Below are 72,089 nucleotides of genomic sequence, written 5' to 3' on the forward strand. Positions count from 1 at the left end.
TGCCTGTTTGGCCATTGTCATTGTTGCTGCCGATGAGTATCACTCTCACCCGAAGTACAAGTTCGAGTACGGAGTCAAGGATGGCCACACTCACGACCACAAGAGCGCCTGGGAACATCGTGATGGAGATGTTGTGAAGGGACAGTACACTCTGGATGAGGCTGATGGCACCCACCGCGTTGTTGACTACACCTCGGACCACAAGACTGGATTCCAGGCTCATGTGCAGCGTACTGGTCACGCTCACCACCCACATGGCGAGAGCTACACCAACATTGATCAACATCATTGAGAATATATATGGAACTATTTTGAATGAGAGGTTATGAATGATCAGATATTAAAGTGAATGGATGCAAATCGTTAAAATTAGGCTTTTCCTTTATGAATTTGTTAACATTTTAGTCATAAATCTAGGATTAGAGAATGTGCTTCTTAGCAAAAACATAAGGACAGGATTGATCCGCTGATAATCTCTGGATCAAATATGTGCATGCATGGTAGCAATCGATTGCTCCAAGCCGTGCTACGGTATTGACATAGCCATCCATGCGAATATCACTTGGGGACAGAAGAAAATCTTACTTTTATATTAATTAATGAACCACAGGTATACCTCGATATAACGTAACTGCAACTTTTGGCTTCCGTTGCTGTCTTTTCATTCACGATCATCCAATCAATCAAAGTAATAACACCATCGGACAGATGAGAGAATCCCCCATCAATTTGTGATGTTGATTTGTATGATTTAATTGTTATTTACAAGATATCGACGATGGACATCAAAACTGGCCAATAGTACCGATGAGCTTTATAAAGATCAGTTGGCAGGCGCACAGTGGGGCAGCGAAGCCATTCGCGTGGCCAAAACCTCTAGCGCCGTTGGTTTGCTTTCTACAGCGATACAATGTTCTACAAAGTTGCTCACTATTAAAAGCGCCTTCTATTGGAAGTTTCATATTAGTTCATTTGTACGCCACATAGGTGGCGCTCGAGTCTATCTTTTGAACGGATCATCCTAGCCGAATGGTTTTTTCCGGCAAATTTGTGTAATTTGAAATGTTGAGCAATGTTGTCGAACAATCGAAACTCTGACTCACATTAAGCGAGATATCGGGCAATTAGGAAAACTAACCTCTAAAATTGCGTTTTTTCCTTTTTTCACCTATATACGTCAAATGTATAAGTTTTATACTATTTTATTATCAAAATGGTTTGACTCAACCAATAAATACCTATTACTTTATATATCATGCTTTATTATAAAGTTATTAACATAAATTTCTCAAAAAAGTGATGTATAAAAATGTCAATTACTCAAAATATAGCAAAAAGTAGCAGCCAATTTCTTTTCAGGAATTAATGTGGACCTTGTTGGGTAAAATAACGACCGCAGTTCATCAGGAAAATGTAGGAATTTTCATATAACATCATTTGAATATTGCATATGGTATTTTTTTTCAAATTTGTTGTAATTTTGCCATAGGTGATTGATTGTTTGATAAGCTTCGATTTATATTTGTTCGAGGAAAATTGTGGACTGTGAACTGCACTATTCATTTTTAAATCGATTATTGTAGCTAAGTAATGCGAGCAGAGCTGGAGTTTGAAAGGAGCACAAAAATGACCACTGAAAATTGAATGAAAATTATTTTCGTTACATAATCTTTTAAACCTATTTACCTTCAATCTTCTTCATCCGATAGCAATGTTGGTGGTACTGGTGACTCTAGGAGACTTAAAACTTCTGGTTTAAAATTTCCATCCTTTCTCGTAGGAATGGATCCTGTTGTGGATAGAAGTGGATCAGATGAAAGCAGCATATTATGGAAAACGTCCTCCATAGTGTCCTTTCGACTTGGTTTGCGACTGTATATTTCCCGACATTTTCGGAAGCCTTTATTTCTGGCTTCCTGAGCCTCCTCGCTTAACATACCACTTGGAAGCAATGTAATTTGGATTTCTTGCGATCCGTGGATTAAAACCTTATGGACAGAGGCTGGCATTGGAAACCATTTATAAAGGCTAACATAAAAACGAGCAGTTTCTTCAGCAAAATTTCGAAATGCTGTGTTGATTGAAAATCCGGAAGACAACTTACGAAGAATTGTATCGCATCGGTCGATTAGTGTTAGTAAGTGCATTACACACCTTGCCATCAATCATTGTTAGCGTCATTTCGTGATTGACATACAGTTTTCCATCGTTTACATCAATGACAGATGGACGGAGGTTATTTATTTGCTCTTGTACGTGTCGTTGTTCGAGGATGATGGAGCTGGTGGTTTCTTTAGCTAACTCTATTTTGATGGGCCTGCAAAATCTAGCCGAGGAAGGCCTTGGATGTTGCCACAGTATTGTTTTTCTTGAGTTTGATCCATACTCTACGTATAACTGAAGCGGAACAAGAGTCGTCATAAGAATGCTACTGTCATTAAAACCAAATTCGCTTTGAGATTGCTTGTAATACTTTTGATTTAAGATACCATCGAAACCCCATTTTGTAATCAATACACACCTTTTAAGCGGATCTAAACATACGAATGCCAATACTTCAAAGTGGACTTCCACAATTCTTCGAATAGTCAGGTCCAATAACGCTAGCAACTTCAACTTCACCTTAATTTCGGTTATCGTAAGAAACTCGTTATTTGGGTTTGAAGCACTTTTTGCTTCTTGAATTCTTCTGATTCTGATCAATCACGGAGTAGCAACCATCGATATGTGCAGTCAGTCTAAGCTAAGCTAAGCTTGAATTCTTTTGTCCGAAGGGTACAAATCAACACCTCTCTCCTTTGCTTGTACTCTCATAATTTGATACCCATTCCTCGAAACACCAGTGTCCAATATGAGTGCTAAGGCTTCGTTTGCTGTATATGGACGGATTCCTGTTTGTTTTTTAGATTCATTCCATGCCTTGACGATCTCCGATGCACGACTTGGTGTTGTATTTAAAGCTTCTTTAACAACTACAGCTTCAACTGTTTTTTATTCAGCTCGAAGACTTATTTCCGTAGTCAATGAAAGGGCAGGTGACTGAATTGACTTCCGTAATGCTGATGCCTTCCTCCGTTTTGAACGAACACTGCCCTGTTCATAACCTACAGAAGGTCGACCAGGTTTTCCTGAATGAAAGATGGAGTGCAGAAATTCTTGAAGCATGAAAGAGAACATTTCCTTGCATATAATATTTAGTGGTATATATAAAATGTCGAATTATCTTCAAATTTATATTTAACACATCTCATCTAGACTTTTGCCCATCCATTTTATTTCGGACCAATAAAACACAAATATCGAGATTACAGCGCTTGCATAACAAAAAAAAAATGGGTTTGATTTTACGATGTAATAGATTCATTGCCTCAACTTTGATGCTGGACGCTTTACAATGGTTGTTAGAGAAGCAAAGAAAAGTATATTTCACTTTGGTGTTTATTTTTAAAGTAGCTGCCTCGAACTGTGTGTGATCGAATTGAAAGAGGAAGTGATTGTCATAGATATAATACTAGAAACGCGAATGAAATAAGAACACCACATTTCTTGAATTGTATTTTAAATGAACCACTTTTTACGAGGTAAAACGTCAACCTTCTTTATTGCTAAATGACTTTGATTGAAACTGAAATGGTGTTTTTCCAGATGAAGTATTAAGGGACATTGATTTCTGTTAACTATAAGCAAGAATAAAAACTTGGAAATCATCCATATGGTGAGATATGACCATTTCTATTAATTTACATTCCCACAATAAAATAAATTTTGTTTTGCTTGTTTGTTAATATGATTTTTACCCCTTCCCCGGGGATAGCCGGAACATGTCAGGATGTAGAAAATGAGAACTTGGGCACACAATATGACTCCTATTGATACTATTTTCTAATTCTCATGCGATTTTATGTGTCACAATAGAAGGTTTGAATCGTTTTTGATCATTTCTAGATCTGTGCTCACAGGACTTATGGTCACTGGAACCTGTTCCGGCCATATATATGGAACCAGTTGACCGATTCCAAAGGTATTCACTTATGATCTATGCGACCATAGTACCGCTGGCGATTTTTCCATCATCGTTGGCTGCTTAAAGTGTTTGGATCAAACCTCTGCCAAGAAGGAGGGTTGCTGAAGCCACCACTATTGGTGGTGTCAGCACTGTAACCTACAGTTTTTATGCTTTGTTTATATGTGCATTGACGACACGTGTGTGTTAACAAATCTTATGTGAATATTCATTAAGTGGCTGATCATGAACTACGTAGATAGTTTAGGGGTTTGGGGAGTTGACTATTATCCACGGCCCATACAAATTTTAAAAATTTTGTATGGACTATTGTCTACTCAGGGGGGGGGGGGGGCAAGAATCCCAACAAAGTGTCTACGTAGTTTATGAACAGCCCCTAATGAAATTTGAATTTTTCATGATTAGCTTGCCTAATTTAAAAATTAATATAATAAATGTTTAATTCCTACATTTACGCGCTTGTTGACTATTCATCACGATTATTTTGCCGCACAAAAAATCAAACTTCTTTGTGGACGGTACATAATTTCTCAATATTTGCATTAGCAATCATTTGAATTTCCTAAACTAAAATTAAAACACGTTACATTAATGAATAACATACGTTTATTTTCATCATTCATATCCTCTCATTCAAACCGATTCTAATAATATTTTAATGATGTTGATCAATGTTGGTGTAGCTCTCGCCATGTGGGTGGTGAGCGTGTCCCGTGCGCTGCACATGAGCCTGGAATCCAGTCTTGTGGTCTGAGGTGTAGTCAACAACGCGGTGGGTGCCATCAGCCTCATCCAGAGTGTACTGTCCCTTCACGACATCTCCATCACGATGTTCCCAGGCGCTCTTGTGGTCGTGGGTGTGGCCATCCTTGACTCCATACTCGAACTTGTACTTCGGGTGAGAGTAATACTCATCGGCAGCAACAATGACAATGGCCAAACAGGCAACCAAAGCAATGACCTATGCAAATTGATAGTAGATAACATCACTACGAAAAAGAACCTTATCACAACGGAATAAGCTACTTACTTTGAACATGCTGATGTGTGGTATTTGGCACTGTTCTACTGGAAAACGCAAGCTGAACTGATGATAGAACACAATTTGCAGCAAATATTTATATGAACGTCAAGACCCCGGCTTAGGCGTTCCGTGTTTCATTTCCTTGGTTCTTGAGCTATGCGCATTCGCTTTTCCGCCTTAGCGTGCAACATACAGATTTTGCATATATTCATTCATGACCGTGGCAAGACAAAATGCAAAAATTGATCCACTTTTTTCGGCATTTCTCCTTCACCCGTTCATTAATTTATTTCCATGCTGTACTCGGAAGGTTTCGAAATTGAAAGCAGATACATTTTCAAGAACTTTGCCATTTTCTTCGCCTGTACAATCGGTTGTTACATGGTTAGAGAGTGGTAATGTAAAATCCATTCGGTTCCTATATATACTCTGGGCAGGTTTGGTCCTTCACTAGTTGTTTCAAAGCATTCAAAAATACTTCATCACAATGTTCAAAGTGAGCTTGACAGTTTCAGAAAATGTCTTATAGGGATTATAATAAGCATTGGACTATAATTAGAATTGATTTTTATTTCAGATCATTGCCCTAGTTGCCTGCCTAGCCGTCGTTGTGTCGGCCTATGAAGATTACCACAGCCATCCTAAGTACAAGTTCGAATACGGCGTCAAGGACCCGCATACCCACGACCACAAGAGCGCCTGGGAACATCGCGACGGAGACCACGTGAAGGGACAGTACACTCTGGATGAGGCTGATGGCACCCACCGCGTTGTTGACTACACCTCGGACCACAAAACTGGATTCCAGGCTCATGTGCAGCGCTCTGGTCACGCTCATCACCCACATGGCGAAAGCTACACCAACATTGATCAACATCATTGAGAATGGATATGGAACTGATTTGAATGAGAGGTTATGAATGATCAGATGTGGAAATAAATGCATGTACACTGTTAAAATGAAGCTTTTCGTATATAATAGTTTACCTTCAAGTCATACATCTTAATTTGGTTAAGCTTTTGGTTTTTGGAATTCGAGTTATGATGTGGAATTTTTTACTTTACTCAGAACTTTTGCTATAAATGGTACATTACTTTGGTGAAATTTAAGACCATTTTATGGAGATTTTTGAAAATGCATCCGCCAGCAGAACAAGGGGTGAAATACGTGAAATATGTTCAATATTTTTGATGATACGCTTTGGTTCGCTGTTGTGGCACAATGAAAAATATAACACGCATAATTCATTTTTTCGAAAAGTATCTTGTTAGATTTAAAGTGCGCCAAGTTCTCTGCGACCTTGGTCAGTGTATGGAATTATGATTCGAAAGTGTTTCACTTCTTAAATTCACTTTTATTTTTTAATTGATTGTCTCAAAATAAACTTTTTTATGATATTGCACTTCCAATTAAAAAAACAAATATCAATAGAGATTTGGGCTTGATTGGATTGGCCTACATGGAGATTGAGCAATTCTAGTAGATCGCTTCGTAATCGCATAATTTGAATATTTCTTGGCCTTTTGAGATGTTCTTCGTGAGTGTCCAATGTTGGAAATATGTTTAACAAAAAGCCCAATTAATTTCCTTCTACTTTTCGGTTCACAGTTTTGCATTGTTAAGATATAATTAATTATGAGAAAGCTACCGTATGGGAAAAGTGTATTTTCCTATTTGGCCCCATATACGGCTAGCTAGTTTCGAAGACCACGGTGGAATAGAAAACAACCATAAGAAGTATAAAGAAAGAGAGAAGGATTATTAATTTCCATTTAATTCCACTATTTTATTCACTTATCCTTGAAAAAGAAAACGAAGTCGGCGTCAGAACATCTCTGATCACGCCTTCCTTCGGGAAGTAAAACCGTTGGTCCCCGGTTCCTGAGTTGATGGGTCGGTAGGTAGGGTCCAGGTGTGGGAGCTGCCTCCCTGGCGTCGGTAGCATTGGTGCTCAGCATGGAAAACAAGATCGACGGAAAACAAACCAAAGGAAAACGTATGTATGGTTACTTGGGAACTTTACAAGAATGACACAGAATATAATATAATATGGCAACACTGTTTTTTGCTAACGATTTTCTAATAGTTGCTAAGGTTTCGCACTTTGTTGACAGTCACTGATCTTCGCTTCAGGATGACTTTAATAAATCCATCCCAAGTAACATTGCAAGTTTTATTGAGGTTTTAAAATACGCTACAAGTCTAAATCATGGTCTACAGATCCCTTATAAAACCGAAATTGTTACTTGGGATTGGACAAGACGATCAGATTCCGGATTAGATGTCAAACCTATAGGCTTTGCATGGATCTATCCTGCAACTAGTACTCCGTTTAATTCCTTGCAATAGTTGTTAAAGTGTGGTGATAAAAAACAGCGCCGATATTATAACAGCAACATCAATAACTAGGTCACCTTCAAGGTCGTCCACTTTTTCAACCGACGTTATTGCAACAGTTGCTAGACGTTTCCGGTAGCGACAATATCGGTAATCACGGTTTACATGGGTCAATTTCACAGGCACGGTGGCCAAATACATAGCGTCAAACAAATCATCCTCTTCGGATGAGTGATCTAGCCACCGGTGGCTCACCCTGTTTAAGTAATCAGGATTCGCTCAGTTAATATTATGATACGCCTATTGTGCAGTCTTCAACATGTTAGATAGGCTTTCTTTAAACATTGTTTTATTTTTTATTCATTTAACAATACACGTATACCTCAATTTAACATAACTGTTATTTTTGACTTTCATCGTGGATATCTCACAAATAACAAATCAATTATTCAAATTGGCATGACCAATAGATGGAGGATTGTCTCATATTCCGACACCTCGTTTACCTCGAGGAAATCGATAAACTTTTTTTTTTTCAAAATCCTAATCATGGACTGTTCAATTGGCTGCAAGCGGAGGACGGCTACATGAACCGTCCTCCGCTTGCAGCCAATTGAACAGTCCCAGCTCCAGCACGCAGTTGTTATCGCTTAAGAACTGGCATGCACCAGGGCAACAATCATTCTTCTTGGAACAGATTAGGATTGGAACAAAGGACAATTTTGAAGAAAAAGAAGGGGGTTTTTCTTCAAAATTGTTCTTTGTTCGCTTTCAACTTTCTATTTACAATTTTCACACTGCCGTATTATATCGAAACTATCAATTCTATACTCTTCATCTATCGAATAAAATATCTAATTTAAGTCTGGTTAAGCATCTCAAGCAGACGCTTCTGTAGACACTCCTTGAGGTAAATCTTCCAGTCCCAGTAGTCATGAACAGAGCACTCGGTTTGCCACAAGAGCAGATCGCTTGCCAAATCATGTATTTCTTGACAAACTTTGAAAGTTTCTGCTTCCTTACTTCCTCCGCAACACCAAACTTGTGCTGGATGGTGAAGAACAGTAGCTCCAGAAGCTGCCGGAAGTCCACCTTGACGTAAGTCTCATCATCCATGATGAGACAATGAGGCTTCGTCAGCATCTGGGTGTACAGTTCGTCACTTCTGCACTTTGTACGTATGCAGTCCCTCCCGGTCCTTGGATCTCTGAACGAAAGACTTGGACAGATTCAACTTTTTGGCCACATCCCTAACCCAAGCATTGGGATTCCGCTTAAGCGCTTTCACGGGACGCTTGTGATCCTGATCACGAATAGAACATCCATTCTGACCGCATTTCTCCTTACGTTCGATGCTCAGAGTTTCGTAGTAATGTTTAATCACACGACTCACCGTTGACTGCACGATTCCGAGTTGTTTTCCGATGTCCCGATGAGAGAGTCGAGGATTTTCCAAGTGCCTGTGCAAAATCAATTCGCGGCGTTGCTTTTCGGGTAAAGCCATTTTTTCGAACTGTCGAAAACTTTCAGCGATAAAAGTGCAGTGTAAATTGCAATACACTCTAAACTACTTCTACCCAAATTTTCAAGAGAAAACCCCAATGGGTAATATTCTACAGCGTTATTTCCGTGATGATATTTGATGTGAAGCAACCTTTAGAAGTTCAAAAATTGGGCCATAAGTTGTTATTCTCAAAATATAATTATTAAAGAAGAACATTTTTAGATATAATAATGTTTGGCTGTTTTTTTAATATTTCAAAATTACTTAACAAAATTTTCCGTGTATAATTTTCCTAAAAATACTTTATTTTTCTCTACAACTTTGTCTGAGGTCATTTAGATAAAAAGTGACATTATCGTAATACAATTTATTGATTAATGTCAAAGACACAATTTTGAAATAAATTACAAAATATGAAATGGTAGAAATTTAGCATTGGCCATTTTGAACATTCAAAGTCTTGCATCAAAATGACCGCAAATCATCGAATTCAAATTTTGGTATCAACATCAAACTGAAATCATAATTTGATTTCAGTTTACGCAATTGACAAATTTGATAACAAATTTTGTTTTCCGTTTGCTGTGTATTTGCTCTTAAAAAAATTGTTATTGCAGTTCTGTTTTCATTGCTCTAGCAGAACATCAAATTGAATACTCGTGTTGTTATCAACAGGAAAAATGCACTTCAAATTATGTCTTCAGTTTGCTCTCAATGAAAGCAGATTTTTTTTTCTATGTGATGTCACAGGAGGATTTGTTTTGCTCTGAATTTTGATATTTTAACCGTTAAACATGAGTTATCATTACCAACGAAATCACAACATCAAATTTTCTTTTCAATTTAATCTCACACTTTGCTCGGGTTGTGATATATTAAACTTTCAAAACAGGATCGTTTCAGGAGATAAAATTTTGACTATATTTTCCACAGGAGAATTGAGCTTTTTCTTTGGCATTATCAATCCTAGTAGTGCTGATCGATGTTGGCGTAGCTCTCACCGTGTGGGTGATGGCCATGTCCAACGCGCTGAACATGTGGCTGGAATCCAGTCTTGTGGTCCGAGCTGTAGTCAACAATACGGTGGGTACCATCGGCCTCATCCAGAGTGTACTGTCCCTTAACGTGGTCTCCATCGCGGTGTTCCCAGGCGCTCTTGTGGTCGTGGGTGTGTCCATCCTTAACTCCATACTCGAACTTGTACTTGGGGTGGGTGTGATAGTCTTCATTAGCCGACGCAACGACGGCGAGGCAGGCAATCAAAGCGATGATCTATTTGAGAGAGGCAGAAAAATTCAATTAACAAACATATGCTCAAAGCTACCAAGCTACTAATGCATCTTCATCTGTCGTACCTTGAACATGTTTGATGCTTTGTTTGTGTTAGACTCTTTTACAATTGGAACGCTGAACTGTTACTGATGCCTGGTCCGATCATAAGCAGAATATTTATACAAAACAAGTTGTCTTATCCTTTGCCGTATGTAACTTTTTCGTCCGCTGTGTAAACAATCCGATCGATTTCGCACTTCGTCAAGTGCCATGCGGCCTATTAGCTGTAAGTGCATTTCCATTTTTTACACTCATTTGGCATGTTCGATTTTCTATTAACCTTGCCCAGAAGCCGCTGCCTAGCGCATAGTAAGAAATCCGCGGTTCATTGACCATATCGTACTCGCACACAGAGCACAAACAATTCAAATCTCCCCCACGATCGAACAACAATAATCGATCGCAAGCTACCCCACCCTCCAGCATATAGGTGAGTGTGCAACATGCATGTCTTGCCAGTTATTGCTTGACAAATAGTCGAGTGAAATTTTCGATCGAAAGCGTGTGGTCATACCTGTTTCAAGAATGGTAAAACAAGCCACTAATGCACCAAACCGATTAGTATAAATATTCTGTGGCGATACCAACTAGCTATCAGTTAACTTCCAACGTTCAATCAAATCAACAACCAAACCAAAAATGTTCAAGGTGTGTATTGAACCAGCTGTCTACTAATTAAGTTGCATACCTTAATTAATTAATATCATTAATTTTTCCAGATCATTGCCCTAGTTGCCTGCCTAGCCGTCGTTGTGTCGGCCTATGAAGATTACCACAGCCATCCTAAGTACAAGTTCGAATACGGCGTCAAGGACCCGCATACCCACGACCACAAGAGCGCCTGGGAACATCGCGACGGAGACCACGTGAAGGGACAGTACACTCTGGATGAAGCCGACGGAACCCACCGCATCGTCGACTACAGCTCGGATCACAAAACTGGTTTCCAGCCACATGTCCAGCGCAAGGGCCACGCCCACCATCCACATGGTGAAAGCTACGCCAACATCCATCAGCACTATTGAAATTGATCTCAAACCAAAGAATTAGCTAAAACTTTAATTTTTCTGGAAATATAGTCAAAATTACGTTGAATGAAATTATGACAGCTTAGTATGGATCGATTCATATCACATTGTTATACTCAGAGTGAGTAATACTTCGATCGTTCTTCTTCTTCCTGACTTTTACGCTTATATACGAGCCTGATCTCAACTTAGTGTTTTTACAACACCTTCACTGTTATTAATTGAAAGCTTTCTATGCCAACCAATGCATGAATTTGAATATTGTGTAGCAATATAATTGGGTTAATTGAGAACATTTACATCCCGAAAGATTTCCTGGACCGGACCGGGAATCGAACTCGGGTACCGTGTCTTTACTGACTAAATCACGTTTCTCAATCCATGGATTACGACCCACCAGTGGGTTACGGGATGCCATCTGGTGGTTCACAGAGGTTCAGACATCTTGGTAACATGTTTTCATAGTTCAGTGTAAATTTTTTCTAAAATTAAGCTGGAGCAAATGTCTCTCCCGTAAGACTTACAACAAGTCTGATCTTATATTGGGCGGGAAAACAAACCAAACAATCCGAGTTCTTAAAAACTTTGCTTTTTAATAATTGGAGTTTTTTTGATACCTTAAAACGGAGTAAAATTGAAGGAAGTGGAAAGACTAGGCTCTGCCTTTGAACAAGTTTGACGTTCATTTTCTTCGCTATGATTTTTTCTGCAAGAAAAAATTAGGAAAAGATTTCGGCATATTTTTTAAAACAACCTGATAGTGATATCCGAAGTGATATCTATCTATCAAATAAACCGTACCCTGATAGACCCACAAATCACACCGGCCCAGAAACCGCGAACAAGGATTTCAAGCGAAGATTCAAGAATTAGCTCCAAAAACAAACTCCTCCAATGTTCTTTCGATTTCAACGACATCACGGAGAAGCGAACCACATGTCGTGATCCTGAGTACTCCTTTAGTGCCATTTCATATTATATGTACCAAATATGGATGATGGAAATCTGAAAATTACAAAAAGATCACAGATACAGGACTGCAGGAAATCCTCCCTGATGAAAAGGAAACAGCAGGAATCAGGGTGTATTCAAGGAGATACAACATGCTGATTATGTTCAATAGTACCATCAGCAAATGCCAGTATGAGGTGGAAGAAGCAGCCAAGGGCTTGTGGATATCATCTTGATTCAAGCAAGAAAGAGAGTTCACGAAAGTACTAGCAGCCCCATGCAATTTCATCCGGTTGACATTCGTTCCTATTTATTTATTAACTTTTGATTATGATGGTCAACAGTGATAAGTTTAGTCGGCCCGGTGGTGTAGTGGTAAGCGTGTCTACTTTCTCACCCCAATGGGTCTGGGTGTAATCCCAGCGGAGATTGGTGGGATTTTTCTGAGGCATAAAAATCTCTGGTCACGTCTTCTTTCGGAAGGGAAGTAAAGCCGTTGGTCCCGGCCCATGTGTGTTGAATTTGAATGGATGCGATATCCTGCGATATCCTACTCCTACGCAGGTGTGGAAGCTGCCTTCCTGCACATTCGATTGCCTTCAATGGAAGGCAATCAGCGGCACCGGTGGTGTAGTGGTATGCGTAATTACCTCTCACCCCAGCAGACCTGGGTTAAATACCAGTCGGCGCCGCCGGGATGTTCTGACTAGTCACGTTTTCCTTCGGAAGGGAAGTAAAGCCGTTGGTCCCCGGTTCTAGAGTTTATGGGTCGATATGTAGGGTCCAGGTGTGGGAACAGCCTCCCTGGCGTCGGTAGCATTGGTGCTCAGCACGGAAAACAAGCTCGACGGAAAACAAACCAAGGAAAAAAAATGGATGGCAATCGATGTCCATCGGTGATTGGCACTAGATTGTGGAACAGAGACCGACGTTAAATAAAGGAAAAAAGAAAAAAAAGAAGAAGAATAGTGATAATTTTCAGTGTGTGTATCTATTATAAATCACTATAATCAGCATTAGTTTACCAAAACGATCCCTGCTGCAAACCTCTACCTACATCCAACATCCCAGTGATTTCTCATGGAAGCGCAGAGGACTTCTCGGTTTCCTTCACAGCGAGTATACGTCAACACATTCCCAGACAACCAGAATGCACGTATAGTCAAAGTTGTTTTCGTGATATACAAACATATATACAAACAAACAATTCGCATAGAATGCAAATAAATGGCTTATACGTACAAAAGTGCACGTATATTTTAATTTAATTTTAAACGAGTTGATTTAACATCGTATACGATTTAATCTGTAATAACAAATTCATTTTGAAAAGTCTTAGTCCGATTTAATTTGTGATACAGTACGACCGAAAAATGAGTCATCGCATATAGGTCGGAAATTGCATTCTATACGATTTAACTTAAACATAATGCGAGGTTTGCCATTCTTATATGTGATTTTGACTTAAACTGTAGCAATTTACGATACTGTCTGTACATTGTTATACGATTTCTGGTTGTCTGGGATTCCTTCCCATTCCCTTTTTGATCTGCATTCGAAAACGGCCGGCGCTGGTGTTGCTAAATCTCAAGTTTTTACACATTGAGGATGAATGTTAGTCCCAAACATCATCTGTTGGTTCTTTGTGTAAGAGCAGCTGATCTGGCAATAAAAGAGAGGCAACCGAGGGCGGTCAATCATGCTCATGCGCATGCGAAAAACGGGGTAACATTGATAGTTTTTTAGTAGGATAAATGGCTCTTATGTTGGCCTATGGATTTAAGATTGGGCCCATCGCTGAAAATCTGCTATTTATCAATTTTATCTAGATGATCGCGTCATTGGGAAGGTACTTATGGATATTTTTGGTTGCTATTGGAAATTCTGGTTTTTTTTTCAAACAAGCAGTGAGGATTCAAGAGAAATTATTGAATTTGGGCTATTTTTAAGTCTTGTGACCGAACATCAGTATTTTGATTTTGGGTTTTTTGATAATGCTCAACGAATGTGAAACTCAAACAATTTAGTTCAAGAAATGTAAAACATTGAATGAGTATATAATCAAAAAAAAATCAAATATAACAGCAAAAAAGGTTATCTTCCATTTAATTCCGGTTAATTAATGTTGGTATCCAAACGAAACGATACGTTTTTCGACTACAATGTGCAGCCTTCATCAGTGTTATTTCCACTTATCAAAAACCTAACCCCCTTAAGTACTCATCCCCTAGGTAAAAATGTCAAGATCACAGGTATAAAAGTGAAACGGGTAGAATCGGACCCAACCTTATTTATAATAACCAAAGGTTTTAGTTAAGTAAAGGAGAAAAATCTACCCATCCGGCATACAGTTCGTTTATGGTATTTGTTTATTAGGGGTGGCTTAGAGATTTACAGGAAAGACTGCAAATTTTAGGCTGGTTGCATAATATTTTGACACTCATATAATATATGTTACAGTGACTGTATGGTATTCAAGAGCATTGGAAAATGCAAATTTTGATGCTTTTCTTAAAGAGATTTTTTTTAAGCACGATGTGTAATTTTCTTCTCAAACTCCCCTTAATTAGGTTGTCTTATGAAAAAAAAAACAGTTCTAAGAAATAATAAAACGGAGCAGACTGGAATCGAACCAAGGATGCTGATATTATGGGGCCTGTGTCTTCTTAACCACTCGTTGTTAACGCTAGGAAAATGAATTATAAAAGCTACCTCGTATGCTAGCCCAGCAGTGCTGTAAATTCTCAAAATCAATTGAATTTTTTGATGAAAATGAGAAAAGCAGCTATCCACTATCAAAGGAGACCTCCTTCGAATGGGTGATATCAGTTGCTTAGTCATTTGACGAAGGCACGGATCATTTTCATTTGAGAAACGCTTGATATCATTCAATTGAGTGTAACCTACACATAAACGGAGCTCTGGTCGACATTCCGGCGAAAAAACTAAGCCAACCCGACACCAATCTAACTTCTACCAAACCTGAACCCGATGTTGACCCGACATACACATAGAGAGAAAGAGACTTTACACCGTTGAAGCGGCAGCTCTCCAACACAAGAAGAATGAAATGTGCTGCACGATTTAAAATGCTCTTTCACGTCTCTTTGGTAATGAAAGTGCAGTCTCGCAACATCGCAAAAAATTGAGTAGGACCCGATCCCTGGTTAATAAACTTTGGCTGACGAAGCAGTCCGCCAAATCGTTTGTCACAGGTTGAGATTGTCGTAGACTGTTATTTTTCTTCATTGAGCAATATGCTTTTACCCATCGTTTCGGTTGTCGTTTTGTTGTGCTTAGCGGATATCTAACGACGAAAACAGTGGTTCCGGGTGTCAACGGAAGAAGCTTAGAAGTTTTGCTGGAGTGATGCAGGATCACCGGCTATGCATATTATTGTACCACAGACAAACAGACGTAACTCTTGATGGAAATGATCAAAATAATCTTCGTCATTTATTCAAACTAATATACGTTAAAACACTAACGCCATCTATTAAGCATTCCACGCGATTTTTTATCTGTCCTATAAAACATTTTCCACACATACATCTACATACAGCTGTCATTCGTTTTTGATTTCACTAGCAACACCGTGGTCGTTGTTTTTTGTTTTGCTTTCAATTCGACTAGGTATTTGCATTCGCCGCGTACTAAGACTGCTTGATGTTTTTTTTAATATTTTGGAGTGAAAAATATCTCTAATTCGAACAATAACCAAAGTAAATGTTTTACTATCAATCCCCACAATTCTGACTAGGAAGAGCAACGATTTTCCCGAGGAAATTACACTAAGAGGCGGTATTAGTTTCGATAAACCTATAAACCTATTGGAGTAGCTGTAAGTAATCACATCAGAGTGGACAGTACCAACATTAAAGGTTTGGTCAGCTTCACTTGATTGCTTCGAACAACCGGACATTCCGCAATTTAGTTAAGCTAGGTTGGTTCAATTGGTTTTGTTGTAATCGATTGGTTTTGATACCAGATACCAGTCGAAACCAATCCGTCACAGCGGTGTTGAATCCTGAATCGTCGTCTAAGGAGTTCCATGTTCGCGTGAATAAAGAAAGTTAATTCGAAGACGTGATGAATCAGATTCAAAAGATAATACAAACGGAAAATGAGCAAGGTTCCTCCTTTTGATTCAACGATTATCTCCCGCTACCAGAATTCAAGTCAGAAAAAACAACACATTTAGATATCCAGGGGAACAAAGTTTTCGTAGGATTGTTTTTGTAGAAGAAGGTGTTTCAAGGAAACATATTTAGCGTTCAGAATCATAAGGGCCTAGCTGCGATGGTCGGTTCTCTCCATCCTTTTTCTTTTTAGCTATACTTCGGTTGTAATAACATTTCTCGGTGCGTTTGATCACAGACAAACAGACGTAACTCTACATTGTGTATCACCGTGCACGCATATAACGGTTGATTTGAATATTATGAATTCCGCGAACTACTCGCCGCAGTGCTTGCATCGGATAACTTTGACGTTTCTATACATTCTATAGAATTTTTTGGCAATATTGTTTGCGAGTTAGCGAGCAAGCTTGTTTTCCGCGAGAAGCCCGAGAGATGTCGTTACTGAGGTTCTATGTTTTGAGATACTTTGTTTTCAAGGATAACTTTTTCAAAGAGTTACGTCTGTTTGTCTGTGGTTTGATGTTGCTTTTGCTAAACTAATACCACCTTTTACTATACTTTATTGGAAAGCTTTCCGAAAATAAGTTCACTTTGCGGTAGTAATGCAAAGAGAAAATCGATGAAGAGAATCGAGCATCGCAGTGAGGCTCTTATAATTCTACATATGTTTCTGATGATTGATAGTAACATTTAGCTTGTTTTTTTATTTAATGTAAAAAGTAAATGTTGTAACAAATAGTAAATTTAATCGATTATCACTCTGAATTATTTATTATTCAAAAAACAAGTAAAAAAAATAACACAATATTGAGAAAATCATTAAATTGGCAAATTCATTCTATGTGGGTCAATTGTTCAAGCTTGTACGTAAATTTGGTAGGTTCAGGTTCTGATATCTCTGTGAAATCTTCAATAACTATGTCGTTTTCATCACAGAGTGGGAATCGTTAGATCCACATCGCTACGAATTTCACCGAACAAATTTTCGACACAATCTTGACTTAGGACATAGCTTTTCGCACTTGAATTCCAATAAATCCACCCTGGTAGTTTGGTTTCCGCTGTGAGCAAGTTTGAGTCTTTCTTAGCGTGTTTGTATAATAAAACATTATAATATATAAATTCAAGCTCGTCTCCCGAATGCTTCATGCTCCTTGTTCCGTATATGTTGCTGAACTGGCGGCAATACACTATACGCTAGAAACGATCGCCTCACTTGCACCAGATCACTATTTTATTTTTTATGGATAGTCTCAGTTCTGTCGAGGCTATTCGCTCCATGAGGCCGGTAAAGCACTCCTCGTATTTTCTCATGAAAATACGAGAGCTTCTGAGTGCTTTATCTTTAAGATCTTTTGTCATCACCTTTGCATGGGTCCCATCTCATTGCTCGATTCCGGGCAATGAGAAGGCCGACTCACTTGCTAAGGTGGGTGCTATGCAAGGCGATATTTACGTTCGACAAATCGCCTACAATGATTTTTTCTTCATTTATCGTCAACAGTCGCTCGCCAGCTGGCAAAATAAATGGAGTGAAGGGAGTTTGGGACGATGGCTATTCTCGATCATCCCTAAGGTGTCGAAGAGTCCTTGGTTCAAGGGGTTGGATGTGGGTCGAGACTTCATTCGTCTGATGTCTCGCCTCATGTCCAATCACTATTCGTTAAACGCTCACTTGTTTCGTGTTGGGCTGGGAGACAGCAATCTCTGTGAATGTGGACAAGGTTACCAAGACGCCGATCACATCCTTTGGTCTTGTGCTGAGCATCGTGGAGTCAGATCTGAGCTGTGCGATTCCCTTCGGGCTCGAGGTAGACAACCTAATGTTCCAGTTCGGGATATTTTGGCTAGACGTGATCTGGAGTTTATGAAACTCATATATGTTTACTTTAAGAATACTAACCTTAGATTGTAAGTTTGATTAACCTTGTGTTTAGTTTGTGTATTGTGCGTGTAGTTTTTTTTTTATGTTTGTTTTCAAGATGAATAGAAATAAGTTCATGTTTTAGGATTAATTAAATATTTGTATAATAAATCATATTTCAAAGCTCCTTCTCTCTTTCCCCATCCAAAAAAATGTAAATCTCCACTAACCTCGAGACGACCGCGAGTAATCGGTTCGGTTCAATTCCTTTAACTCTAGATATAAGACATTATTCATGTATAATGCAAATGATAACTCGGCTCTGTAAAGTTTATTCGATTGAGCCTGTACAAATAAATTAATATATAAAAAAAAAAAAAAAATCAAGCTGAATAATGCATTAGGTCCTAAGTAACATTGACAGATACTCTTCGTCAACTTTCTTTTTGCATCCTCATGGCCATGTTAAGACATTCCCAGCTAATTTCAGCTCACAGATCGATGAAACAAGCTATTATCTAGCTGTTTATACGACAAACACGACAAGAAACGGTTCAGTACCTAAGTTATTATCGAAAGAGAAAGTCGAAGAAGAGAATGGATCAATGTTACTTAGGACCTAATGCATTGTTTAGCTTGAATTTTAAAATGGTTTTGAAATTCTAGATAAACATTTTAAAATGTCCTATCTGCATTGATCGACTTTCCCTTTCTTTCTAAGTTATTAAAGCTGCAAAACCTTTCGTTGTTGTATTTTACGTTTTGAACGCTAGATAAGAACCTGCGAAATCTGTTTGTATAGCAGTGGTTACCAAAAGAGAAAGTCGATGAAGAGAATTGATCAAAGCAAATAGGACCAATTGAAATGTTCATTGAGAATTGTGCTTACCTTATGAATAGTGAAACAAGTATTGACTGTGTAATACATATTTCGAAGTACGTTTTCAGCTTTCTCCAAAAAACTCCAATGGCACGACTTATCGGTGATTGGACCACGATAGGGCTATAACGTATGTAATATTAATAATTTAAATTACAGTTTTTTAGACACACAAATAACCTTTTTACAGCTGCTGTTTGCCCTACTATTAAACACTTCAAAGAGCATATCGTGGAATTCTACGAAGGCGCCATTCCCATAGCTTTGTTCGAAAGTTCGCGGATTTGTACGTAGTATTGAATACCCTTGGCAACTGAGCTACTGAGGGTGCGAGTTGCTTGTTTTCCTTCAATTTCGGAACAAGTTTTGGAGTCGATATGCAGTCTGATTCATAAAGCTTTCTGAAGTGATCAAATGACGCTATTTTCTTTTCGAATACATACTGCATAATGCTTCATCAGCATATTCTTGGAGTAAATGCGGAAAATCAAATATAACTGCCATCTGGTGATCGTCAACCTTGATAAACGGGTTATTCTGGGTTGCAACAGCATCCTCGACCATTTTCACATTGGTGGTTCCTTGATCCATTATCACAGCTAAAGGCTAGAGTCCTCTGATTCTTAAGGCCTTCACAGTGTCTTGCACCAATTCGAATTGAAGTTTACTACCAGGGGTGTTGTGAGCTAATATATAACCGATTGCCTATAACCATTTATTATTTTTTTAATGATTATTTAAAGCACTCAATCTTTCAAACCTGCTTAAACCTTGTTTGTTGCTTTTCAGGATTACGTTCAGTTTGGATATCTCCTTCCATAGATTGTTTGTCATACGTGGTTATTCCTGAAACTACGTACACTATATGTCAGTTCCGGTTTTATGGACATGCCGTCTATGCATATAGCTATGGCTTTTTCTTTTTTTGAGAAACCTTTGGTTTTCGAAGCAATGCGGTTTAAGATTTCCTTGCTCAGTGCAGGTTCTAGTCGAACTACCAATTGACATTTTGTGTGGTAAGCTCAAGACCTTAGAACGCTGAATGAATCGGTATCCAGACGGACTAGCAAGGTAGGTACCCATCGCAAATTTTTTGAACGAAGCATTGTATCGCCTATCCTTCGGCTATCGTGTACGATTTATCTAATTATTATGAAGCACTTGATCGGATCGGACTAATTTTGCCAGCTGAGCATTTTCAGTGTTTAGTTTTTGAGCAAACTGCATTTCTTTTCGAATACCATTGTTTCGCTTCTTCCAGGCAGCTGCAGATTGCATTCTCCACTTACTTTTTCGTTTTCCATAGCACATGGCTTGTTGCAGTTCTTCCGGTTTTTCATACTGGATGTTATTGATTTTTCTGCAGTATAAAGTGATTAGTAATCGACTTTCCGAATGTTGATGCCTGAAAATCTGTCCTTGCTAGTTTCTGGCACCTATGAAACTGGCTTAGAATTCCACTCGTTTTAATGTTGTTAAAGAATTAAGACATGTTGTAGTTGCATTATTTGATCTTGCAGGAATGCTGATTTCACCTTTTCCTTCGTATACAACGACTCATAGTCAACCGGAGGAGTATTCACGACGGAAGAGTTGTCATCGTTCGAATCAAGGTCATTTGAGGTTTCTTCTTATATAATATTCAGGTTTGTTTGGTCGTGGTCAGATAACACGGCATCTAAAGTGAAAAACAAAATTAGGTTTTCTCACTAGTTTTGCATAAAGCACAGATAAAAGTACACAATTACCTGGAAGTCCTTCAAAGATTGAACTGTTGTTAAATTCGAAGGATCATTCTATATGCCTCGTCATTTTATGGTGGGAATGACAACGATGATCATCTTTTTCATTCAAGCTACCTGAGCTTGGTAGGACCTGTTCCGTTACGCTTGAGGAATCTGACCTCACATCGAGAAATTCAATATCATCGTAGAAATCTTCACTGGAAATTCCATTCATCTCTTCCGGGCGGCTTTCGGAATTTTCCATCTTCTGCCAATTTTCGTCATCCGACTCAGAGTCAATACATTCCACGGCGAAGTATTCAATGTATTCATCCTCATCACCCGTTTGGTACGGTATTTGAATAGTTGGAATCGCATCACTCAGCAACCTTTAAAGTAATTTAAAACTGTTAATAAATTTAATACCTTGCTTACTTAGATCATAATTTACCCTTTGTATTATTGAAGGGAATTTTTTAACGATGCATGACCGAAGTGGTCTGAGCAAATCTTCAACTTTTTTACGGCTTCCGGGCCTTTTGCAGTAAATGTCGCTGAAAGCTCTGGTGAGTTGCAGTTTGCTACCCACAGAGAGCACCTACAAAATCCTCACATGCATTAATGAATAATAGCGTGATTCTGGGACTTAAATACCTTTCCACATCCCGAGGAAATCCATGGAAGGATCTTCCTGGATTTTTATCTTCGCTGTGATAACAAGAATACACTTCACACTTGCGACCCATGTTTACACATCACTCATTCTTACTAACGCACACTAACAAGCGTAGTGCACGATCAAATGAAAAGACGCGAAATGTGATTGAATGACTGCGTGCGCCTCTCTCGTGTTTCTCGCGAACTTTTCGAATTCAAATTGAACGTTAAACGCATGTACGATGACCAGCTTTAAAGAGTTACGTCTGTTTGTCTGTGATTGTACCATTGATCCCGACAGTGGTTGTGCATATTTCCAAATTCTAGGAATTTAATGCTACGCTGCCGGACGAAACATTCTTTCTAAATGGAAACCCTGCCAAAAAGTCGCGAAGCGTTAGTAAGCGTCTTTTTGCTGCCGAAAATTGCATGCTATTTCCGGCACACCAAATGATTCATGAAACGTGTCATGAAACACTACGCTACGCTGAACTGCTTTGAATGGGAAAGTAAACAAATACTGGTTGGATCAACTGTCAATATCAATATGTATTGATTGAAAATTCACATTTCAAAAGTAACAAGCAAACTCTGAGCAATAATCGCAGTCGAGGTAAAACACAAGCTACTAACCTTGCTAGGTTCTGTATCATGGCATGGATGCCACGTTCTCAGAATCAATGCTTGCTATGATCACAACGAGGAAAATGCTAATAAAAAAGAACGTAATTTAATGTAATGTAATTGCAGTCTTACAAATAATAAAAAAATATATCATGATCTTTTCAAGTGATTTATTGAAAGCTGTTAGCCTTATCGAGTGCAATATGCAATCACATTTTAAATTGTTCGAACACCACCACAATTAAAGACAAGCAGCGCCGGTGATGTAGCCTTCTCCTTAATTCCTTTATTTAACGTCGGTCTCTGTTCCGCAATCCAGTGCCAATCACCGACGGACATCGATTGCCATCCATTGACGGTAATCGAATGTGCAGGAAGGCAGTTTCCACACCTGCGTAGGATATCGCACCAATTCAACACACATGGGCCGGGACCAACGGCTTTACTTCCCTTCCGAAGGAAGACGTGACCAAAGATTTTTATGATTTTTATGAAAAATCCCATCGACCTCGCCTGGGATTGAACCCAGACCCATTGAGGTGAGACAATCCTGAGGCTTTATTCGAAATTTTAGTCAAATCGGTCAACATTTACACAAGAAGTTTAAAATGTTCAAAAAATCACAATTTTCAAAGTTTTGTCGATAGGTGGCGTCGCAAACGTCTCAAATATCACCAAATCCAATATCATAATTATGCCCAACAACTTTGTTAAATACAGAAAATCGATCAGAGTTAGTGGTAATTCCTGTCAAAAGTTTGTAGATTCGGATGGGTTAATCACATACATGTCTGCATATTTTTCGGTTGGAGTGTATTCAAATGTCAAGACGACTTGCAAGTTCGTTTTGAATGTTCATTTGTTTGAGACTCAAACTGCAAAAGATTGTCGAATCAAATTCTGTTTTCGGACGAGAAAATGTTCTACAACCAGCAAAATGGTCGGGAATATGATATTCCTCGTGTTATATTCCTGGCTGTTCAACGATTTCCAGAATGTTTCCAGGGTGATGGTTTAGGCATGTTTCTCCAAAACTTTGAAGGCTCCATTGCTGTTCATTGAACCTGGTTTTAAAATAAACAGTAAATATTACATAGATATCGTGTTGAAGAGCCATTTGCTTTATTTCGCCAAGCAACACTACAAGAATGCACAATACTGCTTGCAACAAGACGGTGCGTCCCACCAGACAAAAGCTACACAGTCTTACTGGGAAGCCAATTTTCCGGTATTCTATTTCTATTTCGGTATTCTATTTTCTCGACTTCTATGCATGGGGAAAACTAGGGAGCACCAAAGGACTAACCATGTAATCATTTAAGCAACGTTTGTTGGAAATATATGGGACGAAATGCCTCGAGATATCGTTCGTGCCAGCTGTAACACTTTTCAAAGACACATGCGGCAGGTTATTAAGGCAAAGGGAAAAAGATTTCAACTGGACTAAGAATTACCGGAATTACCGCTCATCCTGTTTTGAAGCGGTGTCTGACTGATTTTAGTTTTTATTCATTTTCCTTTTTTTTTCGGGCAGCCATTGGTTCAATAAAATGCTAATAACTTTTCAGGATCAACTCGGATCATCTTCCGGTCTTCGACAAAGTCGTTGGGTACATAACTCAGTATTGCATTGTATTCTTTGGTACAAGCAATGTAAATATTTACCTTATTTGACAAAACCCAGGTAATCATGACGTTTGATTATTGAAAACAATTTGAATGAAGAAAAGAGACCTACTGCTGTCATGATTACCTGAGATATGTTAAATAATGTAAATATTTACACCAATTGCATCAAAGAATTGAATTAAGTAATTTTTAAGGCGTTCGTTGGCAATGTCTCCTATTGACAAAGCTTTGATAATTGTGTTTTTTTTTACATTTGTGACTTCAAATGGGTAAATGTTAATCGATTTGGATTAAATTTTAAACAAAGCTTAAAGAATGCATATAAAACAAGTGGTTTTAAGGCAAGGAAAGAGGATCATGTTCAGTCACCTTAATGGAATTTAAAGTTATAAAATTGCAAATAATACATAAATTTCAAATTATAAAAAATCTTAACGATTTTAAGAAAAATCACTATAAATATGTAAATATTTCAAAAGTTCTGACCTTTTGCATTTCAAACCCATTTGAAAATCTGAAATCGGTTGAAAAATTATTGAGCTACTCATGATAGCATGCAATCACTTACTCAAAATCGGTTTTTAACAATAACTGTACATTTTTGGGGTGTTAGAACAATTTGAAATGTAATTCCATGGTGTACTCAATAAGACTAACTACCTAAAATAGGTCACTTGACAAGTTATTTTGTCGTGTAACACCGTGCTATGGGCGTCTCTTAAACGGATGCATAGATTTGAGGTGGACGCCCCGGTGCGCACATCTGAAAAATCAGTATGTCACCAGTTATAAATTGATTGCAATCTAAATGAATAAGAATATGACCTGTTGGAGCTCAGGTATCACCAAGAGGTCGACAGCAATCGACTTAAGCAAAGATGTTATTACAAACATCTGTAACTGTCGTTCAAACTTGCTGTCATTGTAGCATTGCACTTCACAAATGTGCACGGGTCTACTGTTAGAAATTTCCAGAAACATATCTTTAGGATCAGTTTATCACCTCCGTAACTCCCTTTACCCCTAAGCAATAACGTGCACTTTTGTGATATCTAAGACGAACATAACCAAAGTTTCAATTGTACAAGCGAGGAACATTCTATTATTTTGGCATGATTTGCTATTACACAACTAGTAACAAAGTATTAACTGATGGAAAAAACGTTACTGCCTCGGACCGCCCCTTCCTTCTAGTGGTGCTGGTTGATGTTGGCATAGCTTTCACCGTGTGGGTGGTGAGCATGTCCCACTCGCTGCACATGAGCCTGGAATCCGTTGTGGTCATCGGAGTTGTATGACACAATACGGTGGGTTCCATCGGCTTCATCCAGAGTGTAGGTTCCCACTACGACATCTCCGTCCCGGTGTTCCCAATGGCTCTTGTGATCTCCAGTGTGTGGGTCTTTGACACCATACTCGAACTTGTACTTTGGATGAGAATGATACTCTTCATGATGATGATGCTCATCCTGGTAGTACTCAGCCGATACAACGACGGCCAAACAGGCAACCAATGCAATGATCTGCGAAACGAAAATCGAACGTGATTAAAATCACTGTCAAATTTGCACTAAAATCACCGAATCCACACACCTTGAACATTTTGGATCTCCTGTACCGTTATGGTGTTAATGTAGCACTAGAATGAATGCTGCGAGTAAACTGTTGCCGTTGACCATTGGTCGAAGAATATTTATACGAACGAATCATTGACTAGTGCACCGCGTTGTGAGAAGGTGGAAGTTACTACGTGCGGCATCCCCGAATCAAAAAAAATCATCTCATTTACGATCATTTCGGACATTTGCTCACGCATTCACTATTGGAAGCAGCTATCTTTGTCGGGCCTCTCTTTCAAACGGCGATGCGGTGCCGGCCTTGAGAGACATTGAAACTAAAGTTTGCTGGAATTAGCGGTACGCTGGAAGAGGTTTCTCGTGGCTTCCACCACCATCTGCAGGTGCAGCATCAGTAGTGATCCATCTTTCACATTAGCATGCAAAGATCTGAGACCACAGGGGGGTGGGCTTTCCGTTTTGGACGAACCACATACTCGTGACATTTCTGGGGGAAGTTTTCATGACATGCACACGCCACTGGATAGAAACCCCTCACAAACATATGTGCAATAAATTAACTCATAAGTTTCCAAAGGCAGCACGATGTCGTGTCCGCCACTTTCGCTTGTTTAAACTATACCGTTATTATATCATATCCATAAGCGCGCGATCGACTTGGCATAGCGGCACGTCGTCAACGCCATCACCATCACCATCGTCTAGTCTGGGGGGTGGACAATAGTACCTGTTTTGGTCATTTTCCGTTTTCCCACCAGACTTGTCGATTGCACATGTGCTTTGGTGACTTTTTTAAAATGATTTTATCTCTTCGTTGACAATGATTTTAGGGCCTGTTCATAAACTACGTAGACAGTTTTTTGGGATTTTCGACCCCCCCCCTCCCCCTGCGTAGACAATTGTCCATACAAATTTTTTTAAATTTGTATGGGCCGTGGATAATTGTCAACCCCCCCCCCCTAAAGTGTCTACGTAGTTTATGGACAGCCCCTTATTCGTTATCACATAAGCCACATTTTATGAACCCTAACGCATCTGACATAATGTTAAAAAGTTTCTCAAAATGTAGTTCAAAACGAATCAGAGCAGGTTTTGTTTAATGTCGTTTATTTTACTAGTGCAACTGATGAATGTTTGAGTAACTTTGCCCATGATGCGGGTGCCGAGCAGTTCCTTTACGACTGACGTGCGCTTGGAATCCAACGCCCTTGCTCGATCTGTAGTTTACAGCACGATGAGTGCCATCTGGATCCCGTAGCATGTACGCTCCAACTACACGATCTCCATCCCGATGCTCCCACTGGCCCTTGTAATCTCCGGTATGAGGGTTTTTAACTTCATAGTTGAATTTGTATCTGGGATGCTCCGGTGGATGATGTGGCTTGTTGATGGCAACGGTGAGGACGAACATACAGGTTAGAATGGCAGCAATCTGTGGAAATAGAGGAATTAGAACTAAATCCAATGTCTGATCAGATGAAGTCGCCGGTACCTTGAACATTGTGAGTTTGGATCAATTGGATAGAAAGTAAATTCGATTTGTTTGAATTCTGTTCCACGAATGAGGTGAGTGTGATAGATTGCGAAACATTTATACGTATGATAGTTTGTTTGTACAAGGGCTGAAGAAGAGTTGTTTTTTGCCGATCCGATTCAGATAGACATTCATCTTTGAGTATTGCATATTAAGAGACTTTGTATGTTGGAAATGCACTCTAATCATATGAATAAAAAAATAACAATCATTAGTATCTAACAGCTATCCTATTCACATTGCTAGCTTTCAATAGAGCTATTCAAAATAATAGTCATTGCCATATTCAACGATCAGAACTTCGTACAATTGGTGAATCTTTTTTTTCCTTGATTTGTTTTTCGTTGATTTTGTTTTCCGTGCTGAGCAACAATGCTACCGACGCCAGGAAGGCAGCTGGACCCTACCTATCGACCCATCAACTCATGTACCGGACCTAACGGCTTTACTTCCTTTCCGAAGAAAGGCGTGATCAGAGATGTTATGCCTCTGAAATTCCCGGCGGCGCCGACTGGGATTGAACCCAGGCCTGCTGGGGTGAGAGGTAATCACGCTTACCACTATGCCACCGGCGCCGCTAATTGATGAATGTATGACAAAAGGTCTATTGGACATAAAATTCACAATGCAATGTTCTTTCGACAATTATTGGTTTATGAGTTATTGCATTTTCCAAGCACGTGATGTTTAGTAAAATCCGAAAACTCCAATTTAATTATCCGGGAAAATTAGACACTCCGATTTTTTTTTAATTTTATGAAAAACTTTCACAATTTAACATTATGTCTATAACCGAAAGTTTTTTTTTTAATAATTACTTTATTTGTACAGGCTCAATTGAATAAACTTTACGGAGCCGAGTTATCATTTTTGTTATACATTATTACTGTCTTATATATAAAGTTAAAGGAGCTGGACCGAGTACTAGCGGTTGTCTCGAGGTTAGTGGAGATTTACTATTTTTTGGATGGGAAAAAGGGAAGAAGGAGGTTTGAAATGTGGTTTACGATACAAATATTTAATTAATCCTAAAACATGAAATTATTTCTATTCATCTTGAAAACAAACATTGAAAAAAAAAAAACCAAGCGCGTACAAAATACAAACTAAACACAAGGTTAATCAAACTAACAATCTAAGGTTAACATTCTTGAAGTAAACATATATGAGTTTCATAAACTCCTGATCGCGTCTAGCCAAAATATCCCGAACTGGAACATTAGGTTGTCTACCTCGAGCCCGAAGGGAATCATAAAAATGTGATCTGACTCCACGATACTCCGCACAAGACCAAAGGATGTGATCAGCGTCCTGGTAACCTTGTCCACATTCACAGAGATTGCTGTCTCCCAACCCCACACGGAACAAGTGAGCGTTTAGACAATAGTGATTGGACATGAGACGAGACATCACGCGTATGAAGTCTCGACCCAAGTCCAACCATTTGAACCATGTAAACTTCGACACCTTAGGGATAATTGAATGTAGCCATCGTCCCAAACAGGGCGTCACAATATCAGCTTCAATCGACCAAATCGATGCGACGAAGAGACTGCTGGCTTTCTTTTTCTGTTAAAGTCGAACAGCTTCGCAGCATTCTAGAACCTCAGTCGGCGTGCACAAACAAATGTACAATCGCTTGTCTCTCTTTCTCCCGTCGCTCCATTGGTCTTCCTTTCAAGCTTCAGTGAAACGGATGAGCGAAAGAGCGCTCGACTTTGATAGTTTTCTCTTTCATGAAACACATCAACAGAGGTTTCATGACGTATCTGACGGAAAATGAAATTACATATTTAAAGCATTTCTCACGTGAAAACACTTGAAGATTAAACGTAATATGTTTAATTTATCTTCCATCCACATATTTATCTAAAGAAAAAAATTAACGAAAACGGGACATAACGCATTTTAAACAAATTGAAAGAGCGTTGATAGAGTGTTCGTGAAAGGGGATTGAAAGCCATAATGAGGTTTCGTTTAACTAGAAAATCAACATTACTTACATTGAAAGCGATGAGCAAAGCAACGACGAGAAGATCCACAGTCAGCGTTTCCTTCTAAGCGTGCTTCTTTTTCATTATCATTTCTTGCTGATAGTCTAGCAAGGCGTTATAGAAATGAAGCGTTGAACACGTTTGTATGAGAGAAACAAAACTCGAGTTCATTTTAGAGATTCGAAAATGTAGAGCCCTGGTCCCAAGCTCCCTTCATTCCATTGATGTTGCCAGCTAACGAGCGACTGCTAACGATAAATAGAGAAAAATTCACTATAGGCGATTTGTCGATCATAAATGTCGCCTTCCATAGCGCCCACTTTCGCAAGTGAATCCGGTTTCTCATTGCCCAAAATTGAGCAATGCGAAGGGATCCACGCGAAGGTGATGATGAAAGAGCGCACGGATAAAGCACTAAGCAGCTCTCGTATTTTCAAGAGAAAATACGAGAAGTGCTTTAACGGCCTCGACAGAACTGAGACTATCCGTAAAAATAAAGTAGTGGTCTGGAAGAAGTGAAGCAATAGATTCCAAAGTGTAATGAATTGCTGCCAGTTCAGCCACATATACAGAACAAGGAGCTTCAAGTTTTCGAGAGGCGCTATGAAATTCCACAAATACACCAAAACCAGCGGACTCCTCTATTAGAGATCCATCTGTGAAAAACGTTCTTGCAGAATCAACCTGGCCAAACTTTGCAGAGTATAATGACGGAGCAATCATAGGACGATGATGCTCTGCAATTCCGTGGATTTCCTGCGTCATAAATAAACCAAAATTCACTGAATTGCCGAAATCGGCGAAGACGTAGTACAAAGTCATAAAACATGTTTAAGGATTTAGCTCCAGAAAAAACGACCAACTCAGTTTTCTCCGTGGAGAATTCGATACCTAGCTGAATAGCCCAAGTAGACATATTTTCCAAGGTATCCTGTAAGGGTCATTGCAGGTCAACTTCTTTTGGCCCTGTGATAGACACTACGCCATTATCTGCAAGTTGTCTCAACGTGCAATTGTCACTAAGGCAGTCATCAATTTCTCTAACGTAGAAATTGTACAAAAGGGGGCTTAAACATGAGCCTTGGGGGAGACCCATGTAGCTAAATCGAAAAGCTGTAGAGTTTCCATGAGAAAAGCTCATATGTTTTTCTGACAGCAAATGTATGTATGTATGTATGTAAGGTAGCCACCATCCCTTCGAAGATCTTGTCTTGTATGCAGCTTCACTTAATAGCAAGATCAATTTGAGCTACCGATCTGAATTCACAATATCGCTGTATGAAGGGCCAAAAACGGTGGGGTGGACCCGTAAGCAGAGACACTTACGCGAAATCCACGGGAATTTAAGAATCTCCTTCCAACGATACGATCCAACAAATCGAATAACGCAATTCGCAATACTTATTAAGCTTCCTACAGGATGGTTTGTTAAGAATGGCGCCTCAATCTCACTGAAACTGTTGGAGTAGAATTCACACCATCACAATCGAATCGGTAGGATAAAGAAAATGATAGTGTTTATTCCCTCCTAGACTCCGGTTGTCATACCACTCCAATCGTCCAGTTTCAGGTCAAATGATACCCTGATGCTCCCTCCCAACCCAGTATTTATTTATATATATAGTAAACATATGTAATGGAGAAATGAAATATATCAGAACATTAAAATACGTAATAATGAAAATACATTTATATGGATAAAAAAACTGGTATTCCGCAATGAAAATAATAATTATTTTACATACAATATGATGCAGCTCTATGTCTCCTCAGCTCCCAATAAGGAAGATGTAACCCTGAAATTTCCAACAAAAGACACAGAAAAGGAGATTTTGTTAGTAAGTTGGGTTCGTTGGATCAGGATTCACCTTGATAAGTGATGCGACCATGGTTTTAAATGAATCAGTGTTATCATGCATTATACTTGGATTTGCCCGAAGCCAAAACCAAATGGTGTATCATTGGGCCTTATTACGGGTGTCACTACACGGTGATAAGAAAGTGATACTCAGAATAAGAGCCGTGATTACCGTACAAATCAAATGGGAAACACTTCACCGTGACGACAAGTGACAACTTTTCACCGTGATGTGACATCCGTAATAAGCCCCCTTATAATATAAATCTGAAGACGTTCCATCATCGAAATGCTGAAAATGAACTTAGAGCATGAGCATGAGCAAAATTGATCGCCCGCGACTGCCAACACCAAAGAGCTGAAAACCAATTCAAACAAATCAAATCAACAGACAAAACCAGGGTGAAAGCTGTAAGAGTGAATCATTACAGTATAAATCTAGTGATGTTCCATCATCAAAGAGCTGGAAGAAAACTCAAATAATTTAAATCAATGGATCCAGTCTGAATGAAGGCTGCAAAAAGAGAATAATTATACAGCAATGACCCCATTTTGTCAGCTAGCAAAGTATGCGTATCGTAAACATTCATCTTGAAGGAGGAAGGTATGAAATTACAATTATGTGGAATTATTGAAAAATAACAGTCTGATGCGCGGAGAGATTGACAGGATCTGGTCATAACTGTAATGTGAATATTAGGAAGATTTATCATCATCAAACTATTCTTGAATTGACCTGGAAGAATGCTTGTGAATAATTGTTATACAGATAAATTAAATTGATAAACTAAATGGTTCAAACAACAACTCCAGCCTGTAAAAAAGCTGAAAATAGGGAATCTTTACAATGTGGATGCCCGACGGTCTTCTACTCAGTAAGCAAAAGCGGCAGCCACCAGGCTAGTCGATCTGCTCAATTTAAATATTGAAACCTTATTTTATGAAGTTCTTAAGAATACCAATTGAAACACAATGTAAACAAATAAAAGTTAAGAGTCTCATCCGAATCAAATGATTCCAAACGATACGCATTCATAGAAATTAAGTTTAAATAGACAAAAGTAGAAAAATGGAACAATCTCACCAAATCAGTCCAACTGAATCCCTTGCAAGCAGCTATGTCACGCTTGGTGTAGTAGCTCCGATCATAGACCCGCCCTACGGGGATCAATTCTCTGGTCGAATGTAGTCGATTGCTCCATGACGCGAACACGAAGCGACCGCTCACAAAATCATACAACGCGTAAACAAACTGAAATCAAAAACTATCACACGCGACGCCACAAATTTCTGTACCGGGAGCACAAGCGAAGAAAAAAAAAACAAACAACGCAGATAGCGACACTTCTTCTGATGCCTGCAAACATGATGCATCACGTTTTCTTTTTCGATTCCAAAACTTCTCGGAAAGCGAGAAAACCACCAATCACACACGTATAACCGTCCGGGAGGCAGAGTGCCAGCGCTAATCTGGCAAAATCAGCGAGCGCACGCACAAAACAGAAATAAACTTATACACAACCGTATCCGAACAGGTTCGAAGCTGAACTGATGTTTTTCTGACAGCAAATTGTACAAAAAATTATTCATTAATGGAGACAATCCACAAGCGTGGAGTTTCTCTCAAAGAACTTCAACGGATACTGAATCAAAAGCCCCCTTGATGTCCAAGAACACAGAAGCCATTTGCTCTTTTTTAGCAAAAGCCAACTGAATTTCCGAGGAAAGCAACGCGAGACAGTCGTTCGTTCCCTTACCCCTACGGAAACCAAATTGAGTATCTGAAAGAAGGTGGTTCGTCTCAACCCATTTGTCGAGGCGAAAAAGGATCATTTTCTCCATCAATTTCCGAATACACGACAGCATCGCGATGGGCCGATACGAATTGTGATCCGACGCGGGTTTATCAGGCTTTTTAATGGCTATCACCCTTACTCGTCTCCAATCGTCGGGAACAATATTGAGCTCCAAGAACTGATTGTACAAGTTCAACATGCGCCTCTTAGCGACGTCTGGAAGGTTTTTCAGCAAGTTGAATTTGATTCTATCAGATCCCGGGGCAGAATTGCCACACGAAAGGAGAGCGAGTGAAAGTTCGACCATTGAAAAAGGCTGACTGATTTCGACTACTGAATTCTCGGTTTCGTACGGCACGGCATCCGGACGCACTTTTCGTGCGAATTTAAGAATCCATCGATCCGAGTATTCCTCGCTTTCGTTGTTAGTAGACCGGTTACGCATTCTTCGCGCCGTACTCCAAAGCGTATTCATAGACGTTTCGCGCGACAATCCGTCTACAAACTGCCGCCAGTAACCCCGTTTTTTGGCCTTGATGAGGCTCTTGAGTTCGCGTTCAAGAGATGTGTATGCGTCGAAATGCTCGCGTGTTCCGCGTTTCCGAAAAAGTTTAAACGCGTCGGACTTTTTACGGTAAACCTCCGTGCATTGTTGATCTCACCAGAGCGATGGTGTTTTCTTACGGATTGACGATCGCGGCACCGGTCGTGTTTGAGCTTGAAGTGCGCTGTCGACGATGAGATTAGAGAGGAAGTTATATTCCTCCAACGGCGGAAGCTCTTCCACTGACGATACTGTATCGTCTATCGCGGATTGGAACTAAGTCCAATCGATGTTACGGGTTAGATCATACGCGACGTTAACGGATTCTGACGAGTTGAACCCACTGACAATCGAAATTTTGATCGGCGGATCCTGGATTACATGCCAAGTGCAATCCAACGATAGTGAATTGGAGCAAAAGGTGAGGTCTAATCTGCTACCATTCGAGGATGGACCATCCAAACGTGTTACTTCTCCATTGTTAAGTATTGTCATGTTGAAGTTGTTGCAGAGATCATAAATCAAAGTAGAACGGTTATCATCGTACAGCTCCTCCCAGCCTATACCGTGGGAGTTAAAATCTCCCATGATCAACCATGGAGCGGGAAGTACCGCACATATGTCGAAAAGTTGTTTGCGATTAACAGAGACTCTAGGAGCAATATATACAGAAGCAATACAAAGGCTCTTACCTTTAATGGTAGCCTGACATGCGACAACTTCAATACCGGGGAATTCGGGAAGATTCACTCTATAGAAGGAATGGCACTTTTTGATCCCCAAAAGTACCGCTCTTCCACGTGAATCCTCACGATCCAATCGAATAATGTTAAAATCAAAAAAAGGGAGATCAATTTCTGAAGAGAGCCATGTTTCACAGAGGGCAAATGCATCGCAATTATTGTTATGGATTAAATACTTGAACGAATTTAATTTCGAAATAAGGCTTCGACAATTCCACTGTTGAACAGTGATCAAATCCCCGACCTCGCTTGGAAAATTATCCATCGAAGGAAATGATTGCTGCAAGGAGGGACCACTTCAATGTCAATTGCTTCAAGAAGGATTTTAAAGTGGGAAGCAATGTGAGGACAATGCTTTTCAGACGATCGGAAATGTTGAGGTATTTGAGAATACCGTCCACAATGTCATCAAATGAGAACAACCCAGATGAAGAAGGGGTTTCTGTTCTTAAAATTGGGGCATCGGGGTTTGTGGATGTCCCCGGAAGAGGTGGAAAATCTAGGTTGTAGTCAGTTTTACGAAAACCAGGAGGAGATGAAACTTCTTTTTTCACACCACTCCTTGATTTGGGCAGGCTGATTTTTTTCGTTGGTCGATGGCGCGGCTGTCTTAAGCATTTCTGCAAAAGACTGCCGGGAACGTTCCTTAAGTGAGCGTTGTAGTTTACCCCCGCATTGTTTGTACACCGGGCACGACGAGAGACCACTAGGAGGAGATTCTTTGCAGTACACGCATTTTGGTGCGGTAGCTGCACAGGTGTCATCCCCATGCTTCTCCCCGCATTTGGAACAGCGTGCCTTGCAGCAACAGTGAGAGGCCGTATGTCCCAACTGCTTACAGTTTTGGCAGTTCATGACCCGGGGAACAAACAAGCGCACAGGTAGTCGAAGTTTTCCCAGCTCGATGTAGTGAGGAAGGGCTGAACCAGAAAAGGACACACGAAACGAGTCTGTGGGGGTAAAACTCTTTTTACCCTCGCTGACAGATAGTTATCCCAGTTTTTGGACATCCAGTATCTTCAACTGGGGGAAATTGAAACTAATTGCATGTCAACCACGTAGGAAAAGCCTTTGGTAACTGACTCTAATGGCGGTAAGCTCCAACTCGGATTAACTTTTAATACCGTCCCTGTTTGGATGATCTGCGAATTGTTTGCATATCATCGTGTTGAATAACTATGATGTCGACATCAAAGCAGCCGCACATTCTTGTTCGGGATTTAATCCGAGGATAATACCGATTGGAGCTTACCGCCATAAGAGTTTGGCTGGCTCACAGTGGTCTAGAACTGTGAAAAGACGGTCAAAAGTCATTATCTCATGAATCTTGCATTTTAGACTAGTGGTGTCTTCAGAAAAGTCTCCGGATATAAAAGGCGCTTCTCTTGACATTGACAAATCAATGATTAAAGATTAAAGATTTATTTTTCCAAAAATTCCATTTTCCGGTTCAGTTTCTTCGGCAAAGTTTTAGAAAGTATCAAATCAAGAAAGTTTACTGAAGACTTTAGGTGGCTATTTCTTCATCTCATTGAAATATGGACCGTTTTTGATGGTAAACCTCCTAATAAAAGTTTCTACTTAATAATTAATTTCTTTAAACTTCTACTGGTTTGAAATGTTCTACAAAATTGTTCAAAACATTAATACACATGAGTTTGATGAATATCATAGCACACTAGATCGCTAAATAGTTGAGTTATTATTGTTTTTGTTCCAAAAATATAATATTAAGCCACATAATTACGATTTACTACAAACTTGAATGTTTTGAAGAAAACACACTTAAATACTTCTATTTCTATTGGTTTTGTCGTGGGATGTGGTGGGAAATGGTAGTAAATCGTAATTATGCGGCTAAAAATTGTATTTTTGAGGCAAAACCAATAATAACTCACCTATTTAGCGGTCTAGTGTGCTATGATATTCATCAAACTCATGTGTATTAATGTTTTGAACAATTTTGTAGAACATTTCAAACCAGTAGAAGTTTAAAGAAATTAATTATTAAGTAGAAACTTTTATTAGGAGGTTTACCATCAAAAACGTTCCATATTTCAATGAGATGAAGAAATAGCCACCTAAAGTCTTCAGTAAACTTTCTTGATTTGATATTTTCTAAAACTTTGCCGAAGAAACTGAACCGGAAAATAGAATTTTTGGAAAAATAAATTTTTAATCTCACTTCTAGAAGAATTGATCATTGATTTGTCAATGTCAAGAGAAGGACCTTTTTATATCCAGAAACTTTTCGGAAGACACCACTAGTCCAAAATGCAACATTCATGAGATAATGACTTTTGACCGTCTTTTCACAGTTCTAGACCACTGTTCGGCTCCAAGACTGGTTCTTCCATTGTTTGTTTACATTTTATGATTCATGCAAGTGGTTTAAGAGCTTAAAGGTAGCACATGATGCTCTTTTTGGTCATTACATGCTATTTTAATTAGAAATGCAGGTATTCATAAAAGTTTTCACACGATTGGATGAAATAATTATCCAAGTATTGCTTTTCTGTACTTATGACCAAAAATCGGAGAAACTCCAAGCGATACTTGTTTATTTCTTTAAATTTGCGTGGGTATTTTTTTTTTCAATTTTCTTTCTTAGATAATGAATGTATGCGCCATTTTTTCCATTAACATTTTTTGTTGGAATCAATTGAATCAAACTTTGATTTCATTTCATAACGACCGCACAAATTTGGAGTTAGATGCATACAGTTTAAAGCAGCAACATTTTGCAACAAGTGTCCTGCTTTATCTATAAGTATTGCAAATCTTTAGAAGCAGTCAAAGTTCTACCGCCAGTATAAAAAAGAGCTAAATATTGAAAAAACATACTGTGCATTGAGAAATTGAAGATATTTGCTGGCAATTCTTTGAAACCTTGTTAATTTGATAGATGTAGTGGAACTTCTTCTTCTTGGAATTGATACATAAAACAGACATAAATCTCTTGATATTCAGTGTTTATTGAGTGTTTTGAGCTAACCTTGTATCTTCCATTCACAAGAATTTTGCAAGAAGGAGCGCTTATCGATAACTGCAATACCCAAGGTTTCAACCCTCTCTATGTTTCTCAATTGCGTAAAATTGATTCATTTGATAGGCCCCTGTGCCCCAGAGCTAGTCTAAAAAAAATGGCCGCATTACCTTGACAATTAGCCTTTTCGGTCACTCTGTAACTCTTCCCGAGTAGCACACTTCCGTTAAGAAAAGTTGCAGCAACTTAATTATGACTGAAATAAGTCGTAAAGAAGATTCTACAACCGATATGTGACAAACATGCTACTAGGGTTTACTCCTATGCAGTGTTGGGAAAATATCAAAAAATCAATTCTCACCAGCGCACAAGATCACGCTTGATTTTCATAGACAAAAATCAACAAGCAAACCAAGGTTGCAAATACTCATTTCAGCTAAAATAATGTTTTTCGGAATAATAAAACCAAAAGATGGTATGATGGCATGTTTTACTTGTAACTTACAAGAAGAGGTTACAAAGTATGCGTTGGAAACATAAAACCTGTAAATTTTGCTTTCTATGAGTCACAATCAGCGATTTGCTGATCGCTGAGTGAGTGAGTGAGTGAGTGAGTTTGTGAAAAATCGCTGATTGTGACTCTCATGAAGTGAAATAAACAGGTTTAATATAATGAGAGAGAGGAGGATTAGTATTTTCCATTTAATTCCACTACTTTATTTGCTTATCCTTGACAGATACGCGTATTTCGTCTACAATGTGCAGACTTCTTCAGTGTCTTGTACTAATACTCGACTAATACTCAGTCGAGTATTAGTACAAGACACTGAAGAAGTCTGCACATTGTAGACGAAATACGCGTATCTGTCAAGGATAAGCAAATAAAGTAGTGGAATTAAATGGAAAATACTAATCCTCCTCTCTCTCATTATACAGGTATTCCACTAAGACGCCCACATTCATCAGGATTCAGGTTTAATATGTCAAACACATTCTTTGCAACCTCTTCTTGTATCCTACCAATTCAAAATTTGATCATGGCATCTAATTATTTCATAATTTAGAAAAACATTGTTTTAGCTGAAATGAGTGTTTACAACCTTGAAGCAAACTACTGCGGTTGATTTTGCAAGCTGTGATGTCACAGCTCGGAATATCAAGCTAACAAAACTCACCAACTGCAAATCTCACCAAACTGTGGTGAGATTGAGTGTAATGATTTTTGCTTTACAGCCGAATGCAACCGAAACTTCAATAACGGCTTGCAGCAGTCCCTTCGCGTCTGCCATTGGTGAAGATTAAAAAGAGATAGCAAACTATGCTTTCTCTTTCTAAAAAAACGATGTGCAATAGAATCATTTTTGTGTCGAGTCAACTCTCAGCTTGATTTTTGCACATTGTGAATAGTCTCGCAATATCAAAGGAGCTTGTAAAATCAATATCAAGCATGATATTTTGTTCCAATATCACGCGTGATATTGCGAGCGCATGAGAGCGGAAAAATATCAATTGATTTCTGATTTTGCCAACACTGCTCCTATGGGAAAATCCCATAAGCAAACGTTAGTCTGTGCGAGAAAAATGTTTACCTTACCCTTTCACTCCAGTGAAAAATCTCATAAGCTCCTGTTAATCTTTACATGAAGAGACGGTGGCTCGCTGGTACCATGGTGGAGTGAAGAGACAAAAACCGCTAGACTTCAGGATTTTACCATAGGAGTAAAGAGTTAGAAAGCCACCGTCAATACTTACACGTTATTTCAAAACCGCTCCAATTTGGGTAGATCCTCCCAGATCCGTCACAACTGAACCTACTCAAAAATGGGTGGACTATGTTATGAGTGACAAGCTGACACATGAGCAACATTGGCATGGATCCGACCGATCAAATTTGGGTAGTTTTCAAATAGCGTGTTATCTGATTTTTTTTCATAAGGGCCAATGTCACAAACGTAAACACTGACTTTTCCACGAATTTCTTGAGAATGAAAACTCCCTCAACTAAGCCACCACGAACTAGGGAAAGTCCCCATAGCTGATAGAATTGCTGGGTTACATGGATTGACTTTGAATTACAAGATATTTACGAAAGAAGCCATTGCTTACGTTTTCGACATAGGCTTATATGAAGACTAAGTGTTGAATCACGAAGATTTAATTTTGACGGATCGATATCCAACTATACCAGTTATACCACTGAGGAAACACAAAAAAGGGATCAACTTTTAGTCAGCAGTTTTGCATGAAGTTCCACATATGTTATGTACCGGAAGTTTATCCAAACTTCCTTGGGAAGTTTAATACTTTTACTCCCGAAAGTTTCTGCCTTCTCCGGAACTTCCAAACTTCTTCCAAAGAAGCTTCTGCATTCCGCTAGAGATATCTCGTGTCTTCTGCTGGCAATATTTAAGATTTCAGACTCGAGCCCTAAAGAAGGCCCCATAAAAAGAGCCGATACGTCGGCGATGAAGGAATAGCAGTCAACACATTTTTTTTTGAGACTGAATGCCAAACATACCAAACAATCATTTTGAAAATCAATCCCTATCGAAACCCTGAATCAATTCCCTCTGACGTTTTATGTTTTCACCAAGTTCCAGCAAAATATCCTTGGAATTTTTTGGAATTTGCTCCAAAAGTTTCCCTAAATGTATTTATGAGGGCATTAAGTCTAAACATAGGTGCCACTTAAAGAGGTGGATTCAGCTGCGCTAACTTGTTCTATCGTAAGATTGCTCCATTTGAAATTTTAATGCATTAAACTTTAAAACCATCTGTATACATTGAAAATCTATTCCATCTTAAATATAATGACATACATCGAAACTGGAATCAATTTCTAACCTACTGGATGTTGATTCATAAAAATTGGTCAATAAATGTTGAGATGGGAGCAATACCTGAAATTTTTTTGATGTTCTCCAGACTTCTGTGAAGTTCTGAAGTATTCCTTAAATTTCACAACATTCCTGGAGTAATTTGGACTTACCGGCAATTTCCAAAACTTTCCAAAAATTCCCACTATTTCCCTGATATAAAAGTTAAATATAAATGTAGTTATTAGATTTTCATTGAAGTTTTAGAACTTTTTCTGAAGTTAATGGAAATGCGCTTAAATTATCGAAACTAACTCTTCAACATCTTAAAACTTCCCCAACATTCTAGAAACTGATGTTTAACAAGCTTTCCTGATAGCAGCGCCACTGCTGTAGTGGCCAGCGTGATGGCATCTAACCCCAAAAGGCTTGGGTTCAATCCCAGTCATCGCCGCCGGGATTTTCAGAGGCATAAAATCTCTGATCACGCCTTCCTTCGGAAGGGAAGTAAACCCGTTGGTCCTCCGTCCATGAGAGTTGATGGGTCGATAGGTAGAGTCCAGGTGTGGGAGCTGGTAGCATTGGTACTCAGTACAGAAAACAAGATCGACGGAAAACAAATCAAGGAAAAAAAGCATTCGTGATGTTATTAGAACTGTATAAAAGATCTCCGAACTTCGCCGGGTTACTTAGAATTCTGCGAATGTCTCGGTATTAGTTTAAAGTTCCCGCAATTTCCCGTTATTTTTCTGAAGGTTTGTAAACTTCTTTGAAACTTTCCGAATTTCCTCTAAAATATCATACTGTGTACGTGAGAAAAGAGGTTTAATTTAGCGGCTCATTTGTGGTATGGCTTTTGAGCCAGTCTCCCCGACATCCAGAATTTTGCTTAGCTTGCAAGAAATGCATTTTTCTGGGATGTGATATTTTTTTTAAAGATTTTAGGTTAACAAATGTTTTGCATTAGTTTTTTTATCACAGATCAGTTTATTAACTTTATATTTTATGGGAGTTCAAAACTCGCACGCCACTACAGTCCATCTCGGAACCATAAAATCGATTCGTCGGAAGCTACTGCAGACGCTTGGCTGCGCGAGTCATCTAACTCCCGCATAGTGAGTGAAAATAATCATTTCGGTAATGTGCATCCTAGTGGAGAGGCATTTTGACTAAAACTTTTCGCATGTAGTTGATCGGAGCTAGCAGCAGCTCGTCTTAAAAGCATCAAGAGAAATAAATAATGTATCGTTCCGCGTTGTTCTTCTTTGGCAATAATTCACTACTCCATGATCGCGAGTCCAAATTATTTAGTGCTGCTTCCAGACCTTGGTGTAGCTGGTAGCTCCCTTGCCGTAGTGGTCACCGGTAGCGTAGGCTCCAGCGTAGTTACCCAGATGGCCGTAGACGCTTTGCTGAGCTACAGGGGCATAGGCATGAGCGTGCGTTTCCGGGTGGTGAGCATGGCCAATCTTCTTGACGACGGCGTTGAATCCATTCTGGTCATCGGCGGTGTACTCAACGACGCGGGTCGTTCCATCGGCTTCCTTCAGCATGTATCCACCTAAGGGTTGAAAAACGGCTTTTAGATTGTAATTCAAGCTATGGAATGATGAGAAACATACCCTTGACTACATCACCATCACGGACTTCCCACTGCTTCTTGTGATCTCCGGTGTGTGGATCATCGACGCCGTATTCGAAGTTGTACTTGGGGTAGGCATAGTAATCGTTGTAGGTCTTGGCGTAGCCACTGTGTCCACCAGCGTTGTACAGATGTCCTTGGACATCTCCACCGTACAGGGCACTGTAGCCACCGGAGTAGGCATTGTGATCGACGTAGCTCTCGCCAGCAGCTTGCTGATGCTGGTAGTCATGGTGGTCTTCTACGATGTACTTCTGGGGCTGCTCGGCGACAACCTGGTGGTGGTACGGTTGGTATTCGTGACCTTCAAGGACGTGGATCGGATAGTGGACCTCGGGAACGGCATGGTGCACGGGTTCGTAGTGGACCGGGTGTTGCGAGACGAAGGAGTAGTGCGCCTGCTCCACCGGAGCGGCCTTGGCGGTCGCGGCGAGTATGGCAAGAGCTGACACGAACTGGAATTTAGTGGTTGGGAGATGTAGTTTGTTAGAAGTTCTTTAAGATGTGGAATAAATAGTATTTAAAGCCAGGGTTATTGTATCAGGGTTTGATTATTTTCGTGGCTGCCACGGGATGTCTACAAATGATTGGTTGAAACGCCGTTCACATCACAGTCTTTGTTACGTGATAGCCCTATTTTCCTTTCATTTATGTTTGTTTGATAGAGCTAGCTTTGAACCTAATCTATGTTCTAGGCTAAACCAAATGTAATCAAAAAGCTCTTAACCAGACGTGGTGAGTAAGTTGGCCGAAAATTGAGGAAAATAGTGGAAAATGAAGTCGCGTTGCAAAAAGGGGAAGGTACAAATATAGTCACTCATGAGTCACCAAGTAATAATGTTTTGAACTACTGTTCAGAAAGGTCTTACTCAGTGGGAAAGGTTTACGGAAGACGTGAACTTTTTGTATGGTACTGATCATGAGATATGAGACAGAACAGTATTTTGCTCACTAGAACCACCTACACAGTTAAAAGCTCAATATCAGTGAAAAATCTCGGAACTGTTTACCGAATGTTCAGCTGTTGAGATTACAGTAAAATTTCACAGAAATCTGTGGAATAATCTTTGTGTGTAGAAAGCTATTTTTGAAGTTAAATTTGTGGCAATGTCTCACTCCACTGAACAAATTTATCGATATCTTATCAGGATCATGAGATATAAAAAATAGTATTTATGTTCATTACGGCTTGTGTCGCTTTGAAATTAAACGCAAACCGAGAGATTTCACTCAACTAAAAAACTTTGACATCAAGAACCTTCCATATAGTCAGAATTGGTAGATATGATATCAGAAACAATATTCTGCTCTTAAAAGCAAGCCTAATGGCCAAAAGTAAGACTACTGTTACCTACCATCAGAGAGGGCTTTTTTTCCTTGCTTTGTTTTTCGTCGATTTTGGTTTCCGTACTGAGTACCAAGATCCCACACCTGAACCTGCCGTTTCGAATGAACTAAATTCCCCTCTACCAGGGGAGCAGTTTAAAGAGACGTTAATAGACGGAAGCACACCTGAACCCAACCTATCGACCCATCATTTCATTAACCGGGGACGAACGGCTTTACTTCCCTTCCGAAGGGAGGCGTGATCAGATATTTTATGCCTCAGAAAATCCCGGCGGTGCCGACTGGGATTGAACCAAGGCTTTTTTGGGTGAGAGCCAATCATGCTTAGCACTACACCACCGGAAACGGGATCTTTTCATGAGGTCTGAATCACGGGATATTAGATAGAAACATATTTTTTTTATATTTTTTGAACGAGAACCTTACATGAACGATACCAGAAATAGAGAATCTATGTCACATTAAGTTTAGGTGATATCGAGAATAAGTTGTTAAGCCCTTGTTATGGCTATTTTCTGTGCTGGTAGAGCTACCTCCAAGTAAGTGAGGGCGGATCGTAGCTTGCAGAAAACGGATAGCCATTAGCAGTGGTACTGCTTCAAAGTAAATATGAAGGAATTAACCGTTAAATGCATAGTGTTGCCATTTGGCAACATACCTTTGTTTATCTTTAAACATGGTGAAACGATATTTTAATAGTAAGCGCAATATATATCACAGAGAAAAAAAATTCACTACAAAATAAAAAATCTTGCACTTAAAGGTTTAACACGCAGTACCAATCCTGGGAGCAAAATAATTTAAAAAAAAAACAAATCAAAATCACGTAAAAACAAAACTGAAGACATCCTGACAACCAATTTTCACTAATTAAAAAAAAACAAATTTTAAAATTCTAGGGATGTATATTAGATTTCCTCGGAAACAGCTAAATAAAAGGCATGCTTAATATACATTTTCGCTAAAGATAGCCCACATTGACCAGAAAACCATTTCACGGAATTTTGTTTCTGTGTAGAACTGTCAATAAGTTAAGATAAGTTTCCTGCTGATATGATGGAAACTTTTCGCTAGGTAGGAAGTAACTTCCAAAGAAGTCCGAAAAAACTTCCACAACTGACCTATTCTGGGAGATATTGCCAATTGAACTGAAATTTCTTCCCATTATTACCCGTTCAACTGAAATTAGGCTGACAGCACTTTTCCCTTGTTTCACAAGAGCGCGGTGGTGTGAGGACAATAAACATCCAGGAATAGCCTGAAGAAATTTTCGGGGCAAGTTAGAAGAAACGTTCAGAGGAAGACGACAGGCACTTCGGGAGCAATTCCTCAGTACTTCTAGGGAATCTTGGAAAGAGCTTCCAGGAGAAAGCGTAAGAATCGTCTAGTGTCAGTCTGAAGAATCATTCAGAGCAAGTCTGGCAAAAACTCCCAGATTATGCCAATAGAAAGTACACTACCCAGACAACCAGAATGCACGTATATTCAAAGTTGTTTTGTGATATACAAACATATATACAAACAAACAATTCGTATATAATGCAAAGAAATGGCTTATACGTACAAAAGTGGAGGCCATATACGTGCATATTTTAATTTAATTTTAAACGAGTTGATTTAATATCATATACGGTGTAATCTGTAATAACAAAGTCATTTTGAAAAGTCTTACGATGTAATCCGATTTAATTTGTGATACAGTACGATGGCAAAATGAGTCATCGCATATTGGTCGGAAATTTGCATTCTATACGATTTAACTTAAACATAATGCGAGGTATGCCATTCTTATATGCGATTTTGACTAAAACTGTAGCAATTTATGATACTGTCTGTACATTATTATACGACTTCTGGTTGTCTGGGTAGGAAGCCAGAAACTGTTCTGGGAGAAACCGGAATAAACTTCCATGAGATGTTGCAGGAATCTTCAGGTGGAAGTGAAAATAAGTTTCCTGGGGAAATACGAATTAGTCGTAAAAAAAGATGCGGGGGAACTTCCAAAAAAAGTCAGAATAAACTTCCGGGAGTAGTGTTCTCAAGTAATTTTTTTATGGTTCTGCAGACCAGTGATGTAAAATATCATGACACTCACTCGACACTCGTCAACGCATCAACCAACTATCGCTGACCGAACGTTTTGTCACGCAGTGAGAGGCAGAGCCATGGCAAACAACAATAACCAGTAATGGTCACTGCTCACAGGCAAAACGTAACACTCGCTGCTGATGATGTAATGCACAACGAAAACAGTGAAGATCACAGATGAGTGTCGTGATCGTTGAGAATGACCAGATTGGTGATGGATCACCACCGGAGACGACATTCACTAGTTGCTTCTTTCGTCAACTTGATCGATGGTCAAGGAGGGTGCTTCGACAAGCACATTGATAGGAACGTACGACGCATTACTACCATCAGCTGTTTGACGATTGGTCGTAACTCCGCTGTAGACCATGATTTTGAATTGTAAAATACTTTAAAACTTAGATTAAACTAGCAGTGTTACCTTAGCTAAGATAATTTGAGGATTCTACAGAAAAAAAAAAAAACATTCAGGATATGTTGGAAGAAACTTCAGACGAAAGTTAAAAAATACACCTTGGTGATTTCTGGAGAATCCTTAAAAGAAAATCAGATGAAACTTCCGGAGGTAGTTAGAAAGAAATTATTAAAGAATATAAATGAAAAATGAGATCGTTGGAAAAAACAATTTCTGGGGAAGTAGGATGATATTTCCATAACTAAACAGCAGTATTTTTAAACGTTTTTAACGTAGACTACGTCTTACGGAAAGGTACAGAAGTTTAATCTAAAATCTTCAATTTCGACAGTAAAAAAAAAGTTATCTCCAATCGATTGGAGATAACTCTACGAATTTGCTAAAATAAATACTTTTCCCATTTTCCATAAAAAAATCTTTTGAAAATCTACCAATAATAAGTGATGATTTTGTCACTATTTTCATGAAATCAACGTTTTCCAAAACCCAGACGTCATAATCGAGTACCACTTTGTTGTGCATCGAAACGAAATTGAATTATTTTAATCATGTGCATTTTTGACAAAACTCAGCTTTATACATTTCATAAGACAAACCACATAGATCCAATAAAAATGCATAAACGTTAAAAGTTTAAAAATATTTTAGCATGTGAAAATCCACATTTTATTAGATTTTGCTTCCACGGTACATAATCCTCGTTTTAAAAAAGATCTGAGTGTAATTGGATGAAACTTCTTAAACACGTTGAAAATAAGTTCGTAGTTGTTTTGTGATATAAGGAGCTCAGTGGCCTATTGGCGACCAATTTTACATACTGAACAGAAGACCGTGGGCTCAAACCCAAGCTGCTTCACGCCTTTGAATCATAGTATTTTGTTTACCAAAGCGAATCCAGCTGCAATTCCAAGCCTTTTATCCAACATCTCAGTGATTTCTCTTGGAAGTCCAGAGGTGTTCTCGGCTTTCATCCAAGCGAGTATTACGTCAGCATTTTCTCACCCATTCCTTTCTTGACCAACAGTCGGACGTGGCCAGTGCTGGTATTGCCTAGTTTAAGATCGCCAGTATTTACACAGTGAAGATGATTGCTAGTCCCATGCAACGTCCATTGGTTCTATGTGTAGTTACAGCTGATCTGACAATAAAAGAGTTGCATCCTCGGGTGGTCATTTGATATGATAGATGGTTTTATTCTTCTGCAAAGTTGTTAAAAATAATATTTCAAGCAACATTTCTGAAATCACTAGATATTAAGCTCTTCTTTTAACCATGATGGGCTCTTGTGGCTGAAAGTCACACTATTAAAGAAAAAAAATAACCATGATGGAGCTAATCTTCTGCTTTTCATTAGGGTGCCTCTAAAATAATCAGTTGTCTATTATAACTCTTTTAATTTACATTTCATCAAAACGTAACATGAGGAAGACTTAAAGATGGAACTTCAGCCTAAATTTTGCAGGCGATAGAATGTTTAAATATTCAGGTAATTTTAAGTTACACGTTATATTTGAATTATTGTTCGGAATTTTAAATTATTTTTCTCCACTAATAAAAAAATGTTTTCAGAGTTTTAACCTTAAATGTTGCATTACATGTTGCCTTTCAAATGTCGAATCAAGAATAAAACTATCGATTGAACTACTTGAGATCTTAACATTCGAAGACTTTTGTTTTGCATGATTTTTGGGTTAAAATAACCCATAACTTTGGCATGTTAAGTTATACTCAAATGCTTTACTGCGTAAAAATGTGCCTCATTATTTTCCCTGCAACTTGTTTGAAGACCAACTATTCGAAACATTTGAAACAAAATAAGTTAGAATTAATATATGATTTTTTAGGGGCATATTAATTTAAAGCAGAAAAATAGATCTGTTCTAGCATGGTCGTATGAAGAGCAAGATAAATGGTGTCTTCAGTCATCTTCAGTCTTTAGATCCCTCTATTTAAAACCAGGGTACTTGTCTGCTTTCAGCTCGCCATAAAACTTGAAAATACAATCATTTTCTGAGATTGGCTTTTCAGTTCAACAGTGCACCAAAACGCGGATATGTCCTTCTTCAGGGGATATAAAGCTGTATCGTCTATCGTTCAGCGTTACAATTATCACGATCTTACTCGAAGACTAACTCTGTTGAAGATCCCAACCCCTGGATCGAAATGTTGACGATGATAAAACTGTAATCAACACTTTTCTTGGTGACTGAAATGCCGAAACAAATTACTTCAACATCTACAACATTTTATAAAAGTCTTTATTTTTATAAAGTGCTTCCGTGAAGTAATTGAAACGGTGCTAAGGGAACATGCATTAATGACGTAGAATTTGAGAGAGATGGGGGGGAGGTTCTGAAGTTGAGACCAGCCATGTATTAAGTATAGCAAAAGACGTTACGAGATGGGATGGTGGTCTGAAATCTGTCAAACATATGCTACGTCATTTATGGATGGTCCGTAAAGATCCCTGAACTTCAATAAGGTTCTCAAGACCTCTCATTTTTTAAAGCTTACACCATTTTCCAGAAGAAAATTGAAGTGTCTTGAAGTTATTTGATCTATTCTGAAGCATATTAAATTTTCCTGAAGATTTTGATACTTTCTTGTAGCTAATGAATCATTATTGAAAATCTCTTAATTCCCCTGTAGTTCCTGAAATTTAAATGAAGTTATCGGAACTTCTCTTTTGGTTCAACATTTTTCCTTCTCTGACGTCCCTTTAAATGTCTAGTCATTTTTGGAATAATCCTGAAATTCTCGGCTTCCATGATTCATTGGAACTTCTTTAATGCTCATTTAGCTAATTAAAAAAATTGCTTTGCTCAAAATACTCGGAACACCTATGAAAATTATGAAACTGTATGAAATTTTTAAAACATCCCTGAGGCTCTCCGAACTTTCCTAAAGATTCCGGAAATTTGTTCTAATTTCCAGAAATAAACTGAGCTTCTTAAAATTCTGAAAAGTTCCTTGCTGCATATATTTTTGTGAAAATTTTGCGGCCTCCTGGAGGTTAATTAAACTTCCCCGATGTTTTCTGATTTTCCCTGATATTATTGAAGCTACCCTGAAGTTCTCATAATTTTCCTGAAGTTCTTGGTACTGCCCTGAAACTAATGATTAGTTTGATAGTTTTCTTTATTGAGAAGGTTTCCAGCCTTAGGCTGGTTCAAACTGTCTAAACATTTTTGGACATTTCAAAAGTTTCCAAAATATGCCTTAAGTTTTAGAAAATTATCTGGACTATCCTGAAATTCTCAAAGATTCTCAAAATTTTGCTGATATTAAAGGTGCTGTCCTGAGTTTATCGGAACTAACCTTTACAGATCCTTAAGTATTCCCGAAAGACAGGATGTTCCTGAAGTTTCTAGAAATACTCTTAACTCCCCTAAGGTTCTTGGAACTTCATGATGTATCCAAAATGGACATATGATGTATCCATATCATATGGACTTCTGAGGAGTTGTCATAGCTTTCCTGAAGTTCTCTGAATATTCCTGGAGTTCCTACATCTTCTTTAAAGTTTTTGAAGTTTTCTTGAAGCTAATGGAACCATCTTGAAGTTCTCGAAGCTGGCCGGAAGTGCCCGAAATTTATCAGAACATCTTCTTCTAGCGCCGGCGCCGGTGGTGTAGTGGTAAGCGTGACTGCTTTCTAACACCCCGATGGGTCTGGGTTCAATCCCAGCCGAGGTCGGTGGGATTTTTCTGAGGCATAAAAATCTCTGGTCGCGTCTTCCTTCGGAAGGGAAGTAAAGCCGTTGGTCCCGGCCCATGTGTGTTGAATGGGTGCTATATCCTACGCAGGTGTGGAAACTGCCTTCCTGCACATTCGATTGCCGTCAATGGACGCCAATCGATGTCCGTCGGTGATTGGAACTAGATTGCGGAACAGAGGCCGACGTTAAATAAAGAAAAGAAGATCTTCTTCTAGGCTTTTCACGGTTCTGTAGTGGGCTTTTTTTCGGCTCTAAACTTAGTGTTCTAGAAGCACATACAATAAGAAATTTCCAAAATGTGGGAGCTGTTTATGGATGTGGCGGGACTTAACAGTGGGCTATATAATATATCTTCGAAAAACCACTAGATCCGAAAACAACCTCCGTCAAAAGACTTGGTACCGCTGTAAGGACCTTATCCTAAAGCGTATGTTCATTGACTTGCATCATGCGGCTGAGTGTGAAATGCTGATCCCTGCAGTCAACTACATCATGAGGCTAGGATCATCTACTGTATTCAAAAATTATAACCGTTACATAGTCAATAATGGAAGACTAACACCTGACTCAACGGCAACGAATGGCTAGAGCCATGAAGTGAGACTGAACTAATCGCACTATTATCATAAAGATTATACTTAACAGATCAACTGTGCCGAAAACGGGAGCATTCCAACCCGTCAGGATCGTTGAATTTGAGGCAAACATCAAGCAGTTCTTTACTCTAAAGCCACCTAGCGAGCAAATTTTGAACTTCTCTTGAATACCCGAGGGTTCTTACCTAACTAAATAACATATTCGAAGAGGAAAATTTTCTATAAGGTCAGGATCTAAAAATACCATTGAAATTAATATTTTTTTCTGACAAGAATCTCGATGCGTGTTATAAAATTAATCTAAAATTGTCGTAGGGGAATTTACGTATTCTCGGCAACCTAAGCAGCGACCATCTTTCTATAGTCTTTTTATCTAAGGAACGCATACATATGCAGTATTGGTTTGTTTGTAATCTTTTAATTCCAGCTGCTCTAACAATTTCAGTCGAAAGAATTGTCAAAAACTGTTTTGAAACGCTTTTACAATGCTCCAATCTTCTCTAGTGAGAGCGACTATTGTGGGCAACCACTTTTTATTCGGCAACCTTTCTATTTGAGCTGCGTGTTAAACAGCTGTGCTTTCATCAGCAACTCGAAATCAGCAGCATTTTGTAGTGCGTGTGTTTAATTTCAAGAAACCCCTGCTAGATTGCTTTTGCTCAGTGGTAAACATTTAATCAAATTTAAGCTGAAAGCCTCAAGAATAGTTTGAATGCATTCAGCAAAGTGTTCTCTTAAGAAAATCCATTGAAATTAGCGTCGCAAATTGGGTTGCCGAAAATAGTATGTCATGCCGAAGCCGTCATTTCCCCTATATATTCTCAATAGATAACTACTATCTGCTTTAGATAAATTGATTTATCATTATGCATTCGATTCACAAATTGAAATGATTAGCAAAATGACAAACCACACGACTGCAGATCAGTGTGACCATTAGGGTGGGTCAAGTTTGTATGGTGAATCACAACCCGTTGTTCCCCGCTGCTCTTCCAATGTGTATTGAGGTCCCCAACGGTTGCACGAGTTTGGTTATGATCTGAATTTGAAATGTTACATGGGATAATAAATTAACACAAACAAACCTGTTCACCTCGCAAATTGATATTATAACCAAATTCGTTCAAATTTTGCACAGTTCTTGGGGACCTCAATACGCATCGAAAGAGCAGTGAACAACAGGGGGTTGTAAAGTTGACTCACTCTAGTGATGAATTTTGTGAGAACTTCATCACCATTAATAGAAATGGTAAATTTGTTAGTGTATACTAAATCTTTTGGTTTTGAACAATTATTGTCCAAGGTGTATCCACTGAAACTAGTTGTACATGAGCAGTTGCTCGCCATCTGACGAGCCAATTTTATTTCCATCTGCTCACTATTAGGTCGTCATAATACTGCATGTTGTTAACTAATTGCAAATATTAAAACGTGAGGACACCCCGTCTCGTCATCCGGTGACAACATTCTAAAAATGTTGTGAGACTGCTATTCCACACTCTTCTTGCATCAATCTAAGAGCTCTCAATCACTGATGGCTTATTAATAAGTCCTTAATTTGCTACTTCATATAAGCCTTCCTCATCAAGCTACTGCACCAAAACCAATTTCGAACAGTTTGTCAGTACTTTATACTTTGTTGCAATCCAATCAGAGACACTCCTACTGCATCACCCAAATCAGCTCTGCGTTGCGATGCGCTCCGTTTCAACAAAAGCCCATCGAGATGAATCATTATGCAATTCACTCAAGCATCCATTGATCTCAATCTTCCATCTAACACCTCTTGAACCAAACACTCCACTCCAACCGAGTGGTTTCAATTTCACTTTCGTAGCCACTTATCAGCTGCCCTGCTGCACCAAGTCCTTAAACAAACACCTTACACCCATCGGATCCCATATCTTTTCAACACTCACTCTCAACATATCTACTGCTTTTCTTGGATCTATAAGGACACTTGAAGTGGGCACTGCTATTCTCCTGGCACAGGTCGAAACTATTAGTCAAAAAAATGCCTCACAGCACACTCTTCACTTGATGGTTAGATAACTGTTTAGTACGGTGCTACAAACGGACATCTGATGCTATTCTGGACACTGGACTAAGTTTTTATACTACCGTCGTTGATCGCCGATCTAGGTACTAGAAGTGGTCGGTACAGGTTCGTCTAAACGCGTCATTGATTGTTTTGCTTCGAGGACTTCTGGTTGCGCACACACACTAAACGCATGCGACGATTTTCCGAAAAACCTCCCCCCCCCCCTACCCATACACAACCTAGCCTGACTTTGATGGCACAACACTCCACCTGCAAGAACACCTTCCATGCTCGATGGAAATACGATCGGCCAAAATATGAGCTCAGGAGATCGTCATCGTCAGCGACCCGGGCGGCTTCTTTTGAGTGTGTGAATCGGTTAGTTCGCTACTAGTTTCGATGGCTTTGCTGACAGGGTGATACGTGCGGGGAGTTGAACGATGATGGAAATGTATTTAGTTTTCAATAACGATGTTTCCACCCAGAAAACTAACGAAACGTATGCCGGGTTTCGCAGCAAGCGCGTGGTTCTTTGGAGTGATTCAAACAACCGTTAGGCTAGTAAAAATGAGCAGTTACCGATATCTAATCGATAACAAATGAATATCTTAATGGGGTATGATACCAGATTTTGGTATGCTTGTGGTATAAAACCTTGTTTTGATTTTATTAAGTTATCGCAACACTTTGTAAAATATCAAATGAATACCAAAATAACAAATTGTGATCTTTTTATTAGAAGACCTTCAAAATAACAAACAATGGTATTCTGGCATCTAAAAAAGCGTCTGTTATTGTAATAACTAAATTATTTATTAGTTTGTTATTCGTAGAACATTTTTGAGGTATTACTTTTTGGTTTTACTTCTTATGCCAGCCGCACTAATATCATATTTAGGTTGCCAGTTATGCTATTTTTATACCTAAATTTGGTTTCAATAAGTAATTTTTTCCTGCTCGGGGGGAACGTACCAATAACTTAATAAGATATGACATCAAAATTTGATTTTGATTTGTTATGATTTTGCTACTTACCTCTACTCGAGATCCTAGATCCATGATCACTTGAATCCCTCGTGCTTTTAAACTGAAATCGTACTTTTTTCCGCTGTGATCGGAAAATTCACCCGTCCTATTCGAACTTGAGGAATCATTGGAAAAACAGCCCAAACCCACCACCGGACGCCCTCTAGCCAAAGTGGCAATCGTATTGGCATGTGCGCGCGCACATACACACATCCCGATGTATGTATTAGAAGCTTCAGATTCTACCCTGCCTGATGGATGGATGCAAACTCGAGACCTATCCATTACTACTAGCGGATGACGGTCTCGCCACAGAGACAACCGTACAAATTTTCGTTTCGCACCAAGTTTTTCTTTAATTGAGCCAGAACTGTGGCAATTTCTAATTAGTGTGCTATTAGTTTTCATTAGTGTGCAAGAATGGTGAAATCTGGTTACGGTTCACTAGTTGCTACTCTGCACGCCGCCCGGTCTCGATGGGTGATGGATTCTTGTTTCAAGCGAGGGAAGCCTGTTTGATGGGCGAGCAGGTGGAAACTTCGATCGGGGTGGTTTTATGATACGTGTGAGAAACTTTGCTTGAAGGTACATACATTGGATATGGAAGTTAGGAAGGAAGGAGGAAACATACATGCACTGAGTGTGTAGTGCAATTTAGAAGTGAGTACACATTTTTGGTTGTTAAAGTTATTGCAACCAGCAGCGGAAGGAAGGTTGTTCAATTTCAAAAATGAAGGAAGCGTTCATGAAAAATCTGTAACACACGCGCCGGACATGTTTATTGTATGAGATCAGTGAAGGACGACGATTACGGTGGTGTGCGGTGACGTTGGAGTTGGCGGTGGTCGTATTCTTCGGCGTATGTGGTTTGAACCATTATTGGAATGTTGATTGGTCGGACGGGTGGTCTTGGATTGGTTGCGACTTGGCGTGACAAATGTAGGTTGTACTTGACCGCCAAGTGAACTGTATTTTTATGGAACCGGACGGCAGCAGATTGAACTAGCAATTTGCCAGAGCGGTAATTTACCTCATTGGGGTACCAGAGAAGGAAACCAATAAACGTATCGAAGGTTAGATTAGGGTCGCAAATTGACGACATAGAAATTCTTGTAAAATACCCTTGAACTTCATTATCCGTACAACATAGTTCGTGTTTAATATTACTTTACACAAAATAATATGGATTACATTTTTTTGCCACTTTCCATGCAAAACGTTATATTAATTCCGAAAAAAGTTTTATTTTGAGCTCTTTTAAATTTGGGAACATTCTAGGCCTGGCTAGAAAAATGCTATATTTTCTTGTTTCAATGAAAGAGAATGTTGGTATTTCCAACATGACAAGGAATCAACTTTATCTTGGTCTGCTTAACAGCCGTGACGATTTACAAGCATGGCTACCGAGAGATTCCAAACTACAAGTACAATTTATCGCAAATCCAAGTCAACTGGAAATTTTACACTTCACCTATATTGCCTATTAGTCCCATATGCATTTTCATAATTTTGATGTAACAACACTATCCACTATCAATTGGCATCTAATTATATATTGTACGATAAGTTTAAGATTAAGATTGTCACATTACAACCGATTTTAACTTGCAGAAATTCTCACTAAATTTACTATGATTTTTCAAATATTTATTTTTATATACTTCGTTAGTTCGACGGCCATTTCCTCAATGCCTACTTTTCACATATGGGACTGATATCCGAATATAGGCAGTATAGCATGGTGTTATCGCAGTAACCTAATTTGCCAACGTATAATTTTAGGTCTCTGGGCCGTAAAGGTTAACTTTTTATGTTCACCTTGCAACGTCGGTACACTGACTTGAATACAACTCAATAGACTACGGCAATGGTTCACTGGTACTGGATTATGGTTCGATGTTAAGAAATAACGCGTTGATTGACGGTTTGAAAGATATATTTCACTTTTGGAGATAGTTTGTAAACTGATCTTATCTTGCAATCCTGGTCCGTTTTTATATCATTTCTCTCCTCATGGGTTCATATGGAAGCCTTTGTGGCTTTTTAAGCTATTGTACAAATTTAAGTTGTTTTTCAACCTTCATCTGTCCCCTAATTTAAGCACCATTATAATCCATTTACATGTGCTCTTCTTCAACTGCCAATTTAATGCACACATCTAAACTTGTCTTCTTTCCTTTTCTAATAACTTGCATGCAAGTTTTGAGTGTTTGACCGATTGTGAACTCATTGTTAACCCATGTAACTCAGTCGATATTCATCTTATTTTACTAATACTAAACTACTACTACTATTGTGGAGCATATATTGTTGCTGTCAACTCAGCAGAATCAAAACAAATCTAATTTTCTGCTGCTGCAGTCGCTTGGTAATAAGACTAATTCTAGATAGATTTTTTAGTATTAAGTAATTAATCATTTTAATTCGTTTCAGGTTGAATGCCTATTGGTTGGCCGAAACACATGGCATGATATTAAATACAAATTTGGATTTTTTTTTATAGTCAGCACAGGTTAAAAGAAGGGTAATTAAAACAGGAATTTATTATTTTGGTGGAGCTCTTCAGTCTATTTCAAAAAGTTGATGCTACCATTAACTTCTGATTAGAGCAGTCGAAATAGGTTAATTGGCAGATTTGAATCATTAGGATTTAAATGAACCTATGACTACATTTTCAACAGATATTTAGAGTGAATTGTCCATAGATATTTGGACTAGAGTGTCACATAAGCCACCGATGGTATAACACGACAAATATATGAAAAAGACTGGTACACAGGAAAACACATATTTTTCGAATTTATTTTCTAAATACAGTCTTCTCTCAACAACTCGATTTTCTTTTTTTGTTCCACCCCACCCGAAGGAAGGCGTGGTCAGAGAAGTTATGTCTGAAAACATCTCTGTGGCGCCGACTGGGATTGAACCCAGGCCTGCAGGGGTGAAAGGTAATCACACTTACCACTACAACCCCGGCGTCGCTAGCTCGATAGTCTACGACTCGATTTTTTCTATAGCTCGATGAATTCGGAGGTCGCTTTATTTGTCCATGTATCGTACTCTCCATAAATCAGTATTTTCACAAGTCGATGCCTCCTATGATCGATGTCCAAGACAGTGTTATTTTAATTCTATTACTTGATATGCCAAAGGCAAAGCATCTCACTTTCGTGATTTCAATGCTGAAATCAAAGAGACTTTGAAAAAATGATAACTCGTCGGCATATTGAGTACCCAGATCCATTCGGCCACATCAGATCATGTTTCTGATGTCCTTGGGATAGTGGCCCTTATCTTTAATCCTTATGAAAATCAAACATGATGCAAATCAAACTTGAGTACTCAGGGCAGAAGTGTCAAGTTTGGCAACGATATTGAAAAATGTTTTCACGTGCATCATAAATCAGAATATCGGAATACAGGCAGAATGCTACCGCTAATACAGCAATTTAATAAATTTTCAGAATCTTTTTAAATTTCGGAAGTTCAAGAATCTTTAATCGTTTTATAATTTTAGGGGAAATGGATGTAATGTCGGGCTAAATGCCCCTGAGCCCATACATAAATTCAGCAATCGGCTAAATGTTCAAAAGCGCCCAAGAATATCCATTAGTACCGTCCCAATGACGCGTTCATTCTATATAAAATTTATAAACAGCAGATTTTTAGCGATGGGCCTAATCTTAGATCCATAGGCAGCGTTGCCAGTATTCCAGATTTATCTGGATTTTCCAGATTCTCAGTCGTCTTGCCAGACACACAGATACAACACGTTTATTTTCAGATGTTTAAAATATGTTCCAGAATTTCCCAGATTTTTAAATTATGTTGCTTTAACAATATAACTAATATTGATTTACCGTTTATTTTTCCAAAAATAAAAAGCCAAAACTGCGAATTAACTTATTAAAGGCTATCACTGTTTCCATTGTACACTATTGTAGCATCGTACATGGAATTGTTACACCATGTTTGCTGCAAAAGTGGCATATCATTGTTTAATGTTTTGTGGGAGCTGAAATTTGAGCCATTGAAGATTGAAATGATCATGACATCGGTCAGAAATAAAAACTCGCATCGATTTACCATGAAACATATGGTGAAAAACGGCAATAACGTTTGGAATTATAAATCAGATTTTTTTTAGCATCCCAAGTAACAATTTTGGTTTTATGAAGGTTCTGTAGACCATGTTTCAGGCTTGTAGAGTGCTATAAAACCTCTATAAAACTGTAAATGTTACTTGGGATATGTTAGAAAATTTAAGAAACTAATTCATTAACAACATAAATTTAAAGCATTTTAATTATTTTTGTTAGTTCATTTCAGTATTTCAAGGAATGGAGAATTTTTTTAAAAAATTCAAGATTAGATCCAAAAATTGTTTAGAGCTTAAAACAAAAAAATGAACCTTTGAAAATAAGCATGGCGTTAGAATCTAGACAAATTTTTGGGATCCTGGCACCTGGAGAATTTGAAAGGCATTTGATCATTCCTAGCTGTTTAATAGAATCTTAAAATTCTGAGTTACTTTAGAATGCTCTTCTGAATTTTATATTTATTCTGAAACGAGTTGATATGGAAGCATGAGGTGAATTCCTTGTGAATTCATAGGAGCATCCCAAGAAATTCTGAGCAGTTTCAAATGAACCGAGCGTAGCATTTTTCTGATGAGTTGAATGCCTACTACCAAATCATTCCACTGAGCCTCAGAGCTTGTGAGCGAAGGGGGATAAAATGAGAGTGAGGTTTGCTGCCATTCATGTTCATGTTTTCTATCGCACGCTCTTACTCTCACTCTGGGTGAACTCTGAGCTTCTTCCGTCGAACAAAAAAGTTATCCGGAGTCTCGAAAAGCGCACCTCACGTCAAATCTTCCTCTCACTGTAGTCCAGTCTCCCTATCTCTCTCGATGAGTTTTTGTTTACTTCTTCCATATTCCTGCCGCCTCTCACTCGAGGTAAGGGTTGGCTAAACTCGCAGGACAAGAGTGTTTGTTCACCTCCAGTGAGTTTGAGGACCCTAATAAAAATTGTATGGTTAATTTGCTTAACGACGTGTTCTGGGTATCATCCAAACCATTTGTGGAATAGTTCAATGATTTGGGTTATCGTTCGTTTATGGTAATTTTTTATTAGGGGAGTTTCAGCAAGCCTGATTTTGAGCAGAGTTCCATCGTTACTCAGATGATAATTGTATGGAGAGAAGATTGTGTGGGGAAAGCGAATAGAGCATTTGTAGGGAAATGTGAGAATAATATAATGGGTATGCTGAAGAGAATCCATAAGGAAATCGTTAAGATAATTACAATGGAATTCTGACCAATGTTTCTATGAAATTCCACGATTAATTATAATCAAATGTTGACGAATTCAAAATTCTGAGAGAAGAACCTCAGAGAAGGGTGTACCAAGGAAATTATGAAGAATATTCCAATAGAATTTTGTAAAGAATAATGAATTCTAAGTAATTTCTATAGATATTCATGTGGTCGGCAGAGAACGCCTAGAATATTATTGACAAATATGGAGATTATCAAGATTAATGTAAGTGAACTCAGCAAATAAGTATGATGAAAGGTTCCAAGGAAATTCAGATTAGCAAACATTTCCATGATCTGAGACTTCTATTTGAGTTTAATAGTAAATTTATTCTTTGGCATCGTGGATTAATCATGATTATGTTTTCGTAGTGGTTATGCGGTTAGTGGAGTTACCCGTAGTTTAGGTCAATTGTGTGCGTGCCACGAAGTGATTTGCAATTCTGCAGGATGAATGTTTCATAAAAATAAAATTGCCTAGTGATCTACTTGGTGTTGTATGTTGTGCGTTGTCTATTATTGTTAACTGTCAGTCTGCGTAATCTCTGGTAAAATATGTTATCAAACCTTTAGTATATTAAGAACTAATCAAATCTTTGAGACATAATATGGTACTAGGATGCATAAAATAGTAAAGCCTAGTAAAAAAATTGTTATAAACTCATTATTCTTTACAAATCCATCCGTTCAAACTTACTCGATCCTTTGCTTCTTAATATTTTCAAATAGGTTACATTTTTTTTCCTCTGTTCAGGACCTAACACCACTACGACCAGTAATTCGATCAATTGTAGTACATCCCGTGTCCTCAATTTAGTGCATGTCGTATTACTCCATCACTATTGAGAAATGATGAAGTATTCGATTTTTTACAGTTGTCATTCTTACATGAATCGCATGCAGCCGACTCTAATTGAAAGGTCCCGCTCTTTATAGGTTACAGTTTAAACAACATTTAAAAATATTAAGTATTATTTACATAAGGCTTAATTACATTTTTGAAATTCTGTACGAATATTCAAACTTTTTGAACGCTTTGTAAAAAATACTGAGCTCTTTATGGATATGGTACATCAATTTGATTTCAATAGCATTATTGTCGCTATAGTTCAAAATTGAAATAACTCACTAGCGAAAAACGATTTTACTCTCTTTCTAAACGTCATACATAGCGTCGGAATAAGTGCGCTTGAATCGCATAATGATACTCTATAATGCGCACTATTTCCGATACTATGTATAACTTATAAATCTAGAGTAAAATAAATTTTCTGTGGTGGGTTATTGCATTTTCTGAGCATTCCAGATTTTTCCAGATTTTGTTTTCTTACTGGAACAGATTTTCTTGAAAATTACCTGGCAACGCTGTTCATAGGTCAACATTAGAGCCATTTCCCCTGCCTACTAGAATACTTTATGTAAGTGCGCGATCTCTTAAGTGTTTCAAAGTCTCTGATATCTTAAATTTCATACAATTTTTTCGAAGTCTGTGAATGCTACTGGGATATATACGTGCTATCAACACAAATTTTGCAAATAGATGTTTACAGAAGATTTAAAGTTTGAAATTGTTTTATACATTTTGGAATTGACCTGATTGAGATCCGAGACATTTTTTTTAAGATTTGATTGATTTAAGAATCTTTAGGGCTGTTCTTCTCAAACTTCCCAGATTCTGAAAAAAAAAATAAAAAAAAAATTAGTACTGAAGTAAATCTTAAATTCCAGGACCTGGAAACAACATGAAAAAAGTTTAAGGATTCTGCAACAAAGATTCAGATGTCGGATCTTTAAATAATTTACAAGATCTCAGATTTGAAAACAAATATCAATATAATGGATCATATAAAATTTTTAATGTTCATGGGCTTGTAGAAAATATTCATGATTCTTGAAATTCTTGCCATTGCCTTGAAAATTTATGAAGAATTCTACGGAGTTTCTAAAAGAGTTCTGACTGGAATTCCATTTTAGTTTTGATGAGCACTTCAAGCAAGTCATTGCAATGCTTCCAAGGTAATTTTGAGAACCTTTTCATTCCTGGTAAATGCTCAAGAGATTTCCAAAGGACTTCTGAGATAAATTCCTAGGTATTTATGTCATAAATTCAAACGATAAAAGCTTCAATTAAATTTCACGTAGAATTACAATTTGAGAAGAAAATTCAAAACATTATTTAAGCATAATTACTAAGGAAATGTGAGATAAATTCGAAGGAAATTCCAAGTGAATTCTGAGGATAATTCAACGGGAGATCAAAGCACCAGAGAAGGAATGAAAACTTAATGAGTGCTAAGGAATCAGGGCTTGGAAATGTGAGGAGAGTTAAAGGTGAATTTAAAGGATAATTTTAAAATAATTCTGCTGAGAATTCCAATGGTTCTGACTATTATTTCATAAGAACTATGAGGAGAAATCGATGGAAGTTGTATTCCAAAGAAATTTTGAGTTTACTAGGAGGTTCTTAGGAAAGCCTGAAAGGAATTACATGGAGTATTTTAATGCTGTTCCTATGAGAATTTAATGGAAACTAAAAGTGGAATTCCATGAGAATTCTGAAACATATTTTGAGGAATTGCTTAGAAAAATTCATAAGTAATTTAACGAATGATTCCATCGAAGTTTTATAGGAATGTGTGTGTGTATGTGTGTATTAAATCCAACCCCGACTCACAGGCAGTGGTATTAAGGAAGAAAGCCCTGGTCTCTGCAATTTCTCGTTTGAAGTAATTGCTGACAGTTTTAGTCTGGGAGCTAGAGGGTGATAGCTCTATTGCCGATCCAGCAATCCATTTCAGAATGCCTGGTAATTCACGTCCATTCCGAAGTTACTGTCACTCACAATAAGCTGCGCAAGTATGTTTTTCAAACCTGGCACGTATTTTGTTTAGTTTTGATATTTAATTTATAAAGAAAAATTGGCCCGATCTTACCATGTTCTGCTCATCTGCCACCGTTGATTGCTTCTTTTGGAATCCCTTGTACTTTTTCTCTAAGGCTTCGTATTTCATTCCGTGCTTCACCGGCAATTTCCTTCCGTAGATCGTTGTTGGTCGGTTCTGTCATGATTCCGCCTTTCCGGGTTTTTCTTGTTTTCCGAGGGAGATAAATCCGCACTAATTTTCGTTCCTGGTTCGATGTTCACTCCTTCCTTGCTGGTTGGTGTGGTCAGTCTCATGTCCACCATGGTCATTTGGGAGAAGGCTCACATCTTAAGTCACTGGTCCACCGAGCACTCGGGCTGAACGCTCTATAGTTCCTTGTTCATCAATGTAGATCAATGTAGACATTAGTATGAGATGATGTTATATGTAAAGTACGAAAAGAGAATGCAAGAAATAAGAAAGGGATGAATTTCAAGAAGTGATAGTTTCATCCAGGGTGCCTTCAATTCATTTTGGATAAAAACATGTTTTATTAAATTATGGAATAATAAGATATTATAATACCTGCCAATTTTGCGATTTTGTCATTTACCTCCCCACTCTTCACTCTTCACTCTTGACGAAGAGGCGATTAGAAAATCGCTCATTGTGACTCTGCCAAAGCTAAATTTGCAGGTTTTATGTGTCAAACACAAACATTACAATCTTTTTTTGTTATTTACACATACAAAATATCATCAAAATATCTTATTACTCTATAATTTAATAAAACATTTGTTTAGCCTAAATGGATGGAAGGCACCCTGGTTTTATCGGATTCCTCAACTGACCATACTAAAGCAAAGTAAGTACATACAAAGCTACATATATTGCGACTATATGGTGACTTGGGTACTCATATTGCCGTCAGAGTGGTTCATCGGTTGCAAAGTGAAGTATTTCTGCAAGTGATGCGTTATACTTCTCAATGTTTTGATTTTATCCTAACGTTACCTCAATATGATATCACAGACAACCAGACACAACACATTGAACATTTCTCATTGTAAAAAATCGTCGCTAAAACACTACCGCCATCTGTCGTATACACTGTAGTGGGCAATAAACTCAATAGATGGCTGTTGTGTGTAAACTTCAAATGCAAAGGACTCGATAATGCGCGCCACATGTGGTGGTACTGCCAATTGAGAAACGTTTAAATTTACCGTTAAAAGCGATTTCGATGATGATTTTGAGAGCATTATGTCTGCTTGTCTAAGATCGCAACTGTGGGTAATCTGCGAAAGTACTTGGATTTATTTCAGGCTCTTTTGAACTAACTGCAATGACTCTCTCATACTTGAAATGTTCCACGATCAAATTGGCAAAACGACTATCTATATGCTCTCTGTGGGCAGGGCCAAAAAAAAAAGACTTTTTAAGCCCAAAACTTCACCGAAGACACCAAACGTCAACATTTTACAGCAAAAGCTCTAGGACTACTATTCCAGCTAATTTCCCATTCTGGACCATTTTGCAAAGCAATAAATCCATATTTATTTATTTTTTTCCTTGATTTGTTTTCCATCGATCTTGTTTTCTGTTTTTTTATTTTTTTAACTCTTTATTTGTTCCAAATTCAAAATAAATTACATTTCATTTTAACCTAGGTGCTCCAGTTACTGCAGTAACGTACCAGCCTTAATTGTTATGATATATATCTAAGTGTTTTTACATTGTTCATGTCTTGGCAATTCAGTATTTTAAACAGGTTTTTTAACCTGCATGTTAGTATAACAATTGATATCTTAAAACTAAAAACTAAAACTAAATCTTATCTAAGTATAAAGTATTAACTCGCTGAACATTGTTAGCAGCGAGGGGAGTAGGAACAGATGAAACATTTGAAGCAGGGGTGATATTTGTACCTACGGGTACGAATGTAGAATTTGTTCCTCGCTGACCGAGGAATTTGTACCTGGTCGGAAACGTGGAGCGTTACCTACCTGTCGGTTAGAACGAGATTGTAGGATCGCTTTGCGAGTCTTACATTCCCGAAAATTGGATTTTATTTCACCACAATTTGAACATTTAAATTTCTTAGGATCTTCCTTCACAGGACAGTCGTCCTTTGCGTGAGAGGAATCACCGCAATTCATGCATTTAGCTGGCATGTAGCAATTTTTAGTTCCGTGGCCCCAACCCTGGCACTTACGGCACTGAGTGAGGTTTTGGAAATTTCCTCCAGTCTTCCTGAAGTGTTCCCACTTCTCTCGAACATGGAGCATAAGGTTAGCTTTTTCTAAGGCCTTAAGGTTGTTTAGTTCACTAGACTTGAAGTGAACTAAATAAAAATCATTAGAAATCCCGTTGCGCGAATCGCCAGGACGGGATTTCATTTTCATTTTGATGACTTGGAGTGGCACAACTCCAAGTAATTTTGCCAGTTCATCTTTGATCTGATCCAGGGATTCACCACTGGGCAGTCCTTTCATGACAACCTTAAACACACGTTCAGTTTTGGTGTCGTAAGTAAAAAAATTGGGAAAGTTTACTAGAATTTTTCTTAGATGATGGATCATTCTCATCATCCGTGAGCAAATCAAATTGATTACTCTAATTAATATCATCAGAAGGGAGGTCAAGAGTTTGCCCCTTTCTTTTGCGTTTAGGCGCCATGGCGGCAGTAAATTTTTATCCAAATCGACTTCCAAGCAGATTACTATAAGAATCTGAAGGATCGAAGAGGAATTTTTCAAATCGATATCCAAGAAGGATTACCTCGGGTAGGGTCCAAACAAGGATCGAAGAGGAATAAGAGTTGAACAAGGTAGAAAATTCAGCAAAAAGCAAATAGATCCGCACGGCAAGAGAGCACGATGCGGACTGATCTTGTTTTCTGTGCTGAGCACCAATGCACAGTGGTCCAGAATGCAGATTTAGGTGGAATGAAATGTTTTGAGCCTGAAATTGAAACTTTAGACTAAAAGTCTCTTGTACAAAGTTGTTGCTTATAGTTAGGCCCTCATTTTTATGACAATGAATTTTAGGGTGGTTCCTTTTATCATTAAAATCAAAAATCTAACTTTTTTGTTTGAATAAATTAAGGTATGTATTTTTCGGCAAAATTATAGCTGAGCTTATTTCAAGCAACTTTGTTGAAAATAACTTTTTTGCATCTCTTAAATTGGCCGATTTAGAGCTATTTTCTTGAATTGAGTTAGGATGGCTCTTTAAAAAACAGTTGTTTTGCTCTAGTTTTCTTATTTTGAATTTGTCAGCAAAGGTGTTTTAAAATAACTTTTAGATCTTGAGAAGGAGCAATTTTTTGCTGCACAAAGCTTGTCAATATCTTTCGCCGATCAAGAGTTATTGACGTTTTTATACTAAAAATATGCACTTTTCAAATGTTAATATCTCTGGTTGGGGCAAACAAAAAAAAAGTTTTTTTTACCGAATTTGAAATTCCGCTGCTGCCAGAAGTACCAGATGGTGATCTAACGTTGATGCTGCAAAATACGGAAAGGTAAAGCGTGCCGTACGGGAAGATTTTTTCTGTTGAATTTGGCCTCTATATGTTCACAGGAGTGCATGGTGTTTACATGGACGTGGAAGAGGAGATTCCCTTCTTGTTTAATTTCCTGCATCGGAAAAGGAATATATTCTACTCGAGAAATAAGGATAAATGCTTCCTATGTAAGGCGAAGGGGCACCGGATGAATTCCTGACCCAAGTGGAAGGCCCGGAAACAGCAGCAGGACGTTAAAGGCAGCAGTTCGTACGCTGATGTAGTTGCAGGAGGTGCATCACCGGACAGCAGCGGCCAGAAAACAAAGGGAGAGATCCTAAGTAACATTTCAAATTTTATTGTGGTTTTAAAGCATTTTTCAAGTCTAAACCAAAATTGTTACTTGGGATAGAGGTACTGCATGAACAGGCGATGGAAATGGACATGGCGATCTCGGTGACCGAAATCGAAACCGAACCTCAACTGACCTGGTGCCAGCAATGGCAGAACTATTGGTATGATCTATACGAGTACGAAGCGATGCAGAGGAAGAAAAATCAGAAGTAGAAAAATAAAGAACTCAATACCCCTAAATGTACACATGCACCCTTCCTCAATCGTGCTCAACCATTCCAGAAAGTGTCCAATCTCGGCGAAAGATCTGCTACAGCAGCTCCGGGCGTTCTTACCAGCTAAAGACCCAGGTAATGTTATATTGAGTAAATGTCCTACCGAAGTGTTTCTGGATAATATGTCCCTGCACTTTAATCAGAGAGCGTAAGGGTGTCGTTGTGTCAAATTGGTCGTGACACATTGCAAGTATGAGAGAGTGATTGCAGTTTGCTCAATACCCAAGTAGCAATTCAAACTTTGTGAGGATTGCATACACCAGGTTGTAAACTCGTAGAATGCTCTGAATCCTTCATAAAGTATGCAATGCTGTTTGGGTACTGAAGATATAATTTTGAGTTAACGATAGGATTAAGTCAAAACATCATCACATCACTTTGAGAAATGGTTTACTTCGCAACCGATGAACCATTGTGATGGCATAGGAGTACCCAAATGACCATATAGTCGTAATATAGCTTTACATATGGGTCACTCCAGCTCAAGTGAGTACACAACCTGTAGTCGATGTCACCGATTTGAGCCAAACTTGGCCAAAATGCTTATTTTGGCATTCTGAACAAACACTTTTTTTATTTAGCTCAGAAGTGCCTAGATCCCTTTCGGCTACAACCCAGGGTTTTTGAAATTAAAAAAAAAATCATCTTTCAGAAGAGATTACTTTACAACCAAATAAGCTATTCGTGATCTTAGAATGTCAATTTGGAGGTTTTTAATGTAAATTCTTATAAGTGCACCTACATTTTGTTTTGTACAGTTTACTACAGTAAACAGGCTGATTACCGGCAGGTTTCCAAATTATCAAAAAAATTCCTACTTTCACCATGGGCGGGATTTTTTATTTTTTAATATTTTGGGCTCAAATTTTCACCGCACTTTGGAAAACTCTTCTCCTTGAAATAGCGTGAAGGAATTCATGAAAAAACAAAAAACATTAAATAGCATTGATTTCCCACGAGAAAAGCTTAAAACTCCAACTCACTCATCTGGTCATATCTCAAAAACTATTTGCTAAAACCATTTGCTCTTGGAAACACATCAAGTAGAAGAGTTTTCCAAATTTGAGCCAAAAATATAAAGAAATAAAAAAATCCCACCCATGGTGAAAATAGGATATTTTTTTACAATTTGGGTACCTGCCGGTAATCAGCCTGTTTACTATAGTTACTATAACAAAAGCAAAATTTGGGTGCACTTATAGAAATCCAAATTAAAAAAGTTCTAAATTGACGTTCTAAGATCAGGAATAGCTTATTTGGTTGTAGAGTAATCTCTTCTGAAAGCTGAAATTTTTTAAAATTTCGAAAATCCAGGGTTGCAGCCCAAAAGGAGCTAGGCACTTTAGAGCAAAATAAAAAAGGCGTTTGATCAGAATGCCAAAATAAGCGTTTTGGTCATGTTTGGCTCAAATCGGTGACATCGACCACAACTTTTTTAAATTCTGTACCCACTTGAGCTGGAATGACCAATATACTTAATTTGCTCCAGTATGGTCAGTTGGGGAATCCGATGAAAATTTTCACTTCTTCAAACAAATCCCGGTCGTATTTCTTGATTTATTTCTTTCTTTTTGCACTTTCTATACAACACCAACCCATAATAATCTTCACATTGATTAAATGATGCACGGAGTGCACATTCAGAGTGCTCGGTGCAGCTAAAGAAGAGTAACATTGAACATGAGTTTCCTCCCAGAAGATCATGGGAATACAATAAGGTAAGGAGCAAACAGAAGAGAACGAAGATCCGTGTACGGCGTCTGTTGCGAGCTATGTGATGAAGACGAAGCGTTTGGCAGAGGACAACAGGCACAAGCTAAAGGCTAAAGCTACTGAAGAAAATCGTGGAATAGAGAAGTCCGGAAAAGTTGATGATCACAGTCAAGCAGACCAGTTTTGGTGAGATCATTCCATTTTTATCTCTAAATTAGGAATTTGGGAAACATTGGCGACATTTGGTGAGATCCTTCAATTGCACTTTATTATATAAACCATTCATCACATCAAATATGATTGTTAAATTCACTCTTACATAACTCGGAGCGTTTGGTACGGTATGTCCACGCATCTTTCAACCCCTGTAGATTTACAAAATGCATCGCTATTTAAATAAATCAAGCTGAACATCGCATTAGGTCCTAAGTATTAGATGCTAGATAAAAGATCGATTTGTGTGCTGAAAATACCTGGGAATGTCTTTACATGGCCGTGGGGATACAAAGAGAAAATTGACGAAGAGAACCTGTCAACATTACTTAGGACCTAATGCAATGTTCAGCTTGAAATGTATCTATACTCGAATCATTTCACAGAATCATCTTTATGGCAAATGCAACGCAACGTTTATTACCGGAGTTGGGACCACTTCCAACCCGGTGCGAATCCGAACTTTTTGTTAGTGCGAACCTCAACCTGAGGTAGGTTTTAAAAAAAGGATCAAACTGACGTTTGTCAGAAAACAAACAGACCCAATCTTGCTACCCGATCCAGATTGTAATTGAATAATAAACAAATTCGCTATCAGATATGCTGTAAACATCAATGTTGACCAAAAACATGATTAGGCGTTATAAAACCTAATCATTTTCCAGTCTGCTTTCTCGTACTGGCTGCGTTTGTATTAGATTAGATTACATTAGATTATCGAAGCGTTTCTGGATACTGCACTCTCCCTCAGTGATAATCGACCATTTCAGAAAATGTTAGAGCCGAATTTCATCGGTTGCTCAACTGACGCTACCTCGTACAGACTGTTACCGCTGAATTCTATCCACACCCACCGATCCAACGACGAAGCAGGTCCATGTAACGACGAACTCTGTAGCCGTGCTCTTACCGATTCAGACCAGGTGGATTTTCCACAAATCGAATTTATTTATGAGCAGAACAGTACACGTCCTCCGGCGTCGTCCAGAAAGCTGGCGATCTATTATCAGAACATCCGAGGTTGGTTCACAAAAATTGATGATTTTTTGTGGCAGTCTCCGAATCACACTTCGGCATAATTATCCTCACTGAGACTTGGTTTGGCGAAAATCGCAATCGACGTAATTGACGATGATCTTAATCGCCTCAATAGCAGGAAAGCACGAGGTGGCGTGGTATTTATTGCCGTTTCAGTTTAGTTTAACTGTTGCATCAATCGTACATCTGATGATAATTTACTTGAGCAACTTTGGGTGACTCTTAAATTGTCTAATTTGCGAATTAGCATTTATATACTATATTTACCACCTCATCGAAAAAATGACCTAGGCAGTATAGACAAACACATTGAATCCACCAGATCCTTTTCTCTTACCTTAGAGAACAAGATCACGCAGTTTTGTGTGGAGACTATTAGCAGTCTGGATTAGTATGGAACTCTACTATTGCCGACTATCTTACTTTTTTTTTCTTCTTTACTTAGGAGATGTTTAGCCGTAGGCTAGTTCATCTCTGGACTATCTTACTGTAGATGTAATGACATCGCATATTTCTGTTACATGTGCAGAATTACTTGACGGTTTCAGTTTAAATGGTTTGATACAAATCAACGGAGTTTTAAATATGAATGGATGACTTCTCGACCTAGTTCTGGTCATGGATTCATTGATGGTAACTTGCAAGCTACTCGAAAATATCGAACCACTAGTTCCCATAGACACTGGTCATCCTGCCCTTTCAGTGTAGGTTGAAGTGCCAAGTGCACCAGTTTTTAAACAGTTTCCAAACGAGCCAATCCAGAATTACAATAAAGCTGATTGAGAAATATTGAGCTCGGATTGGACGTTTTCAGAATTGGCACCGAACATTGACGAAGCAGTTAGTAATTTCTCACGTATTATTAACACTGCCCTAACGGAACATGTTCCTATACGTAGACCTACTCCAAATCCACCTTGGGGAAATGTGCATTTACGACGGCTCAAACGTATTGAATCGAGAACACTTCGGATTTATAGTAGAAACCGCTGTCCTTTCTACAGACAGCAATTTACCCGTGCCAGTAATAACTATCGTCTTTACAACCGGTTCCTGTACGAACTTTATTCTCTATGCACTCAATTCAACTAACATGTTCAGCTTTATAAGCCATCTTTTCCTCCATTATGCTGTAAAGTAGCTGAAAAAGCTGCAGATACAGCTAAAGACTGGAACGCGCAAAAAATGGTCGACAAAAAATCGTTTCTTTCAGTCAAAATTAATTTTTTTTATATATATTAATTTATTTGTACAGCCTCAATCGAATAAACTTTATAGAGCCGAGTTATCATTTGCATTATACATGATTAATGTAATAAATCTAGAGTTAAAGGAATTGAACCGATTACTCGCGGTCGTCTCGAGGTTAGTGGAGATTTACAATTTTTTGGATGGGGAAAGGGAGAAGGAGGTTTGAAATATGATTTATTATACAAATATTTAATTAATCCTAAAACATGAACTTATTTCTATTCATCTTGAAAACAAACATTAAGAAAATAACTAAACTACACGCACAATACACAAACTAAACACAAGGTTAATCAAACTTACAATCTAAGGTTAGTATTCTTAAAGTAAACATATATGAGTTTCATAAACTCCAGATCACGTCTAGCCAAAATATCCCGAACTGGAACATTAGGTTGTCTACCTCGAGCCCGAAGGGAATCGCACAGCTCAGATCTGACTCCACGATGCTCAGCACAAGACCAAAGGATGTGATCGGCGTCTTGGTAACCTTGTCGACATTCACAGAGATTGCTGTCTCCCAGCCCAACACGAAACAAGTGAGCGTTTAACGAATAGTGATTGGACATGAGGCGAGACATCAGACGAATGAAGTCTCGACCCACATCCAACCCCTTGAACCAAGGACTCTTCGACACCTTAGGGATGATCGAGAATAGCCATCGTCCCAAACTCCCTTCACTCCATTTATTTTGCCAGCTGGCGAGCGACTGTTGACGATAAATGAAGAAAAATTCATTGTAGGCGATTTGTCGATCGTGAATATCGCCTTGCATAGCGCCCACCTTAGCAAGTGAGTCCGCCTTCTCATTGCCCGGAATCGAGCAATGAGATGGGACCCATGCAAAGGTGATGACAAAAGATCTTAAAGATAAAGCACTCAGAAGCTCTCGTATTTTCATGAGAAAATACGAGGAGTGCTTTACCGGCCTCATGGATCGAATAGCCTCGCCAGAACTGAGACTATCCGTAAAAATAAAATAGTGATCTGGTGCAAGTGAGGCGATCGTTTCTAGCGTATAGTGTATTGCCGCCAGTTCAGCAACATATACGGAACAAGGAGCATGAAGCATTCGGGAGACGCTATGAAATTCGTTATAAATACCAAAACCAGCGGACGCCTCTATTAGTGATCCATCTGTGAAGAACGATCTCGCGGAATCAACTTGGCCAAACTTCGCAGCATAAATTGACGGAACAATCATGGAACGATGATGTTCTGGGATTCCACGAATCTCCCGCGTCATAGATAAATCAAAACTGGAAACAAAAACTACCATATTCTAGAACCGATAAAACCGTTGTCCGTAACAACGTTAGAAGATCTTGCGGATGAACTCCCCACCACGTTCCGGTAATTGTTCGGAGAAAATTGATCCTTTGTTGGCATTTTCGTCTCAGATACTCAATGTGGGATCTCCAGGTGCATTTTGAATCGAACCAGACCCCAAGATATTTGAAGGACATAGAATGAGTGATCGGTTTACCCAAAAGTTGAAGCTTTGGTTGTGCTGGGCTATGCTTCCTAGAAAAAAACGACCAACTCAGTTTTCTCCGTGGAGAATTCGATACCTAGCTGAATAGCCCAAGTAGACAAATTGTCTAAGGTATCCTGTAAGGGTCCTTGCAGGTTGACCCCTTTGGGCCCTGTCATAGACACTACGCCATGATCTGCAAGTTGTCTCAACGTGCAGTTGTCACTTAGACAATTGTCAATTTCTCTGACATAGAAATTGTACATAAGGGGTCTTAAACATGAGCCCTGGGGGAGACCCATGTAACTAAATCGTGTAGCTGTAGAGTTTCCATGAGAAAAGCTCATATGTTTCTCTGACAGCAAATTGTACAAAAAGTTATTAATTAATGGGGAAAGGCCACAAGCGTGGAGTTTGTCTGAAAGGACTTCAACCGATACTGAATCATAAGCCCCCTTAATATCCAAGAATACAGAAGCCATTTGCTCTTTTTTAGCAAAAGCCAACTGGATTTCTGTGGAAAGCAACGCGAGACAGTCGTTCGTTCCCTTACCCCTACGGAAACCAAATTGAGTATCTGAGAGTAGGTGGTTGGTCTCAACCCATTTGTCGAGGCGAAAAAGTATCATTTTCTCCAACAATTTTCGAATGCACGATAACATCGCGATGGGACGATACGAGTTATGATCTGACGCGGGTTTTCCAGGCTTTTAAATGGCTATAACTCTCACTCGCCTCCAATCATCTGGAACAATATTGAACTCCAGGAACTGACAAAACAAGTTCAACATGCGCCTCTTAGCGACGTCTGGGAGGTTCTTCAACATGTCGAACTTGATCCTATCAGCCCCCGGAGCCGAATTGCGACACGAAAGGAGCGCGAGTGAGAGATCCAGCATTGAAAAAGGCTGGCTGATCTCGTCTACCGAATTCGTCGTTTCGCGAGGAATCATCTGTGCCGGCACGGAATCAGGACATACTTTTTGTGCGAACTTGATAATCCACCGATCCGAGTACTCCTCGCTCTCGTTGTTTGAAGACCGGTTACGCATCCTTCGCGCCGTGTTCCAAAGCGTATTCATCGACGTTTCGCGCGATAAACCGTCCACGAATTGCCGCCAGTATCCGCGTTTGTTGGCTTTGATGAGGCTCTTGAGTTCGCGTTCAAGAGATGTGTATGCGTCGAAATGCTCGCGTGTTCCGCGTTTCCGAAAAAGTTTAAAGGCGTCGGACTTTTTACGGTTAACCTCCGTGCATTGTTGATCCTACCAGAGCGATGGTGTTTTCTTACGAATAGACGATCGCGGCACCGGTCGTGTTTGAGCTTGAAGTGCGCTGTCGACGATGAGATTAGAGTGGAAGTTATATTCCTCCAACGGCGGAAGCTCTTCCACTGACGATACTGTATCGCCTATCACGGATTGGAACTTAGTCCAATCGATGTTACGGGTTAGATCATACGCGACGTTAACGGATTCTGACGAGTTGAACCCATTGGCAATCGAAATTTTGATCGGCAAGTGATCACTACCGTGGGGATCTTGGATCACATTACACGTGCAATCCAACGATAATGAGTTAGAGCAAAGTGTGAGGTTTAATTTACTTCCATTTGAGGATGGACCAGCCAAACGTG

The 72,089-nt window shown here is 38.7% G+C and overlaps 5 protein-coding genes across 5 annotated transcripts in view; all 5 read right to left on the bottom strand.

The window, feature by feature from the left end:
- The window catches only part of LOC135707289 (larval cuticle protein A2B-like), a 1,175-nt gene extending 919 nt beyond the window's left edge, over positions 1-256 (bottom strand). Inside the window, exon 1 of the mRNA XM_065229121.1 lies at positions 95-256. Coding sequence (XP_065085193.1) covers positions 95-256 — 162 coding nt within the window. The remainder of the gene's footprint in view (positions 1-94) is intronic.
- Positions 257-4,679: 4,423 nt separating this feature from the next.
- On the bottom strand, positions 4,680-5,895 carry LOC135708295 (cuticle protein 19-like). The gene is made up of 2 exons (XM_065230334.1): positions 5,734-5,895; positions 4,680-4,985 (listed from the first exon to the last, which is right to left on the bottom strand). The coding sequence occupies exons 1-2, from the start codon at positions 5,893-5,895 to the stop codon at positions 4,680-4,682; spliced, it is 468 nt and encodes a 155-aa protein (XP_065086406.1).
- A 3,961-nt stretch (positions 5,896-9,856) lies between these two features.
- Positions 9,857-11,211, bottom strand: LOC135708359 (cuticle protein 19-like). The gene is made up of 2 exons (XM_065230466.1): positions 11,050-11,211; positions 9,857-10,162 (listed from the first exon to the last, which is right to left on the bottom strand). Exons 1-2 carry the CDS (start codon positions 11,209-11,211, stop codon positions 9,857-9,859), a joined length of 468 nt encoding a protein of 155 aa, XP_065086538.1.
- A 13,662-nt stretch (positions 11,212-24,873) lies between these two features.
- LOC135700720 (cuticle protein 19-like) lies at positions 24,874-25,392 on the bottom strand. Its single transcript, XM_065221367.1, has 2 exons — positions 25,315-25,392; positions 24,874-25,244 (listed from the first exon to the last, which is right to left on the bottom strand). Exons 1-2 carry the CDS (start codon positions 25,321-25,323, stop codon positions 24,912-24,914), a joined length of 342 nt encoding a protein of 113 aa, XP_065077439.1. The 5' UTR covers positions 25,324-25,392; the 3' UTR covers positions 24,874-24,911.
- Positions 25,393-40,550: 15,158 nt separating this feature from the next.
- Positions 40,551-51,444, bottom strand: LOC135706875 (pro-resilin-like). The gene is made up of 3 exons (XM_065228589.1): positions 51,295-51,444; positions 41,192-41,666; positions 40,551-41,130 (listed from the first exon to the last, which is right to left on the bottom strand). Exons 1-3 carry the CDS (start codon positions 51,301-51,303, stop codon positions 40,877-40,879), a joined length of 738 nt encoding a protein of 245 aa, XP_065084661.1. The 5' UTR covers positions 51,304-51,444; the 3' UTR covers positions 40,551-40,876.
- Between the last annotated feature and the right edge of the window lie 20,645 nt (positions 51,445-72,089).

This window comes from Ochlerotatus camptorhynchus, unplaced genomic scaffold (genome assembly GCF_037179485.1).
Source record: "Ochlerotatus camptorhynchus isolate MF236.1 unplaced genomic scaffold, CSIRO-AGI_Acam_v1.1 ptg000002l, whole genome shotgun sequence".
Classification (NCBI taxonomy): Eukaryota; Metazoa; Arthropoda; class Insecta; order Diptera; family Culicidae; genus Ochlerotatus; species Ochlerotatus camptorhynchus.

Bases quoted from the DNA above. Each gene is read 5' to 3' on its own strand.
- LOC135708295 (XM_065230334.1), bottom strand. From the start codon at position 5,895: ATGTGGGTGATGAGCGTGACCAGAGCGCTGCACATGAGCCTGGAATCC. The intron at 4,986-5,733 runs GTGGGTATGCGG...CAATTTGCATAG, and splicing joins TCCCAGGCGCTCTTGTGGTC to GTCATTGCTTTGGTTGCCTG.
- LOC135708359 (XM_065230466.1), bottom strand. From the start codon at position 11,211: ATGTGGATGGTGGGCGTGGCCCTTGCGCTGGACATGTGGCTGGAAACC. The intron at 10,163-11,049 runs GTGGGTATGCGG...TCTCTCAAATAG, and splicing joins TCCCAGGCGCTCTTGTGGTC to ATCATCGCTTTGATTGCCTG.
- LOC135706875 (XM_065228589.1), bottom strand. The intron at 41,131-41,191 runs GTATGTTTCTCA...TTCAACCCTTAG, and splicing joins TGATGGTGATGTAGTCAAGG to GTGGATACATGCTGAAGGAA.